At 33.3% G+C, this 72,089-nt stretch overlaps 2 protein-coding genes across 2 annotated transcripts; both read left to right on the top strand.

Annotated features, from left to right (window-relative positions):
- The first annotated feature begins 21,340 nt into the window (after positions 1 to 21,340).
- LOC126883607 (uncharacterized) lies at positions 21,341 to 22,216 on the top strand. The gene has a single exon (XM_050649259.1). The coding sequence runs from the start codon at positions 21,347 to 21,349 to the stop codon at positions 22,214 to 22,216; it is 870 nt and encodes a 289-aa protein (XP_050505216.1). The 5' UTR covers positions 21,341 to 21,346.
- A 392-nt stretch (positions 22,217 to 22,608) lies between these two features.
- Positions 22,609 to 25,031, top strand: LOC126883606 (uncharacterized). The gene is made up of 2 exons (XM_050649258.1): positions 22,609 to 23,976; positions 24,030 to 25,031. Exons 1-2 carry the CDS (start codon positions 22,609 to 22,611, stop codon positions 25,029 to 25,031), a joined length of 2,370 nt encoding a protein of 789 aa, XP_050505215.1.
- The last annotated feature ends 47,058 nt before the right edge of the window (positions 25,032 to 72,089 follow it).

The following is a 72,089-nucleotide window of genomic DNA, read 5'->3' as shown; positions in this document are numbered from 1 at the left end:
ATTAAAGATCACATGCAAGAACAAGAAATGAGAATGAAAGACCACATGAAAGAACAAGAAATGAAAATTCAAAATAAAATGAAGGAGTTAACGAATTGCCAGAAAAAAGAAATGGAAAGTTTGGAAAACAAGTTGGAAAATGCTATTCAAGTAGACAGAGAAGAAATGGAAAGAAAGATTGCGGAAATCAATATTCAACAAAATGTAGGAGAAAGAAGAGAAATGGTTATACATAGCACAGATGACGTGAAGATAAGGTTTGGCGGGGATGTAAGAAGATTACACCCAGTGCCGTTCATAAATAGCCTGAAAAAGAAAATACAACACATCGGAAATTTCGATACAGCAAAAGAAACTATCAGAAACCATCTCAAATATGAAGCAAGCCTATGGTTCGATAGTAAAGAAGAAGAATTCGGCAATTGGCAACAATTTGAACAAAAATTTTTGAATTATTTCTGGGGAAAAGTCCAACAATTGGAAATTAACAAGGAATTGCAAAATGGGAAATACAGTGATAGGATGGGTGTATCAGAAAGGACATATGCTTTACAAATTTACAATAATGCAAAACATTTACAATATAATTACTCATCGGAACAATTAGTCGAACTGATTGCAAGACATTTCGAAGAAACGCTGGAAGACCATATCACATTGCAAAATTACAAAGACATAGATAGTTTATGCCAATTCCTACAAATAAGAGAATCACGTCTAAGAGAAAGAAAATCAAGAAGGTCGCGAGAAGATTACAGGCCCCGAGAAACACAAGATTACAGAGATAGAAATCAAAATAGGAGGGACTATACAAGACGAGATTTTAATCCCAGAAGGGAAAACGAAAATAGAGACAACGGAAGAGGAAATTATGAACAAAGAAATAGGCAATGGAATGAGGATAGAAATCGAGAATACCAGAATAGAAACACCACACGCTCAAATCAAGAAAACAGAAATAATGGTAGACAAAATGAACAGGGATATCGAGAAAACCGAAACAGATCCGACAGACCAAGAGAAAATAGAAGAGAAGTAAATAATACCCAGACAGATGAATATGACGGAGAGAGACAGTATGACGAAAATATAAACAACGATGAGCAACCGGCGTCTTTTCACGACGGCGCTCACTAAAAACCAAAAATCAAACAGGAATCTTTTGTCACCCCAAGGAGTTTATTAAATTGGCAGGAAACAACGAAAAGAAAAATGGAGTTAATTTAAAATTTGTGGATGGATTTATCAACGAGAAACCAATTAAAATTATGATAGACACTGGATCTGAAATAACATTGGTCAACAGAAAACTAATAGAAGAAGTTAACTTAATAAATTTAATTTACAAAATACCTAGGGTAAATTTAGTGGGCGCAAACAAACGGACATTGGCAACTATAAATGAAGGCATACGAGTAATGGTACGACTGGGTAAGAATATGTATGCACTACAATGTGTAATAATGCCAAATATGTCACATGACATGATAGTAGGAGTTGACGAATTGGCAGAAAAACATGTAGTGATAGATTTTAAAAATAATACGATGAAACTAACAGAAGAAAAAGAAAAAGAACAGGACAAGGAACATGAGAAACAAAATACGGACGAATCAGGTAAATAACAAACAGTGGAAATGAATTTGGCAGCGAAGCAAGGACAAAGAAAAAAAGGAGAAAAGGTCGGAAAAGGATAAAAGAAAATGAAACCTGTGGCTCCTCAAAAGAAGAGTTGAGCCCAGAAGAAGAAAGTTTGAGAGTATCAGAAACAAAGGAAACCTGGGATTCCTCAAAAGAAGAGACGAGCTCAGGAGAAGAAGAAATAAAGCTAAAAAATGAAAGTGAAAAGAATATGATTGAAACAGTAGTATTTGAAGAGGAGGTATATGCAAACGAGGAGGCAGAATGCACGGTAAACATGTGTGAAGAATCTGAAAAAAAAGACAGAAAATTGATATGTGGAGAAGGGAAAGAAAAAGAATTGCGGTTGACGTTAAGAAACTACGAAAATTTGATCAATGAGGAAAACAGAGTGGCGAAAAAGTACGAACATTCATTTGAGGTGAAAAACTTGGGAAATTTTCGATCAAAGACTTACCCAATTCCATACAAGTATCGACAAGAGGTGAAAGAAGAAATAAATAAAATGTTGGAAGATCAAATCATCGAAAGATGTGATTCACCGTATGTTAACCCGATTGTGATAGTAAAGAAAAGCAATGGAGAATTGAGATTATGTTTAGATGCCAGGAATATCAACCAGCACACTGTATCACAATATGAATCACCTCTAAACATCGAGGCCATTTTTGGAAGAATCACCGGGTCACACATATTTTCGAAAATTGACTTAAAACACAGTTTTTGGTTGATACCGTTAGCTGAAAAGTGTAGAAACTACACCGCTTTTTCTATTGATGGTATTGTCTACCGGTTTAAGGTAGTGCCATTTGGATTGCAGAGTGCTTGTGCTGCACTCGTCCGAGCTCTACATACCATTTTGAATCGCCATGAAGATTTCATAGTTCATTATATCGATGATTTATTAATTTTTTCACAAGATACTCAGAGTCATCTGGAACACATAGAAATAATTCTGAAAGAATTGGACACAGCGGGATTGAAATTAAACATTGAAAAATGTCAATTTTTTCAAAAAGAAGTCATTTATTTGGGTTTTCAATTGGACACCAAAACAGTAAGATTAGCCGAAGACAGAGTCAAGCTCATAGATGAATACCCAAGACCAACGAATTTGAAAACATTGAGAGGTTTTCTTGGCACGATAAATTATTTTAAAAAGCTGATTCCCGATTTGAGCCAAAAGGAAATCCCTCTGATAAAATTGCTTAAAAAAGGAATAAAATGGAATTGGAAAGAAGAACAGGAGGAAGCTTTCGAAACATTAAAACGAGAATTCTCAAAAGGAACGAAAATATACCACCCCATTTACAATTTACCTTTTATACTCCGAACTGATGCGTCCATACAAAAATTTGCAGGTGTTCTGTCTCAAATACAAAACGACCAAGAAGTACCGATATGTTTTATATCTCGAGTGACTAAAACACATGAGAGAAAATATAGTGTTACAGAATTGGAGTTTGCCAGTGTACTATATTGCGTAAACAAATTGAGGTTTTACTTATTGGGAGCAAAATTCACAATCGAAACAGACCATGCAGCTTTAGTACATATCATGAAGAATAGATTAGTAAATAATAGAATACATAGAGGCATTCTATTATTACAGGAGTATGATTTTGAGTTCCGATATATAAAAGGAAAAGACAACATAATAGCCGACGCTCTAACACGGGATGAGGACACCGGAAAAAAGGAAACAATTACTCTACAGGTGGGACTAAATAGATTAATACAAGAAGAAGGGATATATTCGTTAAATGAGATAAGGACAAACCAGGAAGACCTAGAGGAAAGAGAGAAAAGAAGAGCGGAAGCAGAAAATAACATATATTTTAAGAGAATAGACGGAAAGGAACTATATTTAGTGACACAGACATTGGCCGAAAAGATAATAAAGAAATTACATGAGGACAATGGGCATATCGGTAGCAGAAAAGTTTGGCTCGTTTTTAGGGAAAATTACATAAGCCGACAGGATTACCGCATTGCAAAGGAAATTACCCAGAAGTGCGATGTATGTCAAAAATATAAGAGTCGGAATTTCAAAAACGAAAATGTTGCCAAAAATATTGAAGCCCGAAACAAACTAGACATTGTAGCAATAGATATGTTAAGCGATCTAATTATGACCACTAAAAGGAACAAACATATTCTGGTAATAGTGGATGTGTTTTCAAAATACGTAAAATTATATAGTTGCCGCACCACAAAGGGGGAAGAAATATTAAGAAAAATCGACAATTTTATAGCCATAGTAGGAACACCAAAAAAGATTCTACTGGACAATGCAACGTATTTCCGAAATGATCGTTTCAAGGGACAACTTCGAGAACGAGCAATAGAGACAAATTTTGTCAGCATCAGGCATCCACAGAGTAATCCTTCGGAACGATTCATACAGGAAGTGACGAAATTTCTTCGCATTGCAACAGATGGTCAACATCGCCACTGGGACAGGAAAATGGCGGAAATAGAAAGGTATCTAAATACAATTCCGAGCACAGTAACAAAAGAGACCCCAGAATACATCATGAAGGGTGTACTGCCGATAAGGCCATGGGAAGACCAAGAGCCAAAAGAATATCAACAGGTGATTGAAACCGTACAGAGAAGATTACGGCGAAGCAACGAAAAATATATCCAAAGACAGGAACAAAATAGAAAAAGAAGACCAGTGACTTTCCAAAAGGGTGAAAAAGTACTCGTGAGGGCATTACGAGTATCAAATCTTCCTGTGGGCATTTGCGCAAAGTTGATGCCTGTTTTCGAAGGCCCGTATATCGTGAATAATGAAAATGGGATAAATAGTTATGAGTTGAGGCACAGGAACTCGGAAAAGATCCGAGGAATTTATAATATTCACGATGTATACAAATATCACGAATAAAAGACAGAATTACATGAAGTAGATAGTAAGTTAGGATATAAGACGTAGATTAAAGTAAGGAAATATACAGGGAGTTGGTTTTGCCTCGAGAAAATTTATTTAAAAATGCAGATAAATTTTATCGAATACAAGGCGGGGATTTGTTATATTTCTATTTGATATGAAAATTAAAATTTGATAATTATAGACAAAATTCAATTTAATATAAAATATTTTCAATTTTCTCAACCACGGGCATATAAATTTAGAACAACCTGTATACAACAAATTGTTATATTTAATTTTAAGAAGTGATTAAATAAGACTCAAGTGAAATCGATAATAGGTAATTATCGTTGTTCGCGGAAGGATCGATCATTAGCCGATGCTAAATACGACTAAGTGGAAATAGAGAATAGGTCATTAAAATTTGTATATAGTAGAAAGTAATTTTAGAATGGGAATTAACTATTTTCTTTGAAATCCATTAAGCATATTTAGAAAGTTTAAAAATTGGTTTTGAGGAATACTGCGAATGAGAGTTGGTGGTGGAATTTTGATTTGTGAATCTGGAAGGGATATTTAGAAAGTAGGGGAATGAATGACAAATAGAGAGCAGAATGTTTTGAGCTGTCGAGAAGTGAAGTCGAGTAGTAGACGGTAGTGTACGGAGAGTGAGAAAGCCGGATGTAGTTCCGTGAGTGTGGAGTATATATCGTAGAACGAGAGGTAGGCCAGGTTGAGAGTAAAAGAACCTCCTTGAGCCAAGAGTTCCCGGTAGCTGATTGCAGTATCGAAAAAGGTAGAACACAGCATCACGACAGAAGCAGGAAACGAGAGCTATATGAGCTAGTTTCAGAGGAGAACATTACTGGAAGCCAGGACGAGGTGTTGATTGCAGCCAAGGATAGCAGGAAACGGGTCTTGTGTGAAGACATTCTCAGTGCACCAGAAAAAGGTCAGTCTCATTTGTTTGGACATGAATGTATGGGTTTTTCGTAGTAAATACCACATTTAAAATTGAAAAAACATAATCAATAATATCAGAAAAGCTTCATCAAACTTAAATAGAATTGTTGCTGATAAATCATAATAGTTAAATGTTAATAAAAACTTTCAATTGGAAATCAAAAGGAAATAAGATTCCCATGTATAAATGTTATGTTTAAGAATAATAAGATATAGCAAACATTAAGCAGTGATTGCCATTTAAATAAAATAAACAAATTTGATTACAATTGTAACCCATATGTGTTATTATTTTACTCTTTTCTTTCCTATCCCGATTAGGAACCATTAAGAAATACTTAGAAGCCACGTATGTAAGTAATTAATTTAATAAAAAGCCCTGAGATTGAAAACATATTGATATATGATCTGGTAAATTAATTAGATTATTATTAAAGCATTGATTAAATTAAATGACATATAAAATTATTATCTCATATCAATAATCAAGATCACAACAATACATAATTACATACATACATACATATAATTTGAGAATAGTGATTTGTTTAATTTTATCCCACAGGATTGAAAACAAAAACTTATATTTGGGAGGTTCAAAATAATTTTTTTTTAAATAAGATTTTTTTACATCTGGTTTGGTAACACTTTAGAAAAAGTCACGCGTCGCCACTGGTCATTCTCATTTTTAAGGATTTTACCTTCATCAGAGACATGCCAAACTCTACCAACTCGAAGAAATGTTACTAAATAACATATCAAGCAAATAATAATCGGACATATAAAAAAATCGGACTTATCAAGTTTTGCCATACCACTACAGAAATGTGAGATGGGTATCTATATTTATTATGGGTTCTAGTTCGCTATATTTTAGACTAATTTTATTGTAATATTATGTTTTATTAAAAGATGGTTATCCTTTGTCGTTTATAAATAAAGCATTTTTAAGGATAGACCGAATTAAATAGAACATCTTAGTCAGAGAACGAAAATACTTGTCAGAGATTAATTTCGAAGTTCGTGGATTATTACGGAATTTGAGGAGAAAGAGGAGTAATTTCAGTGACGTGTAAAATTGTTATACTATAATTTTTCGTGTATAATACTATAATTTCATAAAATTATACTGTTATTTTAGTAAGCAATAAGTAACATTTCATGCAACAATTCACTGCCAACTATTTCGTTCTTTGCGTGTAGAACGGAATCCTATAATAGACGGAGAGCTAGAGCCGAAAAATCATCGTCATAAGTAATATGGAGTTTTTCCTGTGAAATGTATCCATTGTATATTGACAATTATGACCCCTTTCAGGCTGACACCTCAGTGGATACAGGAAGTAGCAATAAGGGATGAAAGGGGAAAGTTAGTGCAGTCGTTAAAGGTTTTCACCTCCTATTTTGTTAAACCTCCATCGATTTGCATGAAAATTGGTGACTAGTTAGAGCATACCTCAAGAAACAAAACTGATTTGGTGCCACTTGCACTTTTACCCTGGTGGTGAATACCACCCCTTCCCGCGGGTGAAAACTATTTTATAAAAAATAACCCCACAAATCGATAGAGGGACAAATTTTAAGTAAAATTTGTTATATCATGTTATTAAAATAAATCAATACTTTTTGAGTTATTTAAGATCAAAGATTTGTCTATTTAAGAGCATAGGCGTGAAGTTACGGATGATAAAAAGAACATGTTAATTAATTGTATGTTAGTAAAATATTATTTTTATATTATTTCGATATTTATTTGAATTTTTTTTTATTATAAACTGAATATGTCCAGAAATTGGGGTGTCCAATAATGGGTACATTTGACATATTCGAATACACTTTTGCTAAATTTCTAATATCGAAATAATATAAAAATAATATTTTAGTAACATACAATTAATTAATATGTTCTTTTTATCATCCGTAACTTCACGCATGTGCTCTTAAACAGACAAATCTTTGATCTTTAATAACTCAAAAAGTATTGATTTATTTTAATAACATGATATAACAAATTTTACTTATAATTTGTACCTCTATCGATTTGTGGGGTTATTTTTAATAAAATCGTTTTCACCCCCGAGAAGGGGTGGTATACACCCCCAGGGTAAAAGTGCAAGTTGGTACCAAATAATTTCTATTTCCTGAGGTATGTTCTAACTAGTCACCAATTTTCATGCAAATCGATGGAGGTTTAACAAAATAGGAGGTGAAAACCTTTAAAGACTACACTAACTTTCCCCTTTCATCCCTAATTGGTACTTCCTTTATCCACTGGGGTGTCAGCCTGAAAGGGGTCATGATTATCAATATACAATAGACACATTTCATATGCCAAACTCCATATTACTTATGACGATGATTTTTCGGCTCTAGCTCTTAGACTATAACATTCACAAGACATAAATATTAATATCTAAAACTAAACCTAACAGAGAACAAGAAAAAACAACGAATTGTATTTATAATTCATAACACAGAATTCAATGGAAAGATTCAAATATATTCCTGAAGAAACAGATAGTAAAAATAGAGAAATAAAAAAGCGGCTCTAATTATATTACATGAAACCGATTGTGTCTCAAATTCCTCGACAGAATGCAGTAGGATCTAGTTACCCGTAAGAGGAAATTAATAGACAGAAAATACCACTCTTAGTAAATCTGTAACATATCGAAAATACATCATTGATGTTTTAAAATAACATACATTTTTTATTTGCACACACGATGACCTCTATGTACCATATGAGGCCATCAGAAAAGGAGTCTAGATAGGTACATTCAGTCTAGGACATGCTCATTTCTCCCTTTTGAATTGAGTATGTGTAAGTACTACTACTATACATACAAGATAAAAAACAAGTAAAATAAAAAAAATATCATATATATTTAATTCTAAAATATTAAGACCTAAAAGATAAAGTATTGAAGTATATAAACTTTAGATACAGATACAAAAGAAGAAGATATTTATTTTTATATACAGATACAGAAGATCAAAACCTGTATATAAGATTTACTTACTCCGTAGCGTTACAACCCTTCGAATGTTTTAGCCGACTCAACATGCCTCCACTCTTCTCTGTCTTGAGCAACCTCTATCCAGTTCTTCACGCCCATAGCTTTCAGGTCTCCTGCTATATTATCTCGCCACCGGAGTCGAGGGCCGCGTGGTCTCCTTCCAGTTGGAACTTCCTCCCATACAAGCCTTACTATTCTTTGGTCGGAATGTCTTCTGAGGTGTTCAACCTATTGGAGTCTTCTGAACTTTATTTCTTTTATTATGTTGGCATCTAGGTAAAGTTCTTCGAGCTCTTTGTTTGTTCTTATCCTATATTGTCCTGCTGCTTCATCAAGCAAGGGCCCAAAGATATTCCTTAGAATTTTTCTTTCCCAAACACGTAGTCTCTCTTCGTTTGCCTTTGTTATGGTCCACGTTTCGCTTCCATACATCACAACGGGTCGTATGATTGTTTTGTAGACTTGTATCTGCATGTAAGGTTGAGAACAATAATTAATTATTCATATTTATTTTTCTAATCTTTATGATGTTTGTGAGCAGACGTTCTGAATTCTTCATTTTAATAACTTCTTTATCATAAGTGTGCTCATCCCATGATATTTTTAGTTGTGCGAATCTAATTTGTTAAAAATTGTGGTTTTTAATGTCCTTATCTCACAACAAAATAATACTATAGATAACGCATAACCTTTCAGGACTTCACTTCAGGACAGACAAAAGTACTTCACATCACAAAAAGTACTTTTTCTCCTAGTCATACTACATCTCGTCTGTCATCCAAAGCCTCCCTAAAGATTTCTTCAGAGTAGAAAAAGCTCTACAAACTGGAACATGAAGTAAAACCACTTCTATGTAAAAGGTATATTTACTAAAATTTTTAAAAATCTTAATGGATTGAATAAAATGTGTTCATCAGAACGTTTTCGAACCTATCGGTCCATCATCAGTGAATTTGAATACTTGCAAAATAGCCCCAGAACCAAATCCATGGTAGTCATCGTTGACCTAAGATGGTTGATTGGGTCCTCGGGTAGAGTATCACCATGTTCCCAGAGGTTATATCCATGAACATCGGCGTTTAGCCTTTACAATATTATTTTAATATAACGTAGATTGATTTATAATCACAATCATTGTTTGGTTCTGGGGCTATTTTGCAAGTATTCAAATTCACTGATGATGGACCGACAGGTTCGAAAACGTTCTGATGAACACATTTTATTCAATCCATTGGGATTTTTAAAAATTTTAGTAAATATACCTTTTACATAGAAGTGGTTTTACTTCATGTTCCAGTTTGTTTAACTATAAGCTATACAGCCAACCCAGGAAACTACCCCTTTTAGTTTAGTAAAAAGTTCTAAGTTTAATCAGTCGAAAACAGATAGCATATTACGACTCAACCTAACCACAGCTATATAGTGTTGTGATTTGGCTAATCAAGATGTATTAATAAATGAATTATGACAACTGATACTTCTTCTTCTTTCTAGCATGATCGATCATGCTAGTAGGTTACTGCCTGTTCATTGCCATTAAGTTTTTCCCGGATGCTGAGGTTCAGCATTCTCGCTATCGTTTTGGTGGTCTAACCTGTGGTCTTTTATCTACTGGGTTATTCGTTTTTGCGATTTCAACGAGACTGCTGTCCTCCATTATCTTTATAAATATGTTTGTTTCAATATCTTCGTCTCTGTCTGATCCACCTTCCTATGTCCTGTATTCCACAGTTTTATCTGATGTCTTCACTTCTTTTTTGTCATATGTATATTTTTTAAGTAATCCAAATTAAACTAAGCGAGTTGGCAAATCAAGATGTATTAATAAATTAATTATGACATCTGATACATATATTTTTTTAAGTAATCCAAATAAAACTAAGAGAGTTTAATAATATTTGGCAAGTAAAGATTATATGGTCGAAACTGGAGACAGACAGAAAGGAACATGGAAAAGAAGAGAAAGGGTCACATGTGTTCGCTCCAATTCAATTGACCTGGGAGGCTCTATGACGATCATAATAGGGAGCTTGAACATTTTTTTATTACCTACATAATAATATTCAGTTTTGTTTAAAAATGAGATTTCCAAAATTTCACGACTCAAAAACTCATAATAACTTGCAAATTGAAAATCTTCTTTGTATTTAAACCATTTTAAATGACCCAAAAAGCGCGCGAACGCTTGTGACGTCACATCATTATATTTTATAATGACATTTATCGTATGTCATTGTAATAATATATATGACAACAAAAACACTCAAATATAAGTCAGAAATGGCAACTATCAAAATATTTATAAAGCTGAGTGTCATAGCGAATACCAAACCTAATGAATTAGTGGCGAGGACCTCAAATACTATAATGATATGACGTCACGACCAATGGGGGCGCGTTTTGGACTGCCTGCTATAATATGAATTTTCTCTCGATTTTAATTTTCTTTAGTGGCCAAACGAAAGACAAAAAAACTTTTTTTTTTCTTTTGATATATATGTTTTAAATTATGTTCTGTTGTGATCTATGGAATTTTTTCGAATTTAAAATTTTATGCAAGTTCCCTATTGATGTATTTATTTGTATTGTTACTGCTTATGTCTTACTTTTATTTGTATATCAGTTATTTTTTTTCTTCGATTTAGATTGTTTACATTTAATTTATTAAATTTGCCGAACCCCAAAAGAGGATTCGAAATCAAGACGGAAGATGATATCTGTAAGCATAATCCGACCCTGAAGGCGCCAGTCTGAGTTGCAACCTTGACTCAATTTCCGGATTTTTATTTCTTTTGTAACATCCCCCTCATCGTACTAGAAAATTAAGAAATCGACCATGTCTCGATCCACACATTTCAATTTGCAAAGAAATCGCGTGCAAGGAACACGAACATCTAGAACGCGAGAAATGAAGAAAAATCCTTTTCCTTTTTATGTTTTTATAAACTTCCTTTTTTACATTATAATACCGGGCCTGTTTAATATTTATTCTAAAAAGTAACAGTTTTTTTTTTGTTTATTCACAGTATCATTTGTGATTTATTTTATTAGTCATACAGTGGGTGATCATATGTAGAGCCACCTCAGAAAATTTTACTTTTGTTTAATAATGGTATGTAAGATTTTTCTTTATACGGTCCACGTTGCCTTAGAAACTTTAGAAATGGATGCTATGTTTCTGTTAGAGTGATTAGTATTGAATATTAAAGTTTTTATTTCTGCTACTTTCCTTGATGAGATGTCTTTGGATTTCCCATGATATTCTGGTACCACTAGTGTAACGAACGCGCAATTTTTACTAAATTCACAAAATATAGTATAGGACTGTCAGAATATCACTAGAGAGCAATGGGAACTCACAAAGTTTATTATAACTCTAAACACCAAGAATACAAAATAATAGGCACACGAGTTGCAAACTAGACTGGGCAGCACTGATGAACAATGGCATCTGAGTCACGCATTGCCACACATGCGTGTTGCCACTATTGTCAGACTATTTATTGCCCTTTTGTAAAGTGTAACAAAACAGCCAAATGGAAACAAATGCATTAATATAATATGATACAGCTCAATTATATACCCTTCCTCTAAAACATTGAATTTTACTAGGTGGCTCTAATAATATGATCACCCACTGTACATAGTATATCTAATTAAAAACCATAAGGGTGTAAAAATAAAGTTGTGTTTTCTAATGTTATTTTACAACACCCTGTAGAATTTATTAGAAACAAACGCTACATCTTATTAATATTGCGAGATAATCTGCGACATTGTCGAGAAAAAGTCGTCTCTATATCTCTAAAATAATAAAGCATCTCTCTTCAATCCTGACCCCCTGAATCGAGTGTAGTGATCGATGTGATGTCTGATGTCGTGTATTGTCCCTCTCCAAAGATCTTTGTCTCTGGTCATTTGTTTTAACTCATGCATAGGTCCTTTACATATTCCTGTAATTTGATCGATCCATCTTGTTTGGGATCTTCCTTGTGATCTTCGCCCTTCCACCTTTCCTTGTATAATGAGTCTTTCCATGCTTTCTGCGTTTGCTGTCATAACATGTCCAAAGTATTTTAATTGTTGGAGATGGACTTTACTGGAGAGTTGTTGGCTAACTTTTAGCTCTCTTAAAATTGAATTATTTCTCCTATGGTCGGTCCAAGGAATTCGTAGCTTCTCGGTAGCTTCTCTCAACGTCGGCTTCTCCAACAGAACATTTCAGTGGCGTCTATTTTTCTTCTTTCCGAATTTCTGAGGGTCCAAGATTCACACCCGTAGGTCAGTGTTGGGAATATTAAGCAGTTGATTAACCTCATTTTTAACGCTCTTAAAATTTGACAGTGCTTCCATATTGTGGTCATTATACGTTTTATTTCTTCCTGTAGTGACCCTGTATTTGTGATTAATGATCCCAGATATAAGTATGAGCTCACAACCTCAAACCGGTGAATTGTGGTTATGTGTGGATTATTGTTGTGTAGTCTATCCACCATCATGATCTTTGTCTTTGATAGGTAAGTTTAATTGCAGACCCAATATTCGACTTTCGTTTTCAACCACTCATATGATCAATCGGCTCTGCTTGACTATGTGCAAGAAGGGCTGTGTCATCTGCGAAACGTAGGTTGTTCATTTTATGATCATGTATTGAGATGCCTTTTTCCCATCCTTCAAGTGCTCTTCTCATAATATTCTTCTTCTTCTACGGCCTAGACCCCAAATGGAGCCATGGCGTGCTTTATTTTTTGCCTCCATCCTTGCTTGTCTGTGGCTGCTCTTCTCCATACACCGACCCCTAAAAGGGCTTGTGCGTCGGTATTTATTGTGTCTTCCCAGCGCTTTCTTGGCTTTCCAACCGGTCTCTTTCCCTGCATTCTAGCATTCAGTGCTCTTTTTGGTAGCCTTTTATTTTGGATGTTTGGGTTAGGCCTTTTTTGCACCAATTATATTATACTACCTTCGTAACTTTGGAACCGTTCGTTTTAGAAGGATTATGCATAGGATCTTTCTTATTTAAAATTTAATGTAGAACACTTAAAAGCTGTATAAAAGGTTGTTAATGCTAAACCGCATAGTTTTAGAAATATTGACGATAAACGTAAAAAACTACGAATTTACCGATTTCTCCCCCCTTTACCTCCAAACCCGACGCTCAAAATGATGTGACTTTTTTCTGAATATTATGTGGACCACATAGAACAATTTGGTGTTGAAGGATAACTTTCACTTTGGATGTTTGGGTTATGCCATCTTTTGGATCAATTGTATCATACTATATTTAATTATAGACTATTTAAGTTATGGATATTCTTATAATAAAGCCCGGAATATTTAACATAAAACATATAATTGGAGATTTCAAATCAAAACTGATATAAATAAAATTTCGGTTTTTAAGTCAAAATTTCCCTAAACGTTGGGAAAACCCTCGCCAATAAATCTATAAACATCGAAGCGTGACCGCCCAATTCGAGAATGTAAATTCGGAGCAATGTAAAGAGAGAGAACGAGATTAAAAGCAATAAAACTCCTTTCACCTGAAAAGGCGGTTTCCCAATAAAGTCGTTCGTCACAGAAACAATTGTCGAGCGAGGAAACAAAAACTTTTTCAAACAGCAGCGAATGGAAACCACAGCTATTGAGCGTTAGCTGTTGACGAACATATATTCAAAAAAAAAAAAGTTAGAATTACAGGCGAATGGGGAACACACTCGGACAGATTTATTAAACTAGTATTGGTTAACTAAACAGTCAGATTTTTTATCTTTAATCAAGTTACTTTAGTATTTCTTGGAATAGATTGGTCATTGCTTTATAATAATATTTATACCTACGAGGGGGGCAACATTATGGAATAGATTTATTTTTTCGTGAATTGGCGATTTTTGAAATAAATCCCGAAACAGGTTGATTGTTATTGTTAAATTATAATTTTTTGACATATCTATACAGGGTGCGCCAAACCTCTGGTTTTCTTTGATTACGGCTAAACTATGGGATATACAAAAAAATGTTTTTAACAAAACTAATGTATATCAAAACCGTCTATAATTTAAAATTATTTTCGATTATACAAGGTGAGTCAGAACGACGGTACGAACCAAAGTTGTGTTTTTTTAAATGAAACACCCTATATATTAGATCATTTTTAAATATAGTTTTTAAAAATATGAAAAATTTGTATAAGGTCTTATAGGCCTAAAGTTAATAATTTTCAAATTATTTACATTTTTATTGAGAAAAATGGTAATATTTATAGGGCTATGGATTATGTTTCCAAGGTAATAAAAATTTAAGTAGTAGGTAAAAGTTTTTATAATATAGTGTCATTTTTAAATAATTTAATATCTTTAACTTATAGCCATAAAATATACAGTGTAATTATTATTTGCAAATACAAAATTTTCTCATTTTTTTAATGGAACACCCTGTATATTAGTATTGCATTTTGTAGTAAATGTTACAACCTTTCTTTTGGTATAAGGTTGTATGTAGATAGCATGTTTGTTTTTGTAAATATTTAAAAAAGAACTATAGATTTTACGTTTCGCGGATATTTTATATCCTCGATAATTTTAATTAAATTTTTTGCAAAAAACATATAATCTGATTTTATAAATACACACTAAAATATCAAAGATGAAAATAAAAACGTAATTAAAGATTAAAATAAAATATATGTAAGTGCAACTTAATTGAATTAAATAACTTTAAAATTATGTTACAAACAATATTCTACCGTACTAATAAGTAATTAATATGGATAAATTAATTATTAAATTAAACAGCCAATTTTAAAATCTACCCTAGAAATTTTTCTACCCTAGTAACTTTATTGTACCGAATTTTGTTAGTTAAATTGTATTTATGAGTAAGATCAGTTAATAACTTTTTAATTTACCTACATCTTGAGAACGTATAAAGAGTATGCTTTGAAACAAATGAACGTTATAGAAGTATATTATGAAGTAAATAGTATCTATGTAGTCGTGTCACAAAAGCTGGTAATAATTTCTAATGGTTTCGCCCAAAACAAATGCCATATCCACCAATTGTTCGATTGAAAAATTAAAATTAAAAATATAAAAAATTGTTACAAAAATTTCAACTACAAAAGTATTACCAGCTATTGTGACAACATTTTAATACTATTTATATTAATAAATAATTTGGCTGATACATTCATTTGTTTCAAAGCATACTTTATAATTATTATGTTCTCAAGATGTAAGTAAAACAAGGTAAATTAAAAGTTTAACTGATCTTACTCGTAAATACAATACAACTAACAATTAATTTGGTAGAGGAAAGTTGCTGTGGTAGAAAAATTACTGGGGTAGATATCAAATTTGGTTGTTTATTTAATTTAGTAACTAATTTATGCATTCATTAGTATGGTAAAATATTTTTTGTAAAATAATTTTTAAGTTATTAAATCAATTGAATTGTACTAGTATACGATTTATTTTAATCTTTAATTACGTTTTTATTTTTATATTTGATATTTTAATGTATGTTTCTAAAACCAGACTATAATTATTTTTTAATAAAAAATCCACAAAAACGTAAAATGTATAGTTTTTTTTAAATATCTACAAAACGAAACATGCTAGGTACATACAACCTTATACCAAAAGAAATGTTGTACTATTTACTACAAAAGGCAATACTAATATACAGGGTGTCCCATTAAAAAAATGAGAAAATTTTGTATTTGCAAATAGTGATCACACTGTATATTTTATGGCTATATGTCAAATATGTTAATTTATTTAAAAATAACAGTATACTAAAAAAACTTTGACATGTAATTTAAATTTTTATTGCCTTGAAAGCCCAATTCACAGCCCTTTGAATATTACCATTTTTCTCAAAAAAAGTGTAAATATTTCGAAAATTGTTAACTTAAGGCTTATAATACCTTTTATATATTCTTAATATTTTTAAAAAATATATTTAAAAATGATTTAATATATAGGGTGTTCCATTTAAAAAAACACATCTTTGGTTCGTACCGTCGTTCTGACTCATCCTGTATAATCGAAAATAATTTTAAATTATAGACGGCTTCAATATACATTAATTTTGTTAAAAACATTTTTTTGTATATCCCATAATTTAGCCGTAATCAAAGAAAACCAGAGGTTTGGCGCACCCTGTATAATATAATAATCTTGCACAACATGTCGCAAATACATGACCTACAATAAACCTGAACCAAACGACGATTTGTGCCAAATATAAAATAAATATACAGTGTGGTTAAAAAGTTATGTCATATTTCAATTTTTTTTTCTACTTCGAGCTCTCACAATTTTATTCACATAATTTCAGAATTCAATTTCAAAATTGTACCAGAAAAAACATTTCGCCTAAAATTCAAATTATACCATTAAATTTAATTTTTTATCCTCTTTTTAAGTATAGAATCCATTTTTAAAAAAGTTAATCTACAGGGTCTTGTTTTTGGGTCGGAGTATTTTTCTAATATTTTTTAATCCGGACCTGGATCTTTTATAATAATAAATAAATTGATTGATTGGACACCTTAAAGAATATTTGCGTGCCAAATATAAACTAAATCATAGAAATCAAAAGAAAACGTGAAATCAGAGAATCCATAGAAATAGAAAAAAATCCAAACAGTCTCAACTAAAGATATGGTGCTGAAGAAAAAAAAAACTGGTACTGAAGAAAAAGAAAAAATTCTCTCAGGTTGCGCAGCGACGATATTCTGCGTCTCCCTATGCTTCTTTTTCCTTGAATCTTTCCATGCATAATGATTTGGAGTAAGTTGTATCTCTCTCCACGTGTAATATGTCCGAGATATTCCAATTTTCTGGTTTTGATTGTATTTAAGACTTCCATTTCTTTATTCATCTTTCTCAGAACCTTTTTGTTTGTTACGTCTTCTGTCCATGATATTTTCAGAATTCCTCTATACACCCACAACTCAAATGATTCCAGTTTTTTCATTGATGCAGCATTCAAGGTCTAAGGTCCAACTCAGTATTATGTACCCAGTATTTTCTTTTTCTTTTCCTTCTACGCCTAAACCAATAAGCCACTACAACGTCTTCCTCACTTGAGCTCATAATTTTACCTGGCATGAATTGTGCTTCCATCATCATCGCATGGTCGTGCCGATTTATCGTCCGTTCTCTTTGAACCTTCCTAGCAATATAACGTGGCGATAAAATGTCGCTTATTGTCTATCGCCCGAGTATGAACGCCGCCTAACAGTACGTATCAATGATACTACACATCGACCTACGTTTAACTTTATGTTTTGATTTAACTTGTTTGAAAATGAATCATGACGCTTGAGCAAAGATAAAATTGAACTACTATATCTATATTTATATTATTATTGTTAAATTGAGCTGAAACTCTGTGGTTGTGTTCATAATCCATACTTTCTAACTAGAACAGTTATTTTTGTTGCACATGCATTGCAAATCCAACATTTTAGAAAATTGCTGTGTTTTCGCCGGTTTTAAAACTCATGAAAACTTTATTCCGTAAAAAGAAATATCAGATTACGAAAATGTCCGTCATTGCAAAAAGGTTTACTGTATTTTCAGCAATAAATTTTCAGTTTAAAACTTTGTTATGAATAAAAACCACATAAAAAGTTCGGAATTAGCCGCCACTGGGAAAAGTACTCACTTATGCAAAACTGTCGCTTACCGAAAGTTTCAGTTTTCAAGTTGCAGTATAGTTAGCTAAAGGATGAGCATATTAAAAGCCGCCTAGAGAACTACTTGATGGCTGGGTGTAAAAAATAACTATATCAGCATGGTCGGCGACAAAAGGTTGCTACTTCAATTTTGTATCGTAAAGCCTAAATAGTTTATATATTTCATCCATAAGAAAGTCATTTATTGGTAAATATAGGAGTGTATCGGATAAATCATGAATTTAATATTTTAACTACTCATACAAAGCACGAATTATACTTTTTTTATCTTATTTCCGAGATCTTGTATTTTCGTGATGAAACATTATAATATGTATTCGGTAGTAAATTTTCCCCAACTCCCTAATTGGTTCTAACAATTAGTGAAACTTTGTAAATAACATAAAAAACGCTGTTCAATTGAAGATTCGAAAAGAGTAACATTAAAATTACACTATCAGATTTTACAAAGGTAATAGTCTAAGACCATAATATATTAATAGAAAATAAACTATCTCATTATCTTAGAAAACCAACACATACAGACAGATATCTAAATTACAAATTAAATCACATCAATGTTAAAAAGGGAATCATTAAATCCTTATACAATGGAGCCAAAATTACTTATTCTAATGAAAATTCATTCTTAGAAGAAAAACAATTGTTAACATCCGTTTTATAAAATGATTATTCTTCGTTTATAAATAAGGAATTGTCAAGAATGGATCGAATGGAACAGAACAACTTGAAACGGGAACCTATAACATTCACAGGGAATATTAGGAGGACAATATCAATACCTACCATATATAAAAGGACTATCCGAGAAACATAAAACAATGGGAAATAAATTCAACGTTTCAACAACATTCAAAACAACAAACACATTGAGATCTATTTTGTATACAACTGAAGCTAACAATGAACATAAAAGAACAAAGAATTTTATTTATAAAATACCTTGTGAATGCGAACATTTAAAAAAAATTAAAAATGAATAACCATTTTCAATTTCGTTGCAAAACGAAAATACAGCCGAACCATATTCTAGTCCAATCAGAGAGTGCAGCAAGCACCTCTACCGGTTTCGAAACTTATTAGTCTCTCATCAGGAGGCACATATGCTGCTCTCTCTGATCCAACCAAAACAAACCCCAGCGTGCAGTCCCGGATTGCAACGAACGAAATGGCATAGATGCCCTAGCGGCAACTGCTAGCAAAAAGACTAAGTTTTCACTCTAATGGCATATAAAACAACATAATGCTATTCTACATCCCACCAGAATGAAAACAATGGGAACCTTCTCTGGTTACACCTCCGAGGCTTCTACAATTTGCAAGCCATACGGATGCTGAGACTAAGGAAGATGAGGGAATTCTACAATTTACAATTCACGTCCCATCTGCTCAGCGCGGTAAAGTTCCAACGAGAATGGTTCCCTTCGTACTCTAATCAGAGTAAATATAAATCAAAAATGAATAACCATTTTCAATTTCGTTGCAAAACGAAAATACAGCCGAACCATATTCTAGTTTTTTTTCATTCTGGTGGGATATAGAATAGCATTATGTTGTTTTATATGCCATTAGAGTGAAAACTTAGTCTTTTTGCGAACATTTTTATTTAGGTGAAACATCAAGACCATTAAACGTTAGAATAAGTGAACATCAGACTTATATTAAAAATAGCGAATTTGATAGGTCTCAAATAAGTAAGCACGCATGGAACAATGAACACAGAGTTCAGTGGAAAGATTCAAGTATAGAATCAGATGGCAAATCCTGAAAGAATCAGATGGCAAAAGAGAAAAATCAAAGAAGCGGCTCTAATTATGTTAAATGTAACGAATTGTGTCGCCAATTCCTCGGCAGAATGCAGTAGGATGTGGTTACCCATATTAAAAAAGGAAATAAATAGAAAGAAAATACCACGATTAGTAAGTTAATAACATATCCAGAATACTTAATTTATATTATAGACGGTCTCGTCTCGTAAATAAATGTCGTAGTACCTATGCGTAGCCCGGATTCACCACTAAATTCAAAGCAATTCAATTCCCCACTCTCCCGCGTCTATACTCACCTCCTTCGTCCTAGCATTCATTAGTCTATTGCTTAGTGCCGGCGTGTTCACATCGACTTTAGTACTCCCGTTTATCGGCATTTCGGTTTTTTGTGTGTTTATCGTGTTATTTTCCCCATTATGTCGTTACGAAGACACTCATCCACCGACCAGGATGTATTATCGGAGATTCTAAGGTCGGTAAAATCATTTGATATAAGATTAAAACAAATTGAAAACGAAAGGCGTTCGCCGCATCGTAGTCGTTCCAGACATAGATCGAAAACATGGCGAAATCGCTCGTTTTCTCGCCGTTTGAATTCGTCTGATAGCAGTGGTGGTTCTGGCGCCAGAACCTACCACCGAGATGATCGTGAAAGAGTGAGACGGAAGGGCTCACGTCATCGTCGCCGGGTGCTGCCGACATCATCGTCCTCTAACTCTAGTAGATCGCCGTCAAGGGAGAGAGGGGACTTGGCGCAACCGAATGTAAATAAACATCTGGTGGAGGTCGTTGACGGTAAGTTGAACTTTATAACGGTTTTAGTTATTGACATATTGTATAATGCTCTCGCGCTAATAATTAGGAAGGTAGGTAGGAGTTAGATGTAAAGCAGTAATATGCAGGGTGATTCGTACCAGTATACAAGATATATTATAATATTATGCCCTAGTGATGGGGCCGTGATAAAGACAGTGAGTTCTTATCACTACAGAGTTTATTTTGCTTTGTTTTTGCCCTAGTGATGGGGCCGTGATACAGTCAGTGGGTTCGTATCACTACAGGGTTCATTTTTGCAATATTCGGCCCTAGTGAGGGGGCCGTGATACAGACAGTGAGCTCTTATCACTACAGAGATTATATTGCAAAATATTTTGCCCTAGAAGGGGGTGGTGATTTTGGGCAGTGGCTTCGTATCACCTGCGCTTTGCATATTTATGCTTTCTTGACCTTTAGCGCTAGGGTAGTATAAACACTGTGTTTTATGGCAGTCTGGCAAGGGTTGCTTTTTATTTTATTTGCAATATTATTACCTTAGTGAACAAATTCAGTAAGGCTGCTAAGCTGTATTATTTTAAATTATATCGAGAGCATTATGTATTCGGGCATTCTCTTGTGGTTTAAATATGAAAATGGCTATCGACTGCTTCCTTTTGCAGATGTACATATGATCTCAGAAAACGATTTGCATCCAGTTGGTGGTATGGATCTCCAAGAGCCCCCAAACAAACAGCTGCAGGCTCTTTTGGGCGATGAGTGTGAAACTCCGATTCTTTTTGCGCCATCATTACATAATGATATTGCCAGCCGCTGGAATGTTATATTAAGGAAGGGTTTGGACTTGGACAAAAGGAAGGAGGTTATAGCTAAGTACGCTCCACCAGAAAACTGTAAAAATGTTTTGCCTCCTAACCTTAACCTTCATGTTAAAGGAGCATTAACAGACTCGAATGAGAGAAGGGATGCTCGTCTTTCCAGTTTACAGAGCCAGGTGGGTGCCGGAATTGCAGCTATTGGCAAGGTCTTATCTAGCCTTTATGAAAAAGGTGAGGAAAGAGATAAGGAGAATATTCAAGCGCTTAGTGATGCAGGTCGCATTCTGGCGGACGTTCATTACCAGGAGACTATATCTCGTAGAGATCTGGTGTTGTTAAACATCAACAAGGATTTAAGGGACACGCTTTCAGAATCCCCTCCCGATGAATGGCTTTTTGGTGGTAATTTGGAGGAGGCAATTAAGGCCAAGAAGACCATTGACATTTCCAGCCAGCAGCTAAGATCCAAGAAGGGGGTTAGAAAACCGCTTATCAAGAATCAGTCTTTAAACTCTGCGCGTCCACTCAGGTTGTCAAATCGGGGAGCTTACAGGAGTGGACCGCCGCAGCCTCGACAAGCTCCGCGACCAAGGACCCAGTTCCGGAAAAAACCAGATCACTGGCAGATGAGAAAGGACAGGCGTCACTAGAGGCAAGTAAATATGCAGGTCGCTTAAAATTTTTTATAAATAGGTGGAAAGATATTACCAAGGATAACGTTGTTTTATCTTGGCTGGAAGGTTATTCCATTCCCCTTATAAGTATGCCTAATCAAACCTATGTATGCGCTGAACATAAATGGTCTCCCTTGGAGAGGCTTGTAATAAAACACTCTGTAAATGACCTTTTGTTATCTGGTGCAATTAGTTCTGCATCTCCATGTGAGAATCAATTTGTGTCAAACATTTTTCTAGTGCCAAAGACCGATGGGTCATATAGGCTTGTTTTAAACTTAAAAAATTTTAATAGGTTTGTGAAAACTAAACACTTCAAAATTGAGGACAGGAAAACTGTCTCTAGTTTAATTATACCCAATTGCTACATGGCCACGGTGGACCTTAAGGATGCATACCTGCTTGTCCCGATAAGAGAAGGTCATAGGAAATATTTAAGGTTCTTTTTTGAGGGCTCTTTATACCAATATAATTCCTTGCCTTTCGGTTTAAGCTCCGCTCCTTTTGTATTTACAAAAATAATGAGGCCTGTTGTATCATTCTTGCGAGAGAGAGGCTATACTTCGGTGATTTATTTAGACGATATCTGGCTGCTGGGTAACTCATTTGATGAGTGTTTAGAAAATGTTCAGACAACCGTTGGGCTATTAGAATTTCTGGGGTTTGTGATTAATTATAAAAAATGTTGTTTAATACCATCTCAGCGCTGCACATACTTGGGATTTACATATAATTCTCTCTCTATGTTGTTGGGCCCTACAGATAGGAAACGCAAATATTTAATGGACTGTGTTTTGAAGATTACTAAGAAAAAATCTTGTAAAATACGGGAATTATCTCAGTTGATCGGCAAACTCGTTGCTGTTTGTCCGGGCATTAAATATGGTTTTCTTTACACTAAAATCTTAGAACGTGCAAAATTTTTAGCTCTTAGAAAATCAGGAGGTAATTATAACGCCATTATGACCTTGCCCGAATCTATTTTTATTGACTTAAGATGGTGGACTGACCACTTACCTCTGGCGACAAACTCCATTCGAGTTGATTCGTTTTGTCTTGAAATTTTTTCAGATGCGTCCTTGACAGGATGGGGTATATATCAAAAAGACTCCAGGTGCAGCTATGGGTTTTGGTCGGAGGCTGAGGCTCACTTCCACATTAATTACTTGGAATTGCTGGCATTATTTTTTGGTTTAAAATGTTACGCGGGACATTTAAAAGATTGCCATATATTGTGCAGAGTTGATAACACTACGGCAATGGCCTATGTTAATCGGATGGGTAGTATTCAACATCCTAACCTTAATGCTCTTGCCAGAGAAATTTGGCAGTGGTGCGAGCAGAAAAACATTTATATTCGTGCTGCGTACATTCCATCAGTGGATAATGTGGAAGCGGATATAGCCTCTCGACAACTTAAAATAGAAACGGAGTGGAGCTTGTCTAATTATGCTTTTCATAAAATTGTAGAAACTTTTGGTGTTCCAACCATTGACCTTTTTGCTAGTCGATTGAATAAAAAATGCAAAAGATTTGTATCTTGGTTGAGGGATCCAGAGGCATGCTCCGTTGATGCCTTCACCATATGTTGGCAAGGCCTGGAATTTTATGCTGTTCCGCCCTTTTCTTTAGTACTTAAAGTTTTGCAAAAAATTGTTTGTGATCAAGCGGAGGGTATTGTTGTGGCACCCTTCTGGCCCTCTCAGCCATGGTATCCCCTGTTTTTATCTCTATTGGTTGGAACACCTCTAATTTTCGAGCCATCTAACGACTTAATTTCTTTTAACAGAACTCCTCACCCGCTATCCAAAGACCTTTCCCTGGTGGTCGGGAGGTTGTCCTGGAAGCGCTCAGGTTGAAAAAAGTACCAGCTCAGTCTTTGGATATATGTGTCGCCTCCGTTACAACTGCAACCATTAATCAGTATGCGTCTGGTTTAAAGGCTTGGTGGGAGTTCTGTCAGGCAAAGAAACTGGATCCTTATACTGTGGAGGTCGCGAACGTCTTAATATTTTTAGCCGAGCTTTTTAATAAGGGGGCCTCTTATAGCCTTTTAAACACCTATAGATCGGCTATCGCACAAATTTCTGGCCCAGAATTGGCCCAGGATTTTCGCTTAAAACGATTTTGTAAGGGTGTTTTTGGTCTTAGACCTACGCGTCCCAAGTATGAGTTCTCTTGGGATCCTGCGCAGGTTTTGGATTTTGTCCGTAGCTTAGAGACCAGCTCAATATCATTGGAGTTACTTTCGCTAAAATGTTGCATATTATTGGCGTTGGCTACGGGACAGCGCATTCAGACTTTACATAATATTGAGATTTTGAATATTCAGGTTTTGGACAAACAAATTTGTATTAAGGTCCCTAGTCGCTTAAAGATTTCCGGTTATAATAAGTCCCAGCCTTTTTTAATTATTCCATTTTTTGACAATGATACAAATATTTGTGTAGCTAGAACGCTAGTTGCTTACTTGGAAAAAACCCGAAAATTAAGAGGTTCTTGCCAGTACTTATTCATAACTTTTAAGAAACCTCACCATAGGGCCACAAGACAGACCATAGGGCGTTGGTTAAAAAATATCTTAAGATCTAGTGGAATAGATACTAACACCTTTTCTGCTCATAGTACCCGGCATGCGGCTACCTCAGCAGCGGCTAGAAAGGGAATTAGTTTCGATACCATAAGACTAGCTGCTGGTTGGTCGGAACGCTCAAGAACGTTCGCTACGTTTTATAATAGACCGTTAGCGCCTGAGAGCTCATTTGCTAGAGCTGTCCTTTCATCGGATTAATGGTCAGGGATAATTATTTTCATATTTTCTTCTTATTTGTAGGGTATTTAAGTTTAGTCGCCTTTTTTGTGTACTATACATTTTGTTTCCAATGTTGTTTCCTTTGCTACCAGGATAATAAATGTTTGAGTGACGTTGTTGCAAAATTTCTTTAAAGATCTACGACATTTATTTACGAGACGAGACCGTCTATAATCACAAGATTAAACGAACTTACCTAAGTGAAGTTTGATCTTGATTATAGGAAGGTCTCGTCGAAGTAAATAAAACCCATCCCTACCCAAATTTAGCTATCCCCCTTTGGATTTGCAACAAGAGACAGGAGCTTTTAAAATGACTAATGAATGCTAGGACGAAGGAGGTGAGTATAGACGCGGGAGAGTGGGGAATGAATTGCTTTGAATTTAGTGGTGAATCCGGGCTACGCATAGGTACTACGACATTTATTTACTTCGACGAGACCTTCCTATAATCAAGATCAAACTTCACTTAGGTAAGTTCGTTTAATCTTGTGATTTTGGTAATATTTATATATCTATGCATTATTAATATTATTTATAATTAAAAATAACATACATATAAAATCAGACTTTGGTGTTAGATTTGAGAGTAAACTGAATTTAAGACCAAATAATTGGAAAGTCGGGAAAATATCATGAAGTTTTTTCCTGGTATTTTCCTCGTGATTTACTATGGAATCACTAAGAAGAGAATTTTACTGTCACCATTGCAGGTATTTGTCTTTTTAAAGACAAATCACATGCTATGATTTTTGTGACGGATATTCTTAAGTTAAAGTTGATTTCATGTAATCGAATAAACTGTCGTTCAACAAATTCGCCCCAGGAACGCAACTCATAAATATCGGCAATATCATTTTAAAGTATTCTACTTTAAATTGTATAATATATGTCTGAATTGCCGATATGAATGAGTCAGATTAAATTAAATTATTAGAAGATTTTTTTTACCAAGCAACAAAATTTGTTTCATTTATTAATATTGTGAATTTCGATAACGACCTCCGAAGTGGAAGTCGAAACTTCAAGAAATTTTATTTTTAAACTAAATTTTGGCTTATTTCCCAATAAAATAGTAAATTGTATAAGATGCCACAAAGAAATAGCTTCAGAATAATATAATCTTGAATCTGTATGCGATCCGATCTACCTAATAATCCTCTGTTCACTGCTTTTGTTTTGTCTTTTTTTGTGGATAGGCACTAAAACATTTTCTTTTCACCTTGTTGGCATTTTTTTTCAACGAAAACTTTTCAACGAAAACTTTTCGTTTATAAATTCGCAAAAGTGTGTGTGTTATTGCGTTGCCGCTCCTGCAATACTCAGATCAGATTTATCGATGGATTCTTATGTAGTTTTTTCTTCTGAATCCAAATCTGAAGACGACATTTCGATATCTCTAACCGTCTTCGAGATAATCGCCCTCAAACTCTAAAATGTGACGTCACAATCCATTTATTTTCTTCCGACACACTACACTACAGCTGAAATCGTTGATAGTAAGTAGGCTAGTTTTTGAATCTCGATTTGTTAAGCAAAGCATAGGTTATTTACATTATTTGAGTTTGACACTTCGTGAATGTCAAACTAAATTTTAAATTAAGTATTAATAAAATATCAATGACATTTGATAGTGAATTTAATTAGGTATTATATAAAATAAATAAGATGTGCAAAAATACAATTTTAGTATATTTTAAAAGCAATAATTTATTAACCGCTTTAAAAAGGTTTATACGAGTATACGCCCTCCCCTTTAATGATAAATGGACTGTTCCATTCGTTATGAAATGAAAATTGTTATTATAGTCGGTTCGCTAAACTCGACACAACTGGCTAGTGATTTTAGTAGGTATTTTTTTGTTTTTTTGCGAATTTTGGCAAAGTTGGCAAAATTACTAATTATTAAGTACTTATTAGCTATTTAGTAATTATTTTTTTTGCCAAATTGGCAAAATCATTAACTAAAATCACTAGCCAGTTGTGTCTGAATTTAGCGAACCGACTACATGAAATAATATTGTTTGGAATAAAAAATTATGGTCTGATATGTGCAATTACATCCTTCTAATGGAAAAAAATATTTGAAGATTTTTCTCAAATTATGGATACCAACAACATTTTCATTTATAACTATTTTATTTTAAATTTTACGAAGAAAGTTATTCTTCATAAAAAGCTCTTCGTGGTCTAAGATTTATCATGCAACCATCATATATAAAATTTTATTAATTTTATACGAGGTATATAAAAAATATGAATTTCGATCAAGAGTAAAGTGCCTTTATAGTTCAAAACATTTAAATTAGAATGATATAATTGCACATTAACCTTCGGATGACCAAGCGGGGGAAATTGTGACCCCAGCGTATGTTTTTCTTTAAATTCAAAAGTATTTTCAATTTTTAACGCATTATTTTTTTATTTGACTTTAATATAATTCTAGATATCCTCATATTTTGAAATAAAAAAAATTCCCTATATTTTACGAATAAAAAATATATTCTGAAGTTGATCTTAAGTAAAATACCGTCTATTATGTGTAATTCCAAGTAGTTTTACGCTAATGACGTCGACTTTGCAAAGTAACAAGATACTTACTCACACTACACATGACACTAATACTCATGTTGTGACTGGCTGAATGACATAAAATCCATGCCATAAAAAAAACTTCATTTTTTTGTTAATTGTCATTTTTGACATGTTTGAGCTGGGGTCATTTTCCCCCCCTTGGTCATCCGTGTAACAAAAAAAGGTTGGTCATCGGAAGGTTAAAACATAATTATTAATTCTAAACAACTTTTTATAATAGCAATTTTCCATATTATGAATTTAAATACGTAAATAAACAAAGTTTTCGTTATGATAATGCTCGCATTTTCAGCTTGTTTCTTGATAAGAAGGTTATTCGCCTGTATATTTGGTGATGCAAACTTCTCACCCATATCTGAGAACATCTGCTGGTATTTCACCGGCCCATAGTGGTTTGTAGTTCTTTTTAGTTTGCTTAATGTCTTCTACAATAGGTTTAGATATTGGAGGAACTACAATTCATGGTAAAGGGACTCGTAGGCAACTCCCAATACATCGACCTAAACATCAATATAACAAAAACAAAAACAATGACAAATACAGACGACCCCATACAAAGAAAACCAAAGTTCAGATACCACTAGAAGAGCACGACTAGCATAGGAGATAACTGGTTTAACCAGTAGGTACATCCTTTTTATCATGAAATATGGTTGTGAAACGTAGACCCTCACCAAAGCAAATATGAATATGAAATATGAAAGAGCTATTTTAGGTATACGACTGTCAAATAGAAAGAGCAAAGAGGAACGATTGGGTAAGATCAAAAACAAAAGTCGAAGATACCACAACAAAAATTGATAAACTCAAAGCCTAGACTAGCCACACCGCTAGACAAAAACATCAACGTTGGAATACCACAAAATATCATTGGAGACCTTACAAAGGTAGACGACGAAGCGGAAGACCACAGCTGAGATAAAAAGATGAGATCAAAAAAATAGCCGGAAAAAATTGGAAGTGTATTGCTCAGGATAGAAATCGATGGAAGGAGTTAGGAGAGGCCTGCAGTGGCGTGCTGGCCATATAAATGAATCGGTGCAATCACCGAGAGGCCGCGGCCTCTTGAGGCCGGTCAAATAGGTTTTTCACAAAAAATTTTAGATGTATCAAAAAAATATTTTTTAATTTCAAAAACAATTATTTCCATAAATTATTGCTATATAAATTATATTTTACATAAATTATTGCTACAGATAATATTTATTTTCATACATACAAATAGTATATTTATGTTGTTCTGAAGCTATTTCCTTGTGGCATTTTTATGATTAATTATTTATATGGGAAATAAGCCACAATTAAAATGAAAAAAATAATTTTATTAACGTTTCGACGCCCAAAACGCCCTATCTTTCAGTAAGTCGTCCCAGGAACGCAACTCATAAATATTGGCAATATCATTTTAAAGTCTTCTACTTTAAAATGTATAATATATGTCTGAATTGCCAATATAAATGAGTGAGATTAAATAAATTATTAGAAGAATTTTTTTGCTTAGCAACAACACTTTAGTTTATTTTAGTAATATTTTGTATTTTGACAACGGCACCCGATTTGGGCGTCGAAACGTTAATAAAATTATTTTTTTCATTTTAATTGTGGCTTATTTCCCATATAAATAATTAGTATATTTATGGTTTTCCAATTTACATCTAAATCTAATATATGTACTCTGCAGAATAAAAAATGGAAAAACGTCTTGCAAATTTTTGACCGAATTATTGGAAGTATCGAAAAACGATTTGATTAAGACAAATCGTTTTATGATAATATAAGCACTCTACATCCTAGAAATTTTGATAAAATGAAAAATGGTATATGTACCTTTAACGTCATTTAAATCATTTACTGAAAAATTAAAAAAACATCCTACCATATTATCGGCGACTGCAATTAAAAAAGAACTTGTGGATTTTCTGATAAATTGATTGTATTTAAAAATAGCATTTTGCAAAATACTGAAATTATTTAGTGATGAATATGTTCAGTCTACATAAAATATGAAGGATGATATTATTAATCTAAGTGATAATGAGCATGAAGTAACACATGACAGTGTTGTTAATATCGTGAAAATTCACCTCCGTGTGGTACTAAAAATTGTAAAGATTGTATAGCTTGCTGTTACGCTGTTTTGCATAAGTACAACTTATATTAGTGTGCTTATCCAAATTTAAATATAGTACATATATAAGCATTTATTCACTCTTTTAGTGACACAAGTATCTTGCTAAAAAAAGCTTGTAAATGTTGAAATACATAAAAAATTGGTTAAGAAGTACCTACTTTAACACAAGATCACTTGGAAACATTTATGCTAATAGTTATAGAAAAAAGTATTAGCTTTGTATGAGCTTAAAAATGATGAAATAACTTACGAATTTGCTCAAAAATCTATTTTAATGCGGAAATTATTGATCGAGAGTTTTGTAACTATTTTATAAAATAATTGCAAAATAATGTTTAGATTATTGTGTTTAAGTGTTAATTTAAATATTGTTAAATTAAAGTATTTACACTATACTTTAATTTGTACTATCTTGTATTATTGATTTACTAAAATTCAACTAACAAATTCTCAAAACAGAAGGTAAAATGAGGATGGGAGGCCGCTTTTCTATAAAATCACCGGGCCGCTTGAAACGTTCCAGCACGCCACTGGAGGCCTGTATCCAAAAATGGACGATAGAAGCCTAAGAAGAAGAAAGAGAGGAATCTAACAGATAACTTGAATACTATTTGTAACAAAAAGTAGTGTGCAATTTATCAAAGTGCTGTTTTTTCTTGCTGTGAATATTCCATTTCTTTATGTTTTATTTTTGTTATCATAGCCATGTTACACGTTAGCTGCGTATACTTGATTTCTTCTTTGTGTACCCTGTCCGATTATCGAACGATGGCGATTATAAGGGCAATGATAAATTTGTCTACAGCAGCTCAAAACAGATTAGCAGATGTCTCTTGATATTTCTCGGAGATTTCGGATCGGAAGAACATCTTCTTCGACTTGGGTCTCTATTTCCAGTGATCTTGTCCTGTATTACGAGCTATAGAAGGTTGTACCTTTCTGAATGTCTCATTACATAGCCGAAATATTGCAACTTTCGAATTTTTATTAGTTTTTTTATTTCTGTGGTCTTTATCATTCGATGTAAAACTATTTCACTTCTTATTCGACCAAACCAATTTTTCCTCAAGATGCGTCGATAAATCCACGTCTCAAAATACTCCCATTTTTCATTAGTGTCTTTGTAAGTATACAGCCCTCCATAACATTCAGCAATTTGGAGAATAATTAGCCGCATACTAATCTGATTTTTAGGTTTAATGTAATACATATATCTACTAATGAAAATTTTCTTTAATTTTTAGAAGGTTGCCCTATATTTTTCGATACGTTTTTTTTTTATTTTTTTGTTTATATCCGAGTTATCCTTAACGTTGGAGTAAGATTGGACAAATAGGTGATATCGTGGACTCTTTCTAACGTTATTCCATATCCTCTGTTGTTCACTGGTTGTAACTTCATTTTGCTGACAATCATAAGTTTTTTCATAGAAGTGTTAAGTTTTAGTCTACCTTGTTTATAAGTCGTTGCAAATTTTTTTCATTGGAAGCAATCAGTACCGTGTTGTCTGCGTATCTGAGATTCTTCTTCTTCTTCTTCACGCGCCATATCAGAATTATCCGACGTTGGCAATCACCATTGTGAAGGCTTCTCGATTTTCTGCAATATGGAATAATCGTCCTGCATTTGATATCTAAGTCCATTTATGAATGTTTTTTAACCAAGAAACTTTCTTTTTTGAAACCTCTACGGCCCTCTATTTTGCCTTAAGGATCAGTTGTAATAGTCACTTACACCGAATGTCCCAGATAAGACATTTTTCGATGTTGTCTTTAGCAGTTCTCTATCTTTGTTGACCCTCCTTAGTACGTCTTCATTAGTTTTTTTTGCTGTCCAAGGTATCTTAAGCATCCGTCTATGAATCCACATTTACAATGCTCAATTCTGTTCATGATCGATACTTTTAGCGTCCTCACTTCCATACAAAAGTTCAGACCAACTATAGCACTTAACCATTCTTTGTCTTAGTTCTAAGCTGAGATGATTATTGCAAAGAAATGACTTCATTCTCATAAAAGTAGTTTTAGTCATTGCTATTCTACGTTTTATTTCTATGTCTGGATCTAGTTGGTCCGTTATCACAGTTCCCAAATATCATGTCATTTTGTGGACTTTCTCAGCTTGGACTCCGTTTGGTTGAAACTTTGCATCGGGATGTGGGTCACGACTAAACACTAAAAATTTGGTTTTGTTTGAGTTTATTTTAATGTTAGTTATCTCCAATTTTTTGACCAATCTGAGATTGTTGACATTAATTCCGTTGATTTTTATGCCTGCGTCTCCATATAAGGCTTCTTTTGAAATAAATTCGGATTAAATATTAAAAAATAGAGGCGATAAAATACATCCTTACCTCACTCCACGTTGTATTTCCACTGCTTCCGTTGTGTTCTGATCAATTCTTAATACAAATGCCAATCCAAATTTTTGAAAACACGGAGGTTGGCCATCAATTAACACCTGTTGCAAGATATATATCAGTTTCTCGTGAGTTACCAGATCAAAGACCTTAGAACCACGATAGAACAACCGATATACCGGTTGTTTTCTATCCCTACATCTTTGACCCATGCTTGCAAACTAAATAATGGTTCTCTGGTTCCAAGCTTGTTTCTGAAACCAAACTGTGTTTCTCTTAGTTGTACTACTATGTTGTCGTGAATTATCGATTCCAGTAGTGTTAATCAGTTGCGAAAACACGCTTGAAAAGAGAAAATCCAAGGAATAGTGAAACTAGTGAAATAGTCTAAACTAGCAAATTCGAAAAATGTGCTTATACCCTTTCTATTCCAAACGATTTAGACACTTACTTTACAAAAATACACATACAGGTAAAGAATAATCATATTTTTTAATGCAACAAAATATTATAACATTATATTGTATTTTCTTAATCAAATTCGAGTATTGCACTATTATTATATCATTCATGTCATAATCAGAGTGTGTTACATCCCTAAACGAAGTTAGCAAAATCCAGCTTTGCAGGATTTTGTTGGTTTCCGTTTTCCGTTTGCATCCTTTGTTTTTCCTTTTTTTTTCTGTAGCGTATGTTCTCTCTGTATTTTTCTTTACAGCATGACATTTGAGTATAAAACTGATGATATATGGGCGGTATGTACTCTAACATGACAGAATTTGTAGATCTCTCCACTTCTGTGGGGTTATCTTCTTCTTTAAGTGCCATCTCCGCAACGAAGGTTGGCAATCATCGTCGCTATTTTGACCTTCGAGAAAACCAGGAAACGCGTCTCCTTCCTACGCTTCTCCTACCCTCTATTTTTCCTTAAATTATGAGTCTCAAGATGTTATATCTTTCGCCTCTCATCACATGTTCGAGATATTGCAATTTCCTTTTTTTTTATTTTGTTTTCAATTTCCCTCTCTCTGCCAGTTCTCCTTAACACTTCTATATTCGTGACTCTATCTACCCATGAAATCCCTAACACTCTTCTAAATGTCCACATTTCAAACGCGTTAAGTCGATTTATCGCATCTTGATTTAATGTCCATGATTTTGCTCTGTAGTAAAGCACACTGTGTAGGTACATAACATTTAATTAGTCTTAGTCTGAGGGCCAATGTCAAATCTTTGCTGCATAAAATCTTTTTCATTTTCACGAAGGGGTTATCTGCCCATCACTAAAAGGTTCTAATATGTTTTCTCAAATATAACAAGGCGTACCTTTTGGCGTAGGATAGTACCATGTACTAAACGGAAAGTCCTCTTCAAGGTATGTTTGACCTGAAATGAAATGTTTTGTGCACCTAAAATGATTAATCTCTCTAAATTTAAGAGGTTTGTCCTCAGTAACTACTTTTGTATTGGCGATTAATGTCATGACGACTTTTATGATCATTTTCGGTATTGATAATTATAACCAAAATTAGAAGAATCACGTTGAAACAATTAGGTAAAACAACCTATCAAGCACAAAATAAATGGGAAATTAATTAAGAATAGAAAGGCTATATGTAGACTTGTACAGAGTTACATATAAAATAGGAATCTCCTTACACTAATCGTCATCGAGGATGTGAAGAGAGCTAACCCACATTTTCTCAAAAATAAGTTAACTGCAGCATCTCAATCAGAAAGAAAGGTTCCATGTTGTAGTGAAGAGAGCTATGAATGTGGGTTAGCTCTCTTCGCATCTACGACGACGTAATAAAATATTGTTTCTAGTTTTCAAATATATGCATACGTATCTCCTTTTTGACGAAAAGTGTACTTATACCCTTTAAGTGTATTTATACACTTAATCCCCTCAATTTCTTTAATCCCATTTTATTTTATCATATTTTCTGTAAGTAAAAGCGCTCTCTTCTTATAAAATGTCTTATTGTATTCCGTAAATGTTACTTGTTTTTGTTCATCTGACAAATAGATAATGCCTTATTTTTGTTAACTCGTTTTAAGTTAATATTGTACTTAATGCTCGTTTTAAAGTTGATTGTAAGAGACGGCGGGCGCTCCTGCAGTTGTAATTAAAAATGCAGAAAGCACGTTGAATATTACATCTAATTAAAAAACAGAATGCGAGAGTCGGCCGAAGAGTGTGAAATGAGAGAGCAAAAATGTCTTCAAAGACGCTCGAGGGACACCATAAATTTTGAAATAAAGAAAGACGAAGGCAAGATAATAACTCACGTCTAACTTCAGCAAAATAACTAAATATAATTTTTAAATAAAACAAAGGATGTGCCTTCCATAAAATGTAACGATTTAGGGATTCGTGTTTTATTTCCATCTTGTAAAAAATGAATTACGGTGACTTCAGCATATTGTTCTCGCTTGTTATAATAAGCACATAGAAATTCTCTGAATAACTTTATGGGTCGAGCCAAATTCTTATAATCTACTTGTAACCTACATTTCGTACGAGAAGATGGTTTATTTCGTTTTTGGCATATCTCTTAAAGTTTCTAAATTAGTCGCTTTTACGGTACGAGAATTATAGACCTTTTGCCATTTCGTTTATTTGTTTTGGAATCTGGAACTATATCAAGACTAGTTAGACAATCGATAACAAGACTAAAAAGTATTTTATCTTTATCGTCCTCCTCCTAAGTGCCTTCTCTATAGAGGTTGGTGATCAATATGGCAAATTTCTCTCTGTCCTGAGCATGATGAATTAAGTGAATCCCTGTCGTGTGGGTCCAATCTCTGATGTTACGGACCCAGGATTTTTTCTTTCTTCCTATACCCCTTTTACCTTCGATCTTGCCTTCTAATATTAGCTGGAGATGCTCAAATTCCCTATGGCGCATTGTGTGTCCTAGATATGACGTCTTTCTAATTTTGATTGTATTGACCATATAAGGACGTGTGTTCATTATTTCCAGTACTTCTTCATTAGTAGTTTTGCTGGTCCAGCTTATTCTTAGCATTCGGCGGTACATCCACATTTCGAATGAATTCAATTTGTTGACGTCATACTGTTTTAATGTCCAGGTTTCACAGCCATATACGTAGTAGAGACGACACATAACATTTTAGTGTTCTCAATCTTATTGTGACTGAAAGCTTGGGGTTACAAAGCATTTTACGCATGTTCATGAAAGCAGATCTTGCTATTTCAATGCGTTTTCTAATTTCTTTTGATCTAACAATAAAACACTGAAAACGTTTGTTTTCTATACTTCCACAAAATTTATTACAACTATGTGACTGCAGCTGTTTCGGCAGAGTGCCTTTCTCAAGTGATTTAGATTACTATGGGTTTGTCTTGTTAAAGTCTTTTTACTGAAGAGGTTGAGGACTGGGGAGCTGTTTGTCTCGAGTTGGTCATTCAGAATTATATCTGTATTTTTCAATTTATTAATTTCCATAGATTCTAATAAAGATAGCTTAAGGCCTTTATTTTGAATATGCAGAATTTGAAACTGTTTATTAAAAGAATGATTATGATCTAGAAGGTGAAGTGCGTATGTAGAAGTGTCTGTTTTTCTATTGTTGAACGCCCTTTTATGTTCTGCTATCCGTTTGTCAAAGGTTCTGCCAGTTTGACCGATGCAAGTTTTCGGACAGTCATCACAAGTTAGTTTGTTGTTTTCTCTAGTTGTTTTCTCTTTCGGCTCTTATTGTTCTTAATATATTTGCTTAAGTTGTTATTAGTTCTGAAAGCTGGTGTTATTCCTTTCTTTTTTTATGTATCTGACTATTTTTGTTGTTATCTTGCCAGTATATGTGATCAGAGCAGAAGGTACTGGGTTCTTTCTGTGGTGGTGGATAGACTAATTTCAGGGCTTTCTTATGGAGTTTTTGGTTTAACATTTTGTTAATTGTTTGTTCGTTATAGCCATTGTTTACTGCTATTGGTTTAATGATGGAGAAGTTATTTTTTGACATGGGAATTTCTGTCAGTCTATGTATCGTGCTATGGTAGGCTGCTAATTTGTGTTGTGTAGGATGGGATGATGAATTGTGTATAGTTGTGTCAGTATGGGTAGGTTTATGATATACGGAGAACTCATGTTTGTTATGTAGTCTGGTAATTATAAAGTTTATGGACTTATTCTGTTCGGTTTCTATTGTAAACTAAATATTACTATGAAGTGAATTAATGTATGATAGAAATTGGTCAAGTTGCCTGTTAGTTCTTGTAAAGCATATTAGTATATCATCCACGTATCTCCACCAATATAAGAACTGTTTAAATACGGAATCTTTAGAAATTGTTGTTTCAAGCTGGTTCATAAATATATCTGATAGCAATGGGCTTAGACGATTACCCATAATAAGTCCTGCATTGTTGTTTGTGTATATTTAATTATTGAATTCAAAATAGTCTTGATTTATGCAAATTTCAAGAAGGTGTAAAATTTCAGATGCAATGATCGGATTTCTACTATTATGGTCTAAAAGATTTTTAACTAAAACAAAAGTTTCTGTAGGAGGAACACTAGGAAAAATATGTTTTACGTTAAATAAGATTAGTATGGAGTTATTGGGCAATTGAAAATGTTGTATTTTATTAACTACTTCTAGTGTATTTTTTACGGTGAATTTAGGTGAAAATTTAGTGTATTCTGTAATAATATCTGACAGTTTTTTTGAAAGTTTATATAATTGAGCTGTATAAAAAGAAACTACAGGCCTTATTTAATGGTCAGGTTTGTGTAGTTTGATAAAAGATTATAATTTAGGAGGTTGTGGGTTCATAATATTAAGGTATTTCTGTTCTGACTACCCAATAAGGCATGTAGTTTCTTTTTATACAGCTCCGTCATATAAACTTTCAAAAAAACTGTCAGATATTATTACAGAATACACTAAATTTTCAGTAGTAATTGCACAAGAGCTCTGAAATTATTGAATTTTTCCCGAGTGACACTTTGACAGTTTTAATTTCACGAGCCAAAGGCGAGTGAAATTATGTCAAAGTGTCACGAGAGCAAAAATTCTATATTAATTTCAGAGGTCGAGTGCAATTTGTTGCGATTATTTCATGAATTAAACTGTTCAAGACCAAAATTTTATTGTAATTTATTTATGTAAGTACCATTAAACACACAGTTTTTATAAATATTTGACGATTGAAAGTCATCACTTTTATAATTTTTAAAACATTAATTGTCATTAATGTCACTGAATGTATTTTTTCGTAGCAACGAAGGGCATCTGACGTAATATACTTAACGACGGGAGATTATCAAAAATTATCGATTTAATTCAGATTTCTGTAGCTTTCTATTGGTCAGAATCTCCTATGAATGAAATAATCACCTAAATTCACCGTAAAAAATACACTAGAACTAGTTAATAAAATACAACATTTTCAATTGCCCAACAACTAAAGACTAATCTCATTTGACGTAAAAAAATTTTTTCCCAGTGTTCCTCCTGCAGAAACTTTTGTTTTAGCTATAAATCTTTTAGACCATAATAGTACAAATCCGATCATTGCATCTGAAATTTTACACCTTCTTGAAATTTGCATAAATCAAGACTATTTTGAATTCAATAATCAAATATACACAAACAACAGTGCAGGACTTATTATGAGTAATCCTCTAAGCCCACTGCTATCAGATATATTTATGAACCAACTTGAAACAACAATTTCTAAACATCCCGTATTTAAACAGTTCTTATATTGGTGGAGATACGTGGATGATATACTAGTATGCTTACAGGAACTAACAGGCAACTTGAGCAATTTTGATCATACATTAATTCACTTCATAGTAATATTGAGTTTACAATAGAAACCGAACAGAATAAGTCCATAAACTTTCTAGATGTAACAATTACCAGACTGCACAACAAACATGAGTTCTCCGTATATCATAAACCTACCCATACTGACACAACTATACACAATTCATCATCCCATCCTACACAACACAAATTAGCATCCTACCATAGCATGATACATAGACTGACAGAAATTCCCATGTCAAAAAATAACTTCGAGATAGAACTGAACATCATTAAACAAATAGCAGTAAACAATGGCTCTAACGAACAAACAATTAAAAAAATTTTAAACGAAAAACTCCATAAGAAAGCCCTGAAATTAGTCTATCCACCACCACAGAAAGAACCCAGTACCTTCTGCTCTATCACATATACTGGCAAGATAAACAAAAATAGCCAGATACATAAAATAGAAAGGAATAACATCAGCTGTCAGAACTAATAACAACTTAAGCAAATATATTAAGAACAATAAGAGCCGAAAGAGAAAACAACTACAGAGTGGTGTTTACAAACTAACTTGTGGTGACTGTCCGAGAACTTACATCGGTCAAACTGGCAGAACCTTTGACAAACGGATAGCAGAACACAAAAGGGTTTTCAACAATAGAAAAACAGACACTTCTACATACGCACTTCACCTTCTAGATCATAATCATTCTTTTAATGAACAGTTTCAAATTCCGCATATTCAAAATAAATGCCTTAAGCTATCTTTATTAGAATCTACGGAAATACTTAAATTGAAAAATACAGATATAATTCTGAATGACCAACTCGAGACAAACAGCTCCCCACTCCTCAACCTCTTCAGTTAAAGACTTTAAAAAGACAAACCCATAGTAATCTTAATCACTTGAGAGAGGCACTCTGCCGAAACAGCTGTAGTCACATAGTTGTAATAAATTTTGTGGAAGTATAGAAAACAAACGTTTTCAGTGTTTTATTGTTAGATAAAATGAACTTACATCAAGTAACGGTCGAATCCATCAATCAATTTCTTTCAAGTGGTCTAGCTGAATATTTAGCTCTCTGCCCAGATACATGAAGCTTTGAAAGCTCTGAAGGGTGATACCATTTATTTGTAGGTTGGATGTAATTTGTTCATGGGCGTTCTTATGGAATACTATGATTTTACTTTTGGAAAAGTTAATGTCCAAGCCCAGCCTCTGACTTTCTTTTGATAATAAATATGTTCAATCAATATTTTTTACCACGAAAACGATGGAACGACAACAACTTACTAGAGGCACATTGAAAAAACAGACTGAGTCATGTCTATACAAAAAGAAGAAGAAGAAGAAGAAGAAGAAGATCAATATTTTTAGTTGGTCTTCTGTTTCCGCTAATACTACGGTGTCATCGGCATATCTTACATTGTTAATGATGATTCCATTGACTCTGGCACCTTCAGGGCGATCTTCAAAAGAAGCTATGCTGATATGTTCAACATAGAGTTAAATAATAGAGGGAACAGAATGCACCCTTGAAACATTCCTCGTTCTAAGTTTATGTAATTGGTGTTTCCGTTCTCTGTTCGAACGCATCCTGTGTGGTTCCAGTATGTATTGCTTATGATAGCTATGTCGTGTGCGTCCAACCCTACTTCTTTTAGCACCTCAGTCAGTTTTTCGTGTCTGATGCGATCGAATGCCCACATACCGATATACCAATATACCAACCTATATATACCAACTATAATCGACCAAGCATACGCATACAGCCGTTTCTGAACCTCAAGATATCTTTCTGCCATCAGGATCAATCCCATAATTGCTTCTCTGGTACCTGTACCTTTTATAAAACCATATTGAGAACGACTCAGATATTTTTCACACTTATTGTGAATTCGGTTATAAATTATTCGCATAAAAATCTTATCGGCATGTCTCATTAGGGATACAGTTCGATGGTCTTTACATTTCCTTGCTTTTTGTTTTTTAGAAAGAGTGACATATGTGGATGTTAGCCAGTCATGTGACAGAGTGTCATGTTTATATATAATGTTAAGGAGGTAGGTTAATTTCCTGACGGATTTAGTGTTCATAATGTTCAGCTGTTGTTAGATCTTCGCCGGGTGCCTTGTTGTTCTTTGCGGCTTTTATTGCCTGCATAACTTCTTAGATTAGAATATTTAATTTTCCATCTGTATCTATTTGTGGAGGCTCTTCTGTTCTCTGATCACTGATCACCAGAGAGATCTTTAAGATATTGTTCCCATTTAACTATATAAAAACACAAAAATGCTTTTATCATATTTTATATAAATAGGAACATCTTCTTCTTTTAAGCGTAAGCTCAAACAATACCCGAATGACATAGCAGAGAAACTACAAACAGCAGAGGAAACAATAGGACAAACGCAAAAGGGTGAGTAAAAAGAGTGGCATGACGACGAATGCAAAGCCAAAAACATAGAGAAGAAACAATCATATATGAAAAACTAAATGAAGACGAGAAGCAAAAAATGGGAAGTGACAAAACTATACAAAAATCAAAAATCAGAATGGATTAAAGAGCAAATGAAAGTAATAGAAGCAAATATTAAAGCCTTCAAAAAATTGTACGTATATATATTAAAAACAATGTAACAGCAATAAAACAGCGGTAAGACCTAATATTTATAAAAGAAAACTGACAAAAGCGTTTAGGGTTAAGGGATGAAGGAGACGAAGAAGAAAACGCTACCACAAACAAGGAAGTATTGACAAGGTTAATATCAGGAAAAATATAATAACGATATACAATGAAGAAGACTCAAGAGACCACAACTGATTGAAAACTGATTAAAAACACAACTGATTGAAAACTGATTAAAAACACAACTGATTGAAAAGTGCTACGTACATGACATAAATTTACACCTACTATTTATACACTTCCAGCAAACTTTTGACTCTGTAAATTATCAAAAATGACAATAGGCAACTTTATAGCAGAAGCTATACCAGACGAGGAAATACAGAAACTATCAAAATAGAAGTAGGTGTTCGACAAGATGACAGCCTGTTTAGAACAAATTTTAACATATCACTGGATGGAGCGATAAAAAAAGCGTAGAATACTGACGGATGACTCAGATAGAAAATCTCAAGGAAAAATAATTATAACATAGATAATATATGTAGAGATTAAACAATGTAAATTCCAAAATGTAAAGAGATCTAAGTATCTAGGTATGACAACAGACAACTCAAACGACAGGAGCGGAGAGTGCAAAGAGTGCAGTAGAGCATGTTGTCCCATTTTATTATTTTATTTAACACTCCTATGTTATTATTGATTTATTATTGACCATTTTCTCCGTATTTTTCTTAGAGCCTAAGAACCCGGTCGATTTCCATGCACTGTAGAATCCAGAGAAAGTAATAAAATTAAGCAAAGGACACCGCAAACATCTTAGGAAAAATATAATGCCACTCAAATGAAATAAAATTTACATGAATATATTGGTCTCGAAATTACAATCATTTCATATCGTTGCGCCAACTCTGAATTTTGAATAATAACGGCGTAAACGGATATAAATAAATCTAAAATAAAATGGGACTTTAAATGAGTCAAAGAGAGAGAAAAGATTTTCGGAATCGGCACTTCATAAATAATTAAGGCAGAGGCTTATAGCTAATAAAGTAGGTATAATTTGGCCAGTCATACAAAAGTATATATAATAGTTCATCTAATCCGCTTAGCTCACGCTATACTAAATTTACAATGAAGATGCAGTAGAAATAAACAAACCAAGACACGTTAAATGCTACTAGGAGCATTCCCGAAGCATAATTTACAATGTATATACATTGTAAATCCCAAATCATGATTTCCAAATTTTATACATTGTAAATTATGATTCGAGCGTGCTCCTAGTAGCATTTAACGTGTATTGGTTTATTTATTTCTACTGCATCTTTTCAATAACCACTATACTCAGTATTTATGAATGACAGTTTTATGGACTTCAAGAATGTGATTTCGAGAAATTTTAATTACAATTTATGCCGTTATTATTTAAAATTCATTGTTGGCCCACTGATATGAAACAATTGTAATTTCGAAACCAACCTATTCATGTAAATTTTGTTTCATTTGAGTGACATTATATTTTCCATAATATGTGTGCGGTATCCTTTAACCAGATATTTTTATTGTAATATCAACTTATTTACCTATTGAAGGTAGTACATTTATCATTAACTTTAGCATAAACGTATGTATTATAGCAGTCCACTGACTTCTATGTTAACGATCCCTTCATATTTTTAAATTAGTGTTTTATTAAAAGAACAGCATTTCAGCCTATTTTCAAACCAAAATATGGGTTGTTAGGTAACCATATTTTTCACGCGTATATTTATGACCGTTGCTGCATTAATTTGCATTTAACAATAACGGTTTATGTATTCGAAAATTCCTACAGTTGTATATTCCGTGTTGTGGCTAAAAATCGAATTTGATTCGTACAAATTGATTGTTGAGTTGTTGTTGAACCGCAAAAGTTATAGTTTTGTGAAATATTCATAGCGTCGAACCAATAATTTAGCTTTCCGTGGATATTTATCGGTTTGTATATTTACGTTTATAGCTTTAATAAAAATTGTTTTATGCTCCTTAACTCTGCAAATATTGTATTGTCTTTCGACTTGAAGTTGCTCTTCGCGACGTTTTATTGTCTTTTCCTTGAATTACGACCGTATCGATTGCAATAACGAACATACGGTATCTTACTGCCGGATGTAGATAGGGAGCTGATGTTCCTTTAGGTGCACACCTTCCTGGTCCGATGGGAGTTGTATGTGTTACGATCCAAAATCGTAAATATAGACAAATTTTATGGAAAAGTAATAGCATCGATATTGACATATTCAAACTAGACAGAAAAAATATAGGAAGCTGTATTATAAAATAAGTTGTTTAGATGACGGATAGCGTACTTGAAGACTTTAAGGTTTATGGCATTCCTGCTAATCGTATAAATACAGAAAGAAAGGAAAATAGTATTGCGTCAGAAGTTTTCTTAATCGCAAAAATTGATAAAGTCTATTGCAAAGTTAGATCAAGGTTGGTATTTGTAGAAGTCTCAATTTTATTTTTTTTAATGTGTAAGGGGGTTTAGTATAAGCTTCAGTTCGTGTTTGTAGGGTCACCACCCTTGTTCCCCGAGTAACTTTATTTCTATTACCTTTTATCGTAAAATAGAAAATAAAAAGTTATAAACAAAATTAACTAAAAATTCTTGGAACACATTTTTTCGGGTCATTTTAGCATAAAATGTCGTAGCCCTCGGTGTATCTGTGTTGGTTGTATCTCTTAAATGGAGGGTCTTCTGGCATTATTGCCGCAATTGGGTACATTGCTCTTGTAGTGATCATTTCCCGAGTTAATTAGCTCCTTTTTCTAACTTGGCTACACCGTACTGATGACGACCAACGAGTCAGAAATACGTATCTACGGTGGCTTTCCATCTTTGTATATATTTTTTGTGTATTAATTCTTCCACGTTACGAGCTTTGCCAATAATTTTTTCCTTAAAAAAATAGAAAAATAGACGGTTTCGTTTTGATTTAAATCTGTCTCCTGCCATCCCCCGATAGCGCTATTTCTAGGTCTACCTGTTTTCAAGGAGGCTATGCAAGAAGACAAATTTTCATCAAAACTTTCGTAGTTCTCGGTATACAATAAAACTATTTATACCGGAGTAAGGTTAGAACGCCCTCTAACGGGGAATAAGTGAAATGAATGTCGACTCGATTCAAGTTTTCTGTTAACCCAGATATGAAAATATCAAATTTGATAATTGAAGTTTTGATGTAAATTTGCATAGCCTCCTTGACAACAGGTAGACCTAGAAATAGCGCTATCGGGGATGGCAGGAGACAGATTTAAATCAAAACGAAACCGTCTATTTTTCTATTTTTACTAATGCCATACTCTGTATGAGAGTACAAAGACTCGTTTCATATAGGTTCTCTGAATCGCATTTTTGGAATATTTTCCTAGCGGTGCCTTTTGATATTTTCATATCTGGGTTAACAGAAAACTTGAATCGAGTCGACATTCATTTCAATTTTTTCCTTACCTGTATATTTACTTTGCACCCGAGAAGGGGTGGAACTTACCCCCAGGGCAAAAGCACGCATCTGCACAATATCACTTGTTTCATTGACACGTTAGCTATGTGTAGGACAAATTTTATATCAATCCAAGCGGTTCTTTAAAATTAACAGGTTTTGCAATATTTTTTCGTAAGGCTTTTATGACTTTTCACGTCAGGCTTTATGACCTGAAACTTTGGCTTTTCATGTAAGGCTTTCAAGACCTGGAAACCATTTTTTTGTTACCGAAGCCTGTCGATGAATATTCGCTAGAAGGTCCTAAAATGTTTCGTGTGGTCTGCATTATTGTATGGTTGTGAGACATGGACGTTGAAAACCACAATGCTAAATAAATTAGAAGCATTCGAATTGTGGTGCTATCGACGAATCCTAAAGATATCGTGGGTTTCGCACACTTCCAATCAAGGTGTTCTCCAAATGATGAATTCAGAACGTCTGCTCATAAACATCATAAAGACGAGAAAAACAGAATACTTCGGCCATATAATTAGAGGACCTAAATACCATCTGCTTCGCCTTATAATACAAGGAAAAGTGGAGGGAAAGAGATGGATTGTCGAAAGAAACTTTCATGGTTGCGTAATATTAGACAATGGTGTGGTTCCACTGTAGAAGAATTATTTCGCGCAGCAGCCGATAGAGAGAGGTTTCAGGAACTTGTAAAAGTGATGACGGCCAACATCTGAATACGGACACGGCACCTGAAGAAGAAGAAACAATATTTTACCGCGAGGGAATGGACGTAATGAAAATTATTTATAGAAAAACGCTCTATAATATTGCTGCTGTCATTGTAAAAAGAAAATTTGTTCAATAATTTTTAGTTATTTTTGTTTATCTTATCTTTAACTTTTCTGTTATTTTCCATATTACGATAAAAGATGATAGACATAAAGTTAAAGATCATAATTGTAATAATGTAATAATATTTAATTTGCTACAAATAATATATAATAAAACTTTCTGTAGGGTTTCTAGTTTACGAGATACATCGCGATAATCCTTTGCCCACTTTTTTCCAAGGTGGTAAAGTAAGTATTCAAGAACCCGGTGAACTTTGGGTCAAAAATTTAGAAATTTTTAATGAAAATTATTCGTTGAAAAACTTTATAATATTACTCTGATGTCATTTTATTGTAAAATGACCAGAAAAAAGTTATAAGCCTAAAAAAATAATAATTCAAAATTTTTTAGGTTTTTTTGTTCATAACTTTTTTATTTTTCATTTTACGATAAAAAGTAGTAGAAATTAAGTTGTACATAATTTAATTTTCTACAAATAATGTGTAACAAAATTTTCCGTCGTGTTGGTATTTCACGTGATAGAGCAGGAAAGCCTTTTCAACCCGTTTTTCCAAGATGGCGGCCGGGAGACAAGAGTCGCGACCTTGAACTTAAGGTTATACTTAACATTCCAACATATCCAAAAAATGAAATTGCGTCCTCTAAAAAATGCACGATAGAGCCTAAAAAATTTAACATTTCAGTGGACTAATATAATTCGGAAGAATCACTTTTTTCGCATTTTACAGCTTTTTATTGATTACCCGTTAAAATATTCATAAACAATATTTTCCAGGACGCTCCACATGATCCCTTTGTTATTTTATAATGTAACTCGTCAAACAAAAAATTTTTTTTATTTCAATAATTTTAGAATAGAATATTTTAATTTTACAGTTCTAGAAACAATAATTAGAATATAGAAAAAATATAAAGTAAATTAAAATTTCAGTTGATATGTTAATTAAATTAAATTAAAGTTCTATAATATAGTGGAGTCACTGAAGGTGGATATGAGCTATTACCTCCGATTTCGTTGAACCTCCATCGATTTGCATGAAAATTGGTGAGTGGTTAGAGAATATCTCAAGGAACAAAGGTGACATGGTGCCAACTTGCGCTTGTACCCTGGGGGTGGATGCCACCCCTTATCGGGGGTGAAAATTATTTTATTAAAAATAACCCCATAATTCGATAGAGGGACAAATTTCAAGCAAAATTTGTTATATAAAGTTATTAAAATAAATCAAAACTTTTTGAGTTATTAAAGATCAAAGATTTTAATTTTTTTGAGAAAAATGCATGTTTTTAACCAATTTTTCATCAATAACTCAAAAAGTGTAAGTTTTTACAAAAAAGTTATAATTATCAAAACTGAAGCTAATAAAAAATGAAATAAACCCCTTACTACAAAAACCTTTTAGTGTTAACTAAAAGTGAGTTATAGGTAATTGAATGTATATTTTTTTCGGCGAGTAAAAAACTCTAAGTATTCAAGCTGAAATAACGGGAAATTGATGCATTTTATAACATAAACTTATTAAACATTTGTCAAAGTACTTAAAAATATCTATTAAATGAGCTCCCGAACATGTTGATAGCGTTAAAATTTATGCTCCAAAATTTTTTCAAAATTTATCTTTTAAAAATTTTTCCAAAAAATGTTATTGTTTTTTTTAATAACTCCGTTCGTGTTTACGATATCAGGTTAATCTAAAAACTGTTTGAAAGTTAATTCCAAGTGCTATTTAGGCACGTTGAACCTAATCTTTTAGACCCCTTACTTTTTTAAAAATTAAAGATTAAATGACCCAGGTTGCATGGTTCCCACAGCAAAATTTAAGATTCAAACGTTTCTGTCTCGCTTATTTTTTACCCTATAGAAATAATAAAACAGGTAAAATATTTGGCACAGAAAAAACTAAAATTTGGTTATATATATATAATTTTTTACGTATATTGAGTATTTTTGAAGTTATTATCAAAAGAATATGAGAATTACAATAATTTTAAAAATTATGATTTTTTAAAATTATCTTTTTTTTTAAATATGCATTCTAAATCGGTCAAAATTATCGAACACATTACTTATGCTAATATAAAAAAGTTCTTGTAAGGATTACTATAAATTTTAATTTTTGTGGAAATGGCGTATGTTTTATTTTTCACTTTTTCCTAAAAAATTCGAAACGGTTCTTTTATTTTCATTACAACTTGCATAATTTTGACGATATTACCTTGTTCTCAAGCTCATTTGATAGGTATTCCGAAGTACTTTGGCAAATGTTTGCAGGGATATTTCATACATCGTTTTCCCGTTATTTAAGTTTGAATACTTAGATTTGAGTACTCGTCGAAAAAAAATACACATTTAATTGCCAATAACTCACTTTGAACTAACATTAGATTAGTTCTTTATGTGAGGAATGTATTCAATTTTTTATTATCTTCAATTTCAGTAATAATAATTTTTTGTAAAAGCTTATAGTTTTTGATGTATACGTGAAAAACCGATTTAAAACATGCATTTTTTACGAAAAAATAAAATCTTTGGTCTTTAATTACTCAAAAAGTGTTGATTTATTTTAATAACTTTATATAAGAAATTTTGCTTATAATTTGTCCCTCTATCCACTTATGGTATTATTTTTAATAAAATAATTTTCACCCCACGAGAAGGGGGTGAATCATGTCACCTTTGTACCTTGAGGTATCCTCTAATTACTTACCAATTTTCATGAAAATCGATGAAGGTTCAACGAAATCGGAGGTGAAAACCTTCAGTGACTGCACTAAATATGAGACCTACGAAATATAAAACTAATTTATAATTTGTTAAGGGCATTAAGGCCTTTTAGATAGTGTCATAAGTATTTAAAATGTAATCAGTTTTTAAAATTAAAAAAAAAAATCAAAATCAGAACAGAAAATTCTAGAACAAAATTAAACAATATGAGAAGAGTCCTCTGCAGAAGATATTTGAAGTTGGAGCTAAGAGTTAGATTGTCTAGGTGCTACGTTTTCTCGACTATGTTTTATGGAATGGAAGCTTGGATCTTGAATGCGACATCAATGAAAAAACAATGAATCATTCAAGTTTTGGTTGTATGAACACGTCAGAAACAAAGAGGTTCTGAGAAGGTTGTATAAATAAATGGAATTTAAACACAATCAAAACCGGAAAATTGGAATATCTCGGACATACAGGGTGGGGCATTAGTGTGACAAAGTCCAATTACTCATTTGTCGTAAGAGATGCGAAAAAAAGTTATTTAGGTAAAAGTTAGGGCACTAATAGGACCATAATTTAAAAATATTTTCAAATGTACAGGGACGTGCGTATTGACAGGGTTACACAAACTTATGTTTTTTTAAATGGAACACCCTATATATTTTTATATTTTTGGGTTATCCTCAATGTTTCCTTTCTTTAAATTTATGGTTTTGTAATATTATACGAGGTAGTTTAAAAGATAATTACGTTTTTTGTTAATTTCGTAGCAAAATTTACACCCTGTAAAATTGTAGTGATTTGACATCAAATTTTTTATTTTATGTTCAAACAATTTTCAATATAGTCTACTATTGTTAAACATTAACAGTATAGCGAAATGTTAAATTTTAGTATACAGGGTTGGTCGAAACTCGGAATGAGTATTTTCTGCGTTTTCTTAAATAGAACACCCTGTGTTTTAGTATTGTAATGAAATGATATTTTATAGTACTTTTTTATTTCTTAAGCTTTCCCTATACCTAAGTGCTTTAATTTGTAAGTTATTCGTGATTCTTTAAGCCGAACATTAATTGCAACAAAAATTACGTGAAATTTCATTAGGTGGCCGTGAAAATATCCAATCAAAAATAATTTTTGGAAAAAAAGATACATAATAATCTAGCCTGATCCTTAATTTATTAATATTGGATGAGATATCTAAATACATTCGTAGTTAAGGTTGTTAGTGCTTAAAATATTAATCAAACATACAAAATCCTCCCTAGTTGGCTATGACCCACAATTTGCTTAAACCTTTGACATTACACTATTTATATAGTTCCAGTTGATTTGTTACCATTACTAATATTAATATTTCTAAAAAAGAACTGATTAAAATGGCTTTGTGCTAGGAGAGTATAACAAAAATGAGATACTTTCAATAAAAATTTATCACGAGCAATTCCCTGATAGACGAAAACCAAAAAGGGAAACTTTTTAAAGTATACTAAAACGGTTTCAATAGACTTGTTACTTAAATTGTAAGAACGGTTGTACTAATATGCAGATCCTCGGTGACACTAAGGTATACATTTAATTCCTGTTTTCTTCACTTACAATATTTTTTGTCCGATCAGATTTATCATAATCTAAGTGTCCAGTCCGTTGAAACCGTTCTAGTATATTTTCAAACGTTTCTTTTCTTAGTTGTCACCTATCAGTGAATTTCTGATGAAAAATTCTTATTCCTAGTAGCAAATTTTTGTTGTACTCCACTAGCACAAAAATCTTATTAATCGGTTCCTCATTAGAAAAATTGATATTAGTAATGGTAATAAAGCAACTGGAACTATAAAAATAGTATAATATCAAATTTATTTGGATATCTCATCTAATATTAATAAATTAAGGATCAGGCTAGATTATTATGTATTTTTGTTCGAAAAATGATTTTTGATTGGATATTTTCACGGCCACCTTATAAAATTTCACGTAATTTTTGTTGCAATTAATGTTTGGCTTAAAGAATCACGAATAACTTACAAATTAAACCACTTAGGTATACGGAATGCTTAAGAAATATAAAAGTACCATAAAATATCATTTCATTACAATACTAAAATATAGGGTGTTCCATTTAAGAAAACGCAGAAAATACTCATTCCGAGTTTCGACCAACCCTGTATACTAAAGTTTAACATTTCGCTATACTGTTAATGTTTAACAATAGTAGACTATATTAAAAATCATTTGAGCATAAAATAAAAATTTGATGTCAAATCACTACAATTCTACAGGGTGTAAATTTTACTACGAAATTAACAAAAAAACATAATTATCTTTTAAACTACCTGGTATAATATTACAAAACTATATATTTTAGGCAAGGAAACATTGAAGTGAATCCAAAAATGTAAAAATATACAGGGTGTTCCATTTAAAAAAACATAAGTTTGTGTAACCCTGCCAATACGCACGCCCCTGTATATTTGATAATATTTTTAAATTATGGTCCTATTAGTGCCCCAACTTTTACCTAAATAACTTTCTTTCGTTTCTATTACGACCAACGAGTAATTGGACTTTGTCACACTAATGCCCCACCCTGTATTACACATGGAGAGAGACACAGCCTTTTCCAACTGATTATTCAGGAATCAGGAAGATCCACGGAAAAAGAAGAATAAGAAGATATATAATGCCATCGCTGTGTAACCTGAGAGAATGATACGGATGTACATCAAAATAAACTTTTCAGAGCAGTCGTCTCTAAAGTCTGAATAGCTATGATGATTGCCTACCTCCGTCGCAGAGAGGGCACTTGAAGAAGATCAACTTTTATCATTTTTTCATCTATGCGTGATTTTTTAATTATGACGTTCTGATATGAATATTTTCTTTAAATAAAAAAAAATGATTTCAATCGAAGAAGTCCATATCAACACTATTTAATTATAAAATCGTATCTTCTTCTTCTTCTTGTGCCACTCCTATCGGAGATTGGAAATCATCAAGGCTACCCTGACTTTGTTTACAGATGACCTAAAAAGTTCATTAGTGGTGCAGCCAAACCACTCTCTCAAATTCCGCAACCATGACATTCTTCTACGGCCTGGATTCCGTTTTCGTATCTGACACATCGCTATTCATTAGTTAAACAACAAGGTGCTCGCTCAGAACTATTTAAAATAGAATCCGGTGTCCCACAAGGTCGTGTACGCGGTCCCGTATATTATACCTGTTATTTACTGCTGACCTACCTACAACTGGATTGACAAGTCACAACATTCGCAGATGACACAGTTATAATCGCATCTCACACAGATCCCCAAAGAGCTTCGCATAACTTACAAGCCCACTTAAACAAAATAGAAAAATGGTTAAAAAAAATTGAAACTACAAGCTAATGAAACAAAATCGACCCACATTAGATTTACCATGCGAAGAGAGAGCTGTCCACCAGTATACATAAACAACAAACAATTAGTACAAGTAGATACAATCAAATAACTTAGCATACATCTAGATAAAAGACTAACATGGAGAAAACACATATTCACCAAAAGAAAGCAACTTGGACTCAAATTTCAACAAATGTAGTGGATCCTGGGCAGATATTCAAGACTGCCAATTGAAAATAAATTAGTGGTATACAAAGCCATACTTAAACCTATATGGACCCATGGCATACAGCTATGGGGCTCAGCCAGCAACTCTAACTTCGCGAAATTATACAACGTTTTCAAAATAAGGCATTAAGAACTATACAAAACGCTCCATGGTACGTCCCCAACGCAATAATAGAGAGAGAGAGAGATCTGAAAGTTCCCAGCATCAAAAAAGAAATCAGCAAATACAGTGAAAAGTATGAAGAAAGAGATACTGCGCATCCAAATGATTTCGCGAGTGAAAAAACACGGAGGGTGAAGTTCGCAGACTGAAGCGTTATAAACCAACTGGCCTACCAAATAGATTTAAGAAAAAATTGAACTATTATGTTAATTTATTCTATTTGTAGTACTATCTATACATTAGTTGGTAATTTAGAAAGGAAAGTTTTCATTGGAATTCATACCTACATGTCATAACCTAAGAAAGTCATAACTTTAACTGATTGTTCCTAACGGAACAGATTGTTAAATAAAATGGAGTAATAAAAAAAATCGAAGAATTGTATATTAAAAACTACGTAAAAAAGCATAGTGTATTTACAAATGCAATATTGGCAAAGGCAAAGCTTCTCTAACACATAAAGTGGCAAATCCGTCATGCGTTGGCCATTTATCGCCTCGTATATTGATAAGAGTCCCTAGTAAAGTCCAAGGAAGTGGTGCGAGTGTATCTTATGGACCGGCGACTGGATTTCTATATGGAATTGAAACAGAGCCGGGCGGTCAGAAATAAAGAAATCTAAAATCTATTTTTTACCAACAAAAAATTTTAGATTACAATTTATTATTATTTTATGTTTGAATATATATTACCTGTATACTTTTTAATATCCAACAACATAATAATATACAACTCTGGAGAAATACCAACAGAATGGCTGAAGTCTGAGTTTATTGCACTTTCTAAAAAATCAGGAGCCAAAAATGCGAAGAATTCCGTACGATAAGCCAAATGAGTCCTCTCTTAACATTGTTCCTAAAGGCAATCTATACAAGAATTTACAAGCTATGTGAAAGTCAAATCTCGCCCAACCAGTTCGGGTTCATAAATGCTGTTGTTACGCGAGAGGGTTTGTTTTCAATACAAGTCTTATTCCAGAGATTCAAAGACGTCAATTGCGACGTATACGCATGTCTAGTTGATTACGATAAAGCGTTTGATCGAGTACAGCATGCCAAGATGATGAAAATACTAAAAGAAGCAGCGATTAACAACCAACATCTAAAAATAATTAGAAACCTTTACTGGAATCAGGCTGCAAACCTCAGAGTTGACGGTGAACACACCGAATATGTGAAAATCATGCATGGAATGAGGCAAGGCTGCATTTTGTTCCCCCTAATTTTTAATCTCTACTCTGAAAGAATATTTATCGAAGCTTTGCACGAAACTGAAAAAGGTATTCTACTAAAAGGGTACCAGCTAAATAACATCAGATGTGCAAATGGCACCATAGTATTTGCTGACAACCTAGAAGACCTACAAGTCCTCATGAACAAAATAACGTATTACAGTCAACAATATAAACGTAAAGAAGACAAATGAAATTATTTCTGTCCTTGTTTTAAAAAATTATAAAAAACGCAGAGCATAGCATAGTCCATAAGTTTTATTTTTAATGGAACACACTGTATCTTTTTATATTTTTAAAAGCTGCTTAACAACCTGATCTCAACAAACTATATCGTGGTTTGATAAAATTGTGGCTTATTCCCAAATATAATAGTAAATTGCATAAGATGCCACGAGAAAATAGCTTTAGAATAATTATAAAAACGCTGGGATACGTCAACTTGTAAATTCAAATGTGCCCTTTTTAAACATAAATTTAAATGTACAGGTTGATCCACGCAAGTTTAGTCCATCATCTTTATTTTTAATGGGACACCCTGTATATTTTTAGAAGTTACTTAACAACCGTATCTCAAAAGAGTATAATATGTAGAGTCTATTATGAATAAAACATGGCGAAATTTTGAAATTATGTATAATTTTCGTCAAGACATAAAATTTTTAAATTTATTATTTATCACACTTTAAATAATGGTCTTTTTTAAATTAGCTAAATAAAGCTGTCATATTATACTTTTTAGGTACGTAACGTTTAGTAACGTACACTAGGTGAACGTCTTTATTGACGGCTGTTTTTTTCTCAATTACTTGCGTAGTAGAGTACAGGTGGTCTACTGTGGACCGCCAAGCTCTAAGGCCAGCTTGCTCCTCTGCTTCGTAATCTCCATAGTCATTTTTTATTTTCTTCTTTTCCCATACATCCTACTTATTGTGCTGTTTACCGCAATTCCTCTGTAATTTTCACACTGATCCTTGCTGCCCTTTTTGTTCCAATTTTTTTGTGCCAATTTTATTCTACTGCCACTAATAAAACTATACTCTAATAATTAAGTTTGTATTGGTTTTGTATATTGTTTTAACAATCTAATGTCTTTTTAACAGGTTATATACAGGGTGAGTCACCACTAACGGAACGGAAGATTACAGCGAAGTGGTAAAAGATTTGAAAAAACTTTTAAATTAGTAGTTTGTAAGTTGATAAAAGCTACATTCTAAAATTATTTTGAAATATACAGGGTGTCCCAATAAATGGCGGCGTATCAAAGTTATATTTTTTCTTATGGAACCCTGTATTTTGTGGTATTTTTTAATTGTCCGCAAAAAATAAGGTTTAGTTTCATAAGGCTTCCCTATACCTATGTACAGAGTGTTCTGAGTTATGATGACTTTTCTTAAAATGTAAAGTTTTAAAAGAAGGCTTATTTTCAAGTTATTTAAAAAATTATAAAAAATACTTTTACATCTAAATAGTTGGATATTGGTTGAATGTATTTCATTATTGATTATTACACATTTATTTACAGGGTGTTCAAAATTTACAGTTTCATTATTGGATTATTCTAAATTACTTTTAATGGGAAATAAGCCACAATTTTACTAAAAATATGATTTTATTAACGTTTCGAAGCAATAAATAAATAAATTAAAAAGCAGATTAAATAAATTATTAGAAGAATTTTTTTACTAAGCAACAAAATTTTTGTTTATTTTAGTAGTATTTTGTATTTTGACAACGAAACCCGATTTGGGCTTCGAAACGTTAATAAAATCATTTTTTTTTGTAAAATTGAGGCTTATTTCCCATTAAAAGTAATTTATTATAAAAATGCCACAAGAAAATAGCTTCAGAACAACATTGGATTATTCAATGTGTCATATGATTCTTATTTTAAATGAAACACCATGTATATTAATAAATAATTATACTAAACAAATTTACCTCTTTCGAATGGTATATGAATGTCCTATGCCTAAGTCTCATATTTATTTGCGTAATTTTCAATTATTAAAATTCTTAATCTGTAAATCGATTTTAAAACAAAAGATGTAGTTAATTAATGGCATTTTATGACAGTACAGTCTGGTAATTATCTTATAATTAATGTATTTAATGATCGATTATTACACATTTATTTACGGGGTGTCCAAAATTTACAGTTTCATTATTGGATTTTTTAATGTGTCATATGATGCTTCTTTTAAATAGAACACCATGTATATTAATAAATTATTATATTAAACACAGGTTCCTTTTTCGAATGGTATTGGGATGTTCTTTAACTAGGAGTCAAAGATTTTCGCGTAATTTACAATTTTCTTAAACGGTAAATTGATTTTAAAAATCATATTTATAGTCACTCTCGATTTTTAAACCCATTATCTTGGCATAGTTGGTAGAAACGAGTGTAGTTGTAAATAAATTACTTTATTTTTAAGTGCTGATATGTAAAATATTTTTTTTTCAATGAAAATCATTAAATACATATTGAGACAAAGAATTTTATTAAAACAAATACATAAATAATACAAAATGAACCACAACTTATTATTAGTTGTGGTTGTGTAAAGTAAAAAATTATCAGTTATGTAATAGATGTTCAAAATGTTTGCCTTCTTGTGCAATACAACAAACGATTATATCTTCAAATGATTTGCTTACATTATTTAAAATAGCTGTTGTTATAGACGCAAAAAGCGTTCGAAATTCTCAAGTTGATATCATCTGGAGTAGTAGGAAATGTAGCATAGATATACAACATTTTTAATATAACCCCATTCAAAACCCCATAAAAAATCCATCTTTGTCAATCCTGGTGACCGAGGTGACCAAATATGTGGACCGCTTTTATTACCTATCCATTTATTTTTAAATTTTCTGTTAAGGTAGTTCTTAACATCACGTCAAAAATGAGCAGCAGTTCCGTCCAATTGGAGCCACATGTTTGTTCGGACGCTAATTGGAAGGTTTTCAAGGAGGATCCAAAAATCTTGTTTTAAGAAATTTAAAAAGTTGTTCCATTCAGATTTTTGTCAAAAAAATACGGGTCGATAACGTACTCGCCCAGAATACCGCCCCAAACATTAACACTCTATCGGTGTTGGCGATCAACAGTAGGAAATAAATGTTTGTTTACTGTATCATAATGAAATGAAAATTATGTCTATTTACTAGACCGTTATTATGAAAAGTAGGTAGATTGGTCTGTATACAATACATTTAAAAAAATCAGGATCTTCTCCAAATTCTAAAGTCCATAAACGATAAGTTAAATATTTATCAAAATCCTGGTCAATCTAATACTGGTGTAGTTGAGTTTTATACGGATAATAGTGGTTACTCTTAAGTACTCTAACACTCGTTTGATTGATTTCCAATTCACCCGAAATTTTTTCTTTACTAGTACATATTTGAGTTTTCCGTAATAGAAAGCAGGACATCAAGTTCCTTGACGTCATCACAAATAACTGGTTTATTTTTATTTAACTTTCCGTATGCAGCATTACCAGTAGCACGGAATCTATTGAGAAATCTCTGAAAAACGTCTTCTTTTGGGTGTCTTCTATGAGGATACTTTTGAGAGTAAACTTTGGAAGGTAAGATACAATTTTGGAAACACTCCCCAATGCAAAGTACCATGTCTACTCTTTCGTAGATAACGTGATTATTCATTTTTGGGAACAATTAAAGTTGAATATCATACACGGATGTTTATATTTTTGATAATTACCAGACCGTACTGTCATAAAATGTCATACAATGAGATACATCTTTTGTTTTAAAATTGATTTACAGATTAGGAATTTAAATAATTGTAAATTACGCAAAAACTATGATACCTAGGTATAGGACATCCATATACCACTCGAAAGAGGTAAATTTGTTTAATATGGTGCTTTATTAATATACATGGTGTTCCATTTAAAATAAGCATCATAATATGACACATTGAATAATCCAATAATGTAACTGTAAATGTTGAACATCCTGTACTTAAATAAATGTGTAATAATTAATCATGTAGTACATTCAACCAATCTCCAACTATTTATATGTAAAAGTAATTTTTTTATAATTTCTTAAATAACTTGGGAATCAGCGTCCTTTGAAACTTTACATTTTAAGAAAAGTCAACATACCTCAGAACACTGTACATATGTATAGGGAAGCCTTATGAAACTGTAGCTTATTTTTTGCGAAAAATTAAAAAATGCAATAAAATACAGGACGTTCCATAAGAAAAAATATAACTTTGATACGCCGCCATTTATTGAGACACCCTGTATATTTCAAAATAATTTTAAAATGTAGCTTTTATTAACTTACAGACTACTAATTTAAATTTTTTTTCAAATCTTTTACCCTTTCGCTGTAATCTTCCGTCCCGTTACTGGTGACTCACCCTGTATTTACTGACGCTATTCTTTACATTGTCTAGTAATTTCATCGAAACTCTTCTCTGTATATACATAGATGTTACCTACTTTACACGTACCATTCTTTAAAATTTAAAATACTTTTCAATTTCAACAAATTACTGATGGGCTTTACGAGGTTGTCTAGCGCCAATCCTGTCTTTCCTTCAGTGATTTGTTAGAGTTACCGCCTGCTACAAACGATTGAAGGAAAACACACTTATTTTTCTTTCTCTTATTTATTATTGTGTTTCAAGACAACCACAGATTCCAAAATCAATGTTTATCTTGCCTTTTCGCTCTGATGTGGTGTACCACGGACGTAGGGAGCAAGAGAACTGAAGGGAATTAAGTCGATGTAAAGGGTGAATCATCAAGTCAGTCGTAATATATTTTGATTTATAAGTAGACAATAATTTAGGTGTATTTTCCTGATTTTATTAACAATTTATTAAATTAAGTTCAAATGAATCTTGGTTTCGTTTCTCTTAAATGTTTTTATTATTTATTACAATTTACAATCAATAAATTTTTGCTTTAGTTATTATTTTATATTATTATGATCATTATGATTATCGATTATGGGTACTTAACGAGCGTATTTTTGATGACATAGCACCGGGATAAAACGATAATAAAACGAGAATATCAGAAATAAAAACGGTGTTCTTCTGACGGACTTCTGCAAAACAAACTAATTACGTAATAATAATTATTTTTTTGCTTACAAAGAACAACACAAGTATATCTTTGAAAATACCAGAGGACAAAGACTTATAATCGACTATATTCTTTCGAATAAGAGCTAAGTACTCCCTTCCCAAATATTGGATGGAAGAGACTAACATCGACAGATGTAGCAAGCTATCATAAGCTAGTATGCTACAAAATCTTAAAGCAAACACATATAGATCATAAAAATAAAATCGCAGAATACACCATAAAGATTAAAGTTGAAAATCTGCGCTGACACACAGGGAATTTATACTAAGAAAGAATAGCAGACAAATTCAGAAACACATACAGTGTGTCCCTATAGAAAATCTAAAAATATGCAAAAACACGTCAAATTTATTTGTGAGGGGGACATTTTGTAGACCAGTTTTCAACTAAATTACATCAACCCTATAGCGGGGGCGGACACAACCCCCAAAATCTTTAATGGAAAGGGGGGTTGAAGATACCTCATTTTGAAGGTCATTAAATTATCTTTTTAAAAATACCACATGCCTTATATTTCTTTTCTGTACTTTTGGAAAAATCTTGAACTCAATACTCCAAAAAATTTTTTGGAGTTATGAACTCGATATTTAATATATGTACGGTTTCACTTGATTTTTCCAAAACTACTGAAGAGAAGTATAATGTATGTGGTATTTTTTAAAAGGTAATCGAACGATATTTAAAATGAGGTATCATTCAACCCCCCTTTCCATTAAAGATTTTGGGGGTTGTGTCCGCCACCGCTAGAGGGTTAGTGTAATTTGGTTGAAAACTGGTCTATAAAATGTCCCCCTCACAAATAAATTTGACGTGTTTTTGTATATTTTTAGATTTTCTATAGGTACCAAATTATAGGGGGTGGCAACTTTTCAAATTGAGACCCTATATATCATCCAAAGCGGTGGAGTCAGGGAAAGTTGGGCAAAAATTAAAGTAAACATCTTAGACTCAGCCAAAGAAGCTCTGAGCTAAAGACAGATAAATAAAAGCAATTTTCTTCCAAAGCGAAAAACTTCGCGATTCTTTATGGAGAATGCAAGGAAAAAAGCTTACTTACAGTACATGTCAAACAGGACGTATCAAGCGTATGAAGATTACATGAGGAAAATAAATGAAACACATGCACTTGTAAGAAGAATTAAAAACAAACACTGGGAGCTCTTCTCAAAAGAGCTGGAGCATGATTTTTGTGATTTACAGAAAGAAATGTGACACTTTAGAAGAGGTCAAACTATGGATTTACTATCTAAAGATGTAAATTGTATGGAGAGGAACAACCAATAATGATATTGAAACCACAACACCAGAAGTTACCATAACCAAAGAAGCATTAATTACAAAATCACTTGATACTGTTCTGAAGCTATTTCTTTGTAGCATCTTATGCAGTTTACTAATTTACTTGGGGAAAAATACTTGAAAAGTAAAAAAACAGAAAAGCAGCAGCTAAAGATGGAATACCAAATGAATTGTTAAAATATGGTGGAGCGGCAATGACGTATCAACTGAACTGACAACATTAATTAACAAGATTATAAGACAGAGTGAAATACCAGAAGAATGGACGACAATCAAGCTAATCTTATTATTCAAAAAAGGCGATTGGAAACAACCAAAAGCCTTACAACCAACAACCTGAAACTTACAATTAAAGTTTTTTGCAAGAATGAATAAATCAGCTCATAAACTTGCAGATGAGCAACACGGTTTCCCTGTTGTCAGATCGTGTACAGAGATGCAATATCCGTCATAAACCAGATTACAGAGAAAGCATTCTTATGTTTGATGGACTTAAAAGAGACATTCGATAGATTAAGACTTCGATAGATTAACATCGTATCGAAGACGAGCTAAGTACCTAGTTATCAAAAAGCAATTAGCAGAAAATTTGTCGTTTCAACAAGTAAATATAAATTAAAGTTTATTTATATATACCTAAGTTAAGTTTTTGTGAAAGTGGTACATACAAAAAAGCAGTAAGTGATATACGGTATATTATATACACGTAAATTTTTGAAGTAGTAAATGTTTTATTGTATTATAATGTACAATGACCGTATATGTATACCAGTAACATTTTAAATACATTTTCAATTTTATTGCGATTTATACTGACAAAACTGGATTCCGTTCCCAATAGGGGACAGGGCCGCACTCACTCTTGCGGGTGATACCAGTTCTTCTAAAATGATCTCCACCGAAGCAAGCATGGATCAAAAATCTCAACCAAAAAACCAAATTTCACCGAAAAGCTACTCAGCAGTGACAAATCAATTTAAATTCCCTTCAAGACAGCTAACACTAGTCTTCAGTGCCATCGAAAATACTCCACTTCATGACTACCTAATCCCTCTCGGTAACATTGTTCAACCTAAAAATATCATTTTTGCCTCCCGCCTTTCCAACAACCGAGTTTGCATGTACCTTGCGAACAAAAATATCCTAGATGAGTTTTTAGATAACCATGGCCAAATCACTATCCGAGGAGAACTTTTAAAGGCTAGACGACTTATAACACTTGCCGAAAAAATTGTTATGTCACAGGTATGCCCGTCCATTCCACACCATGTTCTTGAAAAAAAAGTGCAAAAAATCGGTCTACATCTTGTATCTCCCATAACATTTCTAAAAATCGGCGCAAATCTTCCCGAGTACAGCTATATCCTAAGCTTTCGACGGCAAGTATATGTTAGCCCTCACAATTTAACCATCCCAAGCGCCATAACAATAGCATTCGAAAACGCAAACTACACAATATTCTTTTCTCAAGATGGAAACGTTTGCTTCAAATGCAAAAAACCAGGACACGTGGCAGCAGGCTGCACCGAACCTACAAATATATCTGCGACAAAACAAACTCCACTAAGCTCTATAACTTCAAATACTACAACTGTAGCCGATTCGGCTGCAGAAACAGCAACAGTATCAATTCCTACGCAAACCCTTACCAGTACGACTAACCAACCTGAAACGTCCCAATCTAATCAAACTCCAACCACATTATCACACCAAAGCACCTTTTGACAACATACTGAGTCAAAATTACCAAATCTAAATACAGAAGTGACCGAAAACAAAGAAACTCATTTAAAACGCTCTATAAGTGAAGTCGCCTCTCCAGAAACCGTCATTACACTTCAAGAAAACCCATTTGTAGTACCAAAACCTACAGCAACTCGAAAGAAGCCAAAGACTTCTAAACTTGAAGAAACAACGCATTCCAATGTATCCATTTGTGGCATGATATATCCTGCCAAAACCTTCATCAATAATCACGAACCACCATTTCCGTTGAACTGCGATCAATTAGTCCTCCTCCTAGAGAGCATAGCTGGCTTATCGAACCCCATAATCTCAATCAATGACTACACTTCTGATTTGAGAGGTCTCAGTGACATGTTAAAGAAGATCCGTCCCTACTTAAAAGAAAGATCAATAAAAATAAGACTGACCAACTTGAATAAAAAAATACTTGCTCATCTTGGAGAGGTGACCTCCGGATTAGAAAGTGATACATCACAGTCATCATAGATTAGCAGCTTATATTCTCCTTTTTTACTTGCCACGAACTATTTGCTCTGTATCGCGCCCTGAAACATGCAAACCTGTCAAAAATTTCTGTTTCTCACCGACTCACCCAACTCTCTCCTTGCAATGCAGCATCTGTATCCTAAAAGTCCTTTAGAGAAACTAATAAAAACTGAACTACAAATTGCACAAGAAAACAACACGACTCCGAAATTTATATGGATCCCATCACATATTATAGGAATTATCGGCAAGGAAGAGGCAGACAGAAGTTTCTCGTAATGCAGCATTAAATGCGGAATTCTGAATTAGTATGCGAGTGTGTATGTAATGATCTCAAAACGTTTTCTTTTAACAAAAAGTGATTGGTTAGTGGCAACGCGAATGGTTTCTGTCGAAATCTAATCTAAGATCAGTAAAACCAGACACACGACAGTGGAAAACAAGTGCTAGTTCACGGTTTATTCAAACGGTTCAAACGCGCCCACGTATAGAACACTCTCCTAGCTTTATCAGGAGAAAACTGTCCAGTAAAAGACTTACTGTCTAATCTAAATCAATATTTTTGTACCAAATCTAGCTATTTGTTATTTGTTAAAAATCATTGTTAACCTTTGTTTATCAAGTAATGCCGCTAATAACCTGTTGGTGGATGCGGTAAATTTTCTTTAATAAAAAAAACATTTTCGCTCTCTAAAAAGAGCATTATCAGTGTTCTTGCCTGAAATAAGTATAACCATAATTAGTGAAGACAAAGTTAAAATTTAAATGTAGACCAAGATAAGAACAAAGTTGGTTATACTTACACGCTTTACATGCTAAGCCACCAAAAATACATCGGTTAAAACCATTTACATATCGACTAAATGTCTTTTAGAATGTTAAATATTGAATCCAAAGAATGGATGAAATGCCTAAGGATCTGCCCTAAGCCATTATATGACCTTCCACGAAGCACCTGGGTTGTTGAGTAAAATTATATGTCTTCACATTGAGAAAGATGAAAGTCAACTGAAGTAAAGGTGTAAAAGCATTTCCGACTGATGACAGAACGAGAAAGACAAGGCAACTTGAAGTTTTGTGAATTGATATATATGTAGGTACACTAGCCACTAAATTTAAAAGTTATTTGTAGTAAAATTCAATAATAACAACAAACGTCAGTGTGTTGGCATTAAAAGTATTCGATATTAAATTACCATGATGATGCTCTTTTTAGAGATCGAAAATTTTCTGTTGTATTTGTAGCCCTCTTTAGGGTGTTTTAAATACATACCTTTTATAAAGAAAATTTTAGATCAAATTTTTTTGTAATTAATGGTATACAGCCAGCTACAGGAAATTCTTCCTTGTGGATTTTAGATAATAAATAAGTACAAAAATCAAATAGATTAGCAGGATGCCTTAATAACAGTACATTTCGTAACCGACACGTTAACTATGAAATGAAATCGGGAGTCTATAAAGCCAGTATAAGACCAATAGAAGAAAGAGTGCTGGAAACAACAGAAAAAAAAATACCGAGAAGAATTACAGGAAACAAACTGAAGACCAAATAAGGAGTGATGAGATTAGAAGAAAATGTAATGTCCATGTACAGGGTATAAACGAATGGACACTAAATAAAAAAAAAAGAATGAAACAATGACATCAGTAGAATGACGGTAACAGGAGTCGTTAAAATACCAACGGACAAATCGACCAAGTGATAGAAGAATTATCGGCCAACTGCCCAAAAAATAGAGCAACAATCTTCTATAGAGGCAAAAATCCGCCAATGAACAAGCAAAATTGGTTATATGAAGGAAGAACAAGTAATTATTTTAGTCTTTTACATCTAACATTGGACAAAGGACTTATCTACTTGTATCATCAGCATATATGCAGCCCACAATACAGGCAAATAAGCTCCTGTTAATAAATATCAATTATATTATTGGTTATTTTAAAGCCTCTTTTAAAACTGCTTATTTATTTTTATGCGAAATATTAGCAGAAAAATAACATCTGTTAGGATATGTCTTTTTACATTTTTCATCTAAATACGTAGGTGGTTCGATAAGTAATTAGACTCTCCGTCCGATGGCGCCACTATCGCAAAAGAAACCTACCATCGTGTAATGCATTCTTTTAAACGGCTTATGTCAAAATCTCAGCTGAAGTGAACTCGTAGTTTTGTTTTGACCGCGTGTGGAAACGGGCATATCCAAGGATTTTAAAAAAATGAAAAAAGAGCAATATCAGTCAGTGATTCGTTTCTTGTATACAGGGTGAGTCATGAGGAACTGTACATACTCCTACCTCGTATAGAGGTCCCCATGGGAAATAACAAATGACTATTAAAAAGTGTCTGCTCCCATTGTTTAATAATATACAGGGCGAGTTTCGCATTTTGACAGAACTTTGCATTCGTCATAATTTTTGAACGGTCAGATCGCTGTGTCTCTTATTTTGGTCAATCGTTACACTATTACCACCTAATCAACTAATTTATTCAAATTAGAAAAAAAATCAGGTTCGGCTTTAAAAAAATTAGTTCGTTTGAGTCTTAGAAAAAATTTCACCCTGTATACGCTTTTTGAAAGCTCTAATATGAATTTTACAAATTAGACAAATAGGCAATTAAAATGGCATATTAATTTTTTTCCGCACACGATTGCTTAATTTTTTATAAAAAAATCAAATTTGTCAAAATCGGAATTTTAACCTAAAAATGAAAAAAAAAAAATGAAATCACGGTGCGCACCTTCAGCCCTCCGACTGAAGATGCGCGAGATAGCCGGGACAGTAGGAATATCAAAATAATGCGTGTGTTATAATATGCTACATGAAATTTTGGGTATGAGAAAGCTGTAGTAGAAGATGAACTAACTGACCCAATTGAAGCCTGCAATGGGATAAGACAGGGGGATTCCTTGAATCATTTATTGTGCAACCTGATCATGGACGAAATAATAAAAAGGTAAGAACTAAAAAAGGATACCAAATGGGAGAAAAACAACTTAAAATAATCTGCTATGCGGACGACGCAATACTAATTAATCTCTCAAAGTGAAGATGATTTACAACGTATGCTGCACCAATTCAACATAATCGCCAGAAAATTTAACATGTTAATTTCCTCAAAAAAGACAAAATGCATGGTTATAACAGCAGATCCAATAAGATGTAAATTGGAGCTGGAAGGTCAGATAATAGAACAAGTGATGGAGTTTAAATACCTAGGCATCAAACTATCTAGCTACATAGGGCTCGAAACAGAAGTGGAAGATCGAGTGAATAGAGAAAACAAAGCCGCAGGTTGCCTGAATGACACAATATGGAGAAATAAAAATATCGGAAAAGAAATAAAAGGCAGAATTTACAAAACAGTCATCAGACCAATAATGACATACGCGGCAGAAACTCGACCCGACACAGAGAGGACAAAAAGATTGCTCGAAACAGCGGAGATAAAAACTCTTCTAAAAATCGATGGTAAGACTATGGGACAGAGCTAGAAGTACAGATATACGACGGAGATGCAAGGTGGATAACATTAATAACTGGGTAAGAAACAGAAGAATAGAATGGAATGACCGCATAAGCCGAATAACAAGAAATAGGGTAGTCAGGACAGTGAGAGACGGTTCCCCAATAGGAAGACGATCAGCGGGAAGACCACGAAAACGACGGAACAACTTACTAGAGGCACATTTAAAAAACAGACAGTCATGTCTATACAAAAAGAAGAAGAAGAAGAAGAAAGCTGTCGGCGCGATGGGTTGCGCCTTGCACACTCTGGACGACAAGCGCAACCATGAGACCACTTCGGAGCAGTGTTTAAGGCTGTTTAAGCGTAATCCCAAGGAGTTTCTACATTTTTTCATAACCGTTGACGAAACATGGATCGACTCGTACTTACCGGAGAACAAATAACAGACGATATGGCGTACGTCACCCCGTGAACGTGCTCTGAAGAAAGCGAGGACCGTCCTATCGGTTGCAAAGGTGATGCCCACTGTTTTCTGCAATTCACAAGGTGTGATCTATATCAGCTTCCTGGAAAAGGGTACAATGGCCACAGGGTTATACTATGTCGCATTATGGGTCGATTTGATGGCTCATTGAAAAAAAAATAGCCCCAGGAAAAGGAAGAAAAAGGTGCTCTTCACATCTCCGCCATCGCTATGGCCAAATTGATCGAATTGGGCTACGAACTGCTTTCCCATCCAGCGTATTCTCCAGATTTGGTACCTGTACGACTTATTTTTGTTTCCAAACTTAAAAAAGTTAGTCGCCGGGTAAAAACTTAAGTCGAAAAGGAGTTCATCGCCGCCGTGGAAGCCTACATTGCAGATCTCGAGAAAATGTATTTTTCAGACGGGTTAAAAAGGTTATAGAATCGCTGAATCGAGTGTATCGAGCTACAAGAAGACCTAACCTAACCTAAATTTATTGTATCATGAAGAAGACTATGTACTTTCAGAAATAAATCACCACTTTTCCAAAATTTTCGTTTTTCTGACCGCCCTACTAGTATATTAAATGCTTTTGCTTAAGTTTCTCTTTGTTATCATATTACGAGAACACCGAAAAATAACCATAAGATATTTGAAATTTCTCCCAACTAATTTGCGAAACAATTATTTTCTTTTATCACTGAAACAAATTAGGCTGTCTGACTATTTTGCCTCTCATAAAACCTTCTAACTACTTCTTTCAGAACTAAATGATACAATAAATTCTCCGACGTTCTTCTAATTTATTTTCTCAAATAAACTTTATATCCTCACACAATGGTCCGGACCAGAGAAGTAAATATTTCGGCAGAACAATATAATCCCTACCAGATAATGAGTCATAAATCGTTCGGAAAATGAATGAAAAGCGGAAAAACAAAAAGGAACGCGGCACGGAGGAAAAAGTCGGTGGAACGGCAGTAGCCAAAACTTTTTACTCCGAGAATTAGACGAAAACTTCTGTATCGATTGAATGCCTTCACGACGATTAATGTTAAGTATGTAAACTCCGAGAGCGAGTTTAGATTTTAACGAGACTTTTTCGTGAAATTGGATACTACATAGATCATAGTGAGATATAGAAACGTATGTATGTTTTCAACTAGTCACAAGTTCGCTTTAGTATGATTCTATTTATTTTTAAATAGAAAATAAAAATTTCTGAATACGAAAAAACCGCGGAGTAATACCATTCAACCTTCGTCGGGCGGCATACGTACAATTGTAACTTTTGAGTTTTTAAATTGTGATAACTTTTTTTGTTAAAGAGATAGAGACTTGAACTTTTGTGATATCTCTACATTTATCCAGTAGATTATGTGAGCCAAATATAACAAAGAAATCTTCATTCAGTTTCCAGCAGGGGGCTTAAATTTTTCCTACCCCCATAAACGACGGCATAGGTACATTTGTACCTTGTATTTTTTTGATAAATGTTATAAAAAATCAATATATTTTGTATTTAAATGATAGTTTATTTGAAACAAAAATCAAAAATGAATGTTAGTGTGGATTTTCGCAACATACATGTCGTTTTAGACAAACAATGTTCGTCACACACAGGTAGAAAACATGCTACACAATTTTTTCTCGTTTTAGGCTGGATTTTTTTCGTTCGTTTTGACAAACATGGTAACTTGCGGTTACTGAAGTAGATCCACGAATTCTGTGAGATACTTGAGGAGGAGTATCTACAGCAAAACAAAGATCTTTAGAAAGATCCTTCAAAAACTTCTTGCGTTGGTCCAAAAAATGGTTGCAAAAAATGGATTGTGGTCTAGATATAATGTAGGATGCTAAGCTAGTGACGTCAATCATATTATAAAAAAGGTCCACCAACTCAATGTTTGACGCTTGAGCGTACATTCACCCAGCATTTTATCCATCGTATCAACCTCCCTTTTGTTTTTTTTTCTAATACTTAATCATTTCAGGCTACTTCTTGTCCTGTCATATGCATGGACGAGAGTAACACTACTGCTTTGTTTTTCTTTAGCAAATAAGAGCCTACGGTAGCATCATGATTGTATACCAGATTTGTGGAAAAACAGCTCTTTCCTTGCTTGCTTTCATATTGGTGAGCAGAAATCTCTTATTCTTTTCTAAATGAGCCCACTAATGTCATGTGACACGAATTCTAGTCTTTAGCGAGTTCAAAAGTGATAAAAAGCTTTCTGCGGTCACCTTTCGCCCAGAACCTTTATGTATAAGACGTGACCAGATCCAAAACTGTTCGTTTGCCAACGTTAACTTGTCGGGAACCATATTCTGTTTTTCAAATGTAAAGATGAATCTGTATAGGATAAGGTGTTTGATGCATTACAAACCCAAAATACCATAAAAAAACAACTAAGTTTTCAATCTAATAGCACATACGACAACATCAAAAAATATCATTCTACATCCTACCAGACTGAAAACAATGGGAACCTTCTCTGGTAACACCTCCGAGGCTTCTACAATTTGCAAGCCATAACGGATGCTGAGACTAAGGAAGATGAGGGAATTTTACAATTTATAATTCACGTCCCATCTGCTCAGCGCGGTAAAGTTCCAACGAGAAGGGTTCCCTTCGTACTCCAATGGGAGTAAACATAAATAAAAAATGAATAACCATTTTCAATTTCGTTGCAACACGAAACTACAGCCGCATCATTATTCCAGTTCAATCAAAGAGTGCTTCAAGCACCTCTACCGGTTTCGAAACTTACTAGTCTCTCATCAGGAGGCACATATGCTGCTCTCTCTGACCCAACTAGGACAAACCCCGGCGTGCAGTCACGGATTGCAACGAACGAAATGGCGTGGATGCCCTAGCGGCAACTGCTATCAAAAAACTAAGTTTCCAATCTAATAGCACATAAAAAAACATCAAAAAATGTCATTCTACGTCCTACCAGATTGAAAACAATGGGAACCTTCTCTGGTAACACCTCCGAGGCTTCTACAATTTGCAAGCCATAACGGATGCTGAGACTAAGGAAGATGAGGGAATTTTACAATTTATCATTCACGTCCCATCTGCTCAGCGCGGTAAAGTTCCAACGAGAATGGTTCCCTTTGTACTCCAATGGGAGTAAACATAAATCAAAAATGAATGACCATTTTCAATTTCGTTGCAACACGAAACTACAGCCGCATCATTATTCCAGTTCAATCAAAGAGCGCTGCAAGTACCTCTACCGGTTTCAAAACTTACTAGTCTCTCATCAGGAGGCACATATGCTGCTCTCTCTGACCCAACTAGGACAAACTCCGGCGTGCAGTCACGGATTACAACGAACGAAATGGCATGGATGCCCTAGCTGCAACTGCTATCAAAAAACTAAGTTTTAAATCTAATAGCACACAAAACAACATCAAAAAATGTCATTCTACATACTACCAGACTGAAAACAATGGGAACCTTCTCTGGTAACACCTCCGAGGCTTCTACAATTTGCAAGCCATAACGGATGCTGAGACTAAGGAAGATGAGGGAATTGTACAATTTATAATTCACTTCCCATCTGCTCAGCGCAGTAAAGTTCCAACGAGAATGGTTCCCTTCATACTCCAATCAGAGTAAATGTAAATCAAAAATGAATAACCATTTTCAATTTCGTTGCAAAACTAAAATACAGCCGAACCATATTCTAGTCTAATCAGAGAGTGCAGCAAGCACCTCTACCGGTTTCGAAACTTATTAGTCTCTCATCAGGAGGCACATATGCTGGCATTTGTGCATTTTTGGTATTTTATTTTAAGTGTTAAAATTGGTTTAATATTTAAATAACAATACGACTAAACTGTTTAAAATATATTTATTTCGTTGAAATCATAATAATAGAGGTATAACGTCTTACGTGCGTACCAATTACACACACTGTTTTTTCATTAGGATGTAATTAAGTAAGTGTTAATGTTTTTTATGATTGGCGATAAAATTTTGTATGCACCACGTCAGTAAAGACTCTTTATCGAACTCGTCTGTTATTCGCCTCGCTCGCTAGGCTCGCTCTGCTCATAATATCAGACTCGATAAAGAGTCACTTTACTGACTTGGTACATAAACAACGTTTCTATTTTCCTTGAGTCGTTTTGCTCCTCTACATTTTTGTTTTTAAAGTGATATTATGACGTTTTTTCGTAGTGATGGGTTTAGACAGTATACTCCGCGATACCGCACTATTCCTTAATTTTTTAATGATTTATCTGAACGCTTCACCATTTTCTTTTAATTTTTGTTGGTTTATTATTGGTTGTTTGTTAAAGTATAATATATTGGTTGATAATGTATCAAGGCTATATTAAATGTTCGATTTATTTGAACAAATGTTGTTAATAGGAAATCGTCGGTGCTCATATTATATTTTCCAAATAATATCAACATAAAATAAATCTCAAAGACTAGTATCACTTATACTTAAGACTCTCCACATCCACATTCAGAACCGTGCGGTACATCTTTTTAATATGATGCAAGTCTTCTAAATACCGCCCCTAAATATTATTGAAATTTAACTTTTATTTTTATTAAAAGAAACTACACAAAATTAACGAAAACTTTTATTTTAAAAAAACATACTTTAAATTAAATGAAAAATATGTATTATCACTACATAAGTGGGTAGACCCAAAATTTGCTTGCAATGCTTTTTAAATGCATTAATTTTTTTTTCGTTTCCTGAGGAAACTAATTAGTATTTAAAAAATATATATAAATGCAGAATAAAAGATTATATTATACCGAGGGCCGAAAGCCCCAGAAAATCTCTATAATGTCTATTTGAACAGGTTACAGGGTAAAAAAAAATTGAGTGTAATTTTTAATTTAAAATATCTTATTCAAAAGAAACCTTTTGTTTATCCTAAGGGACTTTCAGCCCTCGTTAATAATGTATTTTTTCAATCAGCGTTTGAATTTTTCAAAAATATTTATTAGTTTTTTGAGGATTCGAAAAAAAAATTAATGCATTTAAAAAGCATTGCAAGTAAATTTTGCGTTTTTGCTCTTAAGTAACATTTACAAAGATTATATTTTACCCTTATGACTTTAATTTTGATAAACTCGTCAGTCAGATTGGTGTAGTCTAGTGGGGATAGATAGGTGTAGCAGCTAATGAGAAATCTATTGAAATAAGTGCTAATTTTTTTAATTTTGTTTGTCATATGGAGCTTCGTAAATAGTTTTTAATTTTGAAAAACTTCTTTCCCCACTACCTACCGAGACAGGGAGTGTTAATAAAATTCTTAGTTTACAACTACATTTTGGTATAAAGAAATTAGGTCATTTTGGCACAAATAGTTCAAAACCTCTAAAGGTTTCATGGAGTCAATGATACCACATTTGAAATATATCACGCAATTCTTTTATAAGATTATCAATATTATATCATCAATTTTTTTTCTTTTTCTATTGAAATTATTTAATAAAGTTTCATACCATATTTTTCTAGTGTTTCGTCATCTATTTCCCTCAATTATAAAATATCATTTATAAAAATTTTAAATTTTTATTAAGTATGAGTTTCTAGAAGCGAAAATCGATCAATCAAAGCATTAATGGCAATGTCTAAAATATAGATGAACAAATTTATTTCAAATTTAGCTTCATCTGTTAAGAGCTTGTCCACAGAATTTTCGTAGTCTAATAAACGTTTTTTTTATCCTGGCCCGAATTTCATTTTCAGCTGGAAATTCGGAACAAAATTTTCTGCAATTTCATTAAATTTTCATTTGATCATTAGCCATATTGTCTGTAACTTTTCATTTTTTCTATAGTTTCTGACAACATTTTTACACAATCTGACAATTCTTTTTATTTCACTGTTTATGCCGCCCCCCTTGTGTTGCCGCCTGATGCGACTGCCTCGCCGCATCATAGCACCGCACGACCCTGTCCACATTCTTGGTCGAGGCCAGACGAGACCGATATCTGCACGAAATCCAAAACTCCGAACCGTAACGTGGCTGCATTCGCGGCGCTAAGCATTTCCGAAAAAAATAAATAATCCCACATAACCCGTTTCGAGGCACGAGGAGCCCTCAAGTGTAATTGTTTAAAGTAAATTACCGCCCATTTACGTTCATTAGGGCGCACAATACCTTATAACGTGTATATTAACCGAGCTTAGTTGTTGGCATGGAGCGGTAGAGGGCGCTTTGGGCCGATCCTGGGTTTAATGTGCTAATGTTCATCGGGGAATAGGGAATTATTATGATTATGTTAATACAATATGCAAATTGTGATGTGTCATAGTTAATTCTGACTGCGAGTCTGGTAACGTGAGGCTTCGAATTAATGGATGATGGAATTTCACTCCTATGCCTTTCCACAAACTTTCTTATTTAGAAGGTGCTCGTAAACCTACAGGTAATAAAATTAATTCCTAATAAAAATTCTTAATATTAATTATTAATTAATTTATTATTAATATTGCTCTAAAGCTATTTCCTTGTGGCATCTGATGCAATTTACTATTTTGTTTGAGAATAAGCCAAAATTTAATTTTAAAATTAAATTTATTTGACTTTTCGACTTCCACTTCGGAAATACTTATCAAAATACGAAACAATAATATATTTTATAACACATTTTATTTTTAACTGAAAAGACTGATATGTTTTGTACACACTTTAGTCTAGGCGCCAGAGGGGTCACCGTGTCCTTTTCAATTCTAATGGACAAACTCAACGGTTTCTTATGGATTTTTGGCTGCTGATTACGAATTTGGAGGGTGGATTTCGATCCGAGTGGTCAAAAAATTGTTATAAACAATTTAACTGTTTATAAATTGTTTATAAAGCTCTGGCTCATAAACTAAAAGA

The sequence above is a fragment of the Diabrotica virgifera genome, chromosome 4, assembly GCF_917563875.1.
Source record: "Diabrotica virgifera virgifera chromosome 4, PGI_DIABVI_V3a".
Lineage (NCBI taxonomy): Eukaryota > Metazoa > Arthropoda > Insecta > Coleoptera > Chrysomelidae > Diabrotica > Diabrotica virgifera.
Note: the sequence above shows the minus strand (reverse complement) of the source record. Positions and strands in the feature narration are given on the sequence as shown.

Coding starts and splice junctions, on each gene's coding strand:
- LOC126883606 (XM_050649258.1), top strand. CDS start 22,609: ATGGCCACGGTGGACCTTAAGGATGCATACCTGCTTGTCCCGATAAGA. Junction 23,977..24,029: donor CCCTGTTTTTATCTCTATTG/GTTGGAACACCT, acceptor TTCTTTTAACAG/AACTCCTCACCCGCTATCCA.
- LOC126883607 (XM_050649259.1), top strand. CDS start 21,347: ATGTATTCGGGCATTCTCTTGTGGTTTAAATATGAAAATGGCTATCGA.